The 54,889-nt window shown below is 36.4% G+C and overlaps 1 protein-coding gene and 1 pseudogene across 3 annotated transcripts; both read left to right on the top strand.

Moving 5' to 3' along the window:
* Positions 1 to 7,558: 7,558 nt before the first annotated feature.
* LOC149831168 (auxin-responsive protein SAUR78 pseudogene) lies at positions 7,559 to 8,015 on the top strand (annotated as a pseudogene). Its single transcript, XR_016432990.1, has one exon. The product of XR_016432990.1 is annotated as an auxin-responsive protein SAUR78 pseudogene (transcript).
* A 19,013-nt stretch (positions 8,016 to 27,028) lies between these two features.
* Positions 27,029 to 54,676, top strand: LOC149831167 (thiosulfate/3-mercaptopyruvate sulfurtransferase 2-like). Of its 2 annotated transcripts, none has more exons than XM_090013709.1 (12): positions 27,029 to 27,225; positions 28,202 to 28,390; positions 29,359 to 29,418; positions 31,764 to 31,826; positions 32,165 to 32,289; positions 32,395 to 32,557; positions 32,976 to 33,035; positions 48,537 to 48,595; positions 49,388 to 49,469; positions 49,753 to 49,816; positions 52,927 to 52,994; positions 54,237 to 54,676. In XM_090013709.1, the coding sequence occupies exons 1-12, from the start codon at positions 27,124 to 27,126 to the stop codon at positions 54,330 to 54,332; spliced, it is 1,131 nt and encodes a 376-aa protein (XP_089869835.1). In that variant the 5' UTR covers positions 27,029 to 27,123; the 3' UTR covers positions 54,333 to 54,676. The 2 variants fall into 2 exon arrangements, with proteins under 2 accessions (XP_089869835.1, XP_089869836.1); XM_090013710.1 differs by having other exon boundaries at positions 27,038 to 27,225; positions 28,205 to 28,390.
* The last annotated feature ends 213 nt before the right edge of the window (positions 54,677 to 54,889 follow it).

Genomic DNA, 54,889 nt, shown 5'->3' with positions numbered 1-54,889 from the left:
CAAACACAGCCTTAGGAAGGTCTGGTAAATGAGCCGAACTAACCGAACAGAGGGTGTTCAAACTTGGCTCGTCCTTGTGGTAAGCCAAGCTGAAACACGAGGCCAAGTTAAATGAGTCAATAGCATAACTATTGTCTTTCAGCCTTGAAAATTCGCCTTGGCTGCTAGACGGGCAGTTAAGGTTTTGATTCGCATAGGCATCACCCCTCTGGGCAAGCCAACGTGTAGCATAGGCCCTGGGGACAGGGGTCCTAGCCTCGGAGTTTTACATTTCCAGCACAACGACCATAGGTATGTCCGGCTGCGCCAGCATGATCAGGTCTTCATGCAGGGTGCGGTTTCTTTGGGTTATAAATCCAAAAAATACTAGTTAATGAGCCTATACAAGTCAAGCCAAGCCAAACACTCATTGATTATGTTCAGCTTGCTGAGCCTATTTCACGAGTCCGAACTGACTGTTTATGAGTCGACCTCGAGCAGCCTGTCTGGTTTCCTGGCCCTAGCCTTAGGCATACTGCCATTGTAGATCTTATCTTGATTTATCTTTTGTGGTCTAAATGTGTGTTCTTTTGAACCATTGTTGAAGAAAAAAGAAAGCTTAATCTCTATGCATGATGTGGCCAGTGCACCTAAGTTATGATTCTTTCTTCTTGTCTGTCAAGAGATTCTAAAGATGTTGGTTGAGTTATTTTCCTTGTGAAACAAAGAATGATAATGCAAGAGGTTGAGGAGTTACATCAAGGACAAGCATGTCCTTGGTCAATAGTAACTAAATGTGTCACATCTTTTTCCTTTTAGTCCATACCTAAAAGTACTAAAATTTTCCAACCTAAATTATAACGGCAAGTTCTAGGAAAATTTTCAAAATGGTACCCAACTTTTGCAATAATTCAGATATGCACCTAAGATTAGAAAATTCTCAAGAAGGCACCAAGTTTGGTTTATGTAGATCAAAAACAAACTTTTTTAAAACTAACTGCAACTCCTACATAATTTTACCATTTTGCTCTCCACAATGAGATTGTACTCTTGGTCTTATATGCTAACCTAGGTTCACGATACTGATCGGTTTTAACTTGACATATTCCTCCCCAAAAATTGGATTTAATTGTTTTCGTTTTTTTTAGTTGCAATGTATTGATATTAAATCATCATCATCATCCCCATGCCACAACAAATGTGATTAAACATATACAAATGAGAGTTCCAAGTTTGGAGAAAGAGAGAAAATATTATTTTTAATTTTGAAAGGTCATATTTAAGATTTTACTATGAATTTAATGCTGAAATTTCCTATAGGTTATTATTATTATTATTTACCATCACACAGTTTAAGTTCACATTTGGAAATTTTCAAACCATAGGTGCATTCTTGAATTTCGTTGAAAAGATAGGTCTCAATTGGAAAATTAATCTAAGTTGTATTAGGAATATTGCACTGTCAATTAGCTGTACCACGTTTAGTTTCTTTTCTCCTAAGAGATTCCTTTACTTTATTGCTTTAATTGTGCATGACAGCATTAAAAAGGAAAAAAGAAAAAAAAAGGTTGCAAGTAGCTTGTCTCTAAGTAGATTCAGGACCAGCTCAATTGTTATAGATCCATATGGATTTATTGGATCCGATGTTTTTCTTTTTCTGAATTCAGTCAGCATGTCCCAAAGAAAAATCTGAAATCCGAATATATGTCCCACTCTATCAAATGGATCCAGACCCAATGGAAATGGATTCCGACCCCAGCATAATTCAGGCCCATGGAGCTTAGGAACTGGATGCATTGGAATTGTTAAATCCATATTTTGGTGGAAATCTGATTATGGTCAAAACCCATTTTGCAGAGATAAGATCAGCATGTTTTACAAGGACTGGCTTTTGGCAGTACACCTTGTGCACACACTGCAAGCCCACTGGCACTACATGCTTTATCCAGTGTACTGCTTGCATAATAATGTATGGCTAAATCATGTATTGTAGCTGAGACTGTGGGATGCATATTTACTGATATTTGCTACAGTAGATTGTCGGTACAATCACCTGAGATCTCAGAGGTGCAAGTTGTTTTTACTCGACCCGACAGCGTCTGTATTCAGCATGGTCAATTTGTTATAAATAGACCCTTTGATTGTGTTTCTTCGAACAAAAGATGTGTTTTCTAATCAGGATTTTTTGGTGCATTTATGGCTGTCGAATTTTAGATCGCCGAAAAAACAGTGTGTACACATCAGGTTCTGTGATCCAGATGCTGAATTCCACTTAAATGGACCATATAGATTACATTTATAGGGTTAGATTTACTAACAAGAAAAAAAGGAAAAACATGAGCCACTGTTCATTCTACCTACAATCATCTGTAGCAAATATATACCCATGTTTACAGGATAACTGTCAGGTGTGGATGTGTGTATTGTATCAAGTCGTGGAACCCTATCTAGTTATGCATTTTTGCATAGATCAAACCATATGAATCTATTTATCTCAGAGTTATCAGAAGCTTTTTAGATAGATCATGAGATTTCTGGAAACTCACTTCGGAATTGTGATACTTCCCACTTATGAAACTTGATGAGAAATTTGATTCTCCCAAGCTTCTCTTATACTTTCTACAAGCTTTATCCATGTTTCTTATATGTTACTTCACACTTCCTTTCATGTTTTTTATGTTCTTTCTCTTACACTTTCTACTCACTTAATTCCTATATGCTTTCTCTAAATTGGTAGTCATTATTTATAGATTTTGAAAAAAAAAAATATTTCTTATATTAATTAAAAATTCATGAAATTCAAGAATAGCTCTTTTTGTTTTAGTTTTTATTTGTGTTCCATCCTATTCTTATTCAATTCTCATATCACTTCTCGCTTTCTATAAATTTTAAAATGTGTTGCTTCTCACTTTTGCTTTAGTATCATTTACTACATCCGCTTCCTAGTTAAGCAACCATGAAGTAGAAATCATGAAATCATGTGCACATCCCATGTTTGCAAGATAATGCTCGCATGCAGACGAGTGCACCAAGTAAATAATCACATCTCATTGTGCATTTTTGCATAGATCAAACAATATGGATAGATTTATTCTAGTTTACAAAGGCCTAATGATGCTCCAGTTAGAAGGATGGAGAAATGGGAAAATATATTAGTTAAAAGAGGTCGGGGTAGGCCTAAGAAGACATGGATGGAGGTGATGGGAAAGGATATGAATGCTTTGAACCTCACCGAGGACATGGCATTGGATAGAAATGAATGGAGGAGAAGGATTCATGTAGAAGACCCAGAATGATTTTCTTTGTTGGTTCATATCGCCGACCCCAATTGGTTTGGGATGAAGGCGTAGTAGTTGTTGTTGTTGTTGTACTTCGTAAAAACAAAGTTTCATCTTTAAAATTTTGGTTGAAGCCATCTTTTAATAGTTGCATTTAGACACGATCTAAACCATCCATTTTTGTCCTCAATTAAGTTTTGCTCTATAGTTAACATGGCCCATGGTAAATTAACCGTGTCAGATCCTTAGGAATGCAATGTGAGATTCTACTCATTAATACCAAATCTGTGGTACCCACATTTTTTTTTTAAAGGCAAGCTGGAGCTAGTCGGTCCCCCACCAGTTATTATTCAACGCACCACTGGGGTTTGAACCTGCAACGTCCCACCATAAAGAGCCGTGCACTGACAGCTCCTACCAACCACGCGGAGCCCCCGTTGGTTGTGGTACGCACATCTGCACCAAAGACTTGTCCATATTTTATGCAAATATGTTTAAATATTAGTATGTATGCGCAGATCCAAGGGATTTGGTGTAGTGGGATGGAGCCTATACCGTTTGATCGGGCAGTCTAGGTTCAAATCCCATGGGTGTCACCCCAAGCCAAAGCTTGGCGACTCCTTGGAGCCAACGGGTTAGCCCTCAGAGTTTTACGCCGACATGGACAGCACAGGCTGAGCCAGTGGGGCTAGGTCTCTGCGCCTGGGGTGGTTTCTCAGTTAAAAAAAAGTAGTACATATGCTCATGTGGATCGGTATGCATACATATTAAAAATACCAACACTTCTATGTCAGTCAATGCGGTATAGTATGTGCATGTAGCGTCCATGCCCATGTCTTTGTGAGCAGTTGCACGTGAGTACGATCAACCCCACCTGCAAACCAGCAAGAAAAAGCAAGAGCCAAGCCAAGCTGTGTGTGGAAAGGCAGTAGCTTCATGACAAAAGGTGTGAACGTGAGAGGCATATGTTGCACCCTCTTGGGGGAGGCAAGGGGTCATGGCCCATAATGTGGGGGCATTTTGCTCCAGCACCTTTGTGGAAGACTTGGTAGGGCCATGTAATATGGACAAGTGCGGCTGCTTTAATGGTTGGATCCCACTGCTGCTCTTGAGATACTTTTTTTTTTCTTTTTTAGGTCAAGGAAGATAATATTTTTTTACTCCTTGCATTTGTAGGTCAAGGATAAGAAAGAGTAAAATTTTAAGAAGTGACCAGGTTGGTTAGTTTTCTTACCTTGTTTGGATGACAACAGTTACCTATACCTCACCAAATCTTTGAATTAATGAAGATGGGATTAATTAACCAGTACCCTAAGAAGGAACATGCATTTCCGAGGGTAATTAAAGTATGGTCGTTATTTACCATATGATATATATATAGAGAGAGAGATTTTAGGTTGCCAAAAAAATGTACTTTATATTTTTTCTGATGTCGGCTTGGTAAATTGATTCTTTTGGTGCCTAAAAGCTTTTATGGATGTTTATCTGTATTCGTTTCTAAAGCTAATTAAAGGCTGACATTAAACATTTCATTCTTTTTAACTATAGATTTTTTTATTACCCAAAAAAAAACTATAGATTTACTTTTATATATATATCATAGAGAAACTACCAGCATGGTTTGGATCATAATTATTGGAAGCTTGGTGAAACTCATTTCTCGAAAAGCTGGCTTCATAAGGAAAATAATCCTAACTTCAATGAAAGAAGGGAAACTCGCTTTCAAAATATGGAAAACTCAAATCCCTTTAGTGGGAATGAAGCCCATTTTCTCCTTGTTTCGAAAATTGATTCCCTTCCATTTTTTTAACATTTCATTTTCGCTTCTTGTCACTGTTCACTTGCTTCTCACCTTATTTCTTATGTTTGTTTGTTTTTTTATATTCACACAGAGAAACCGCCCACAGGATCACAGACCAAGCAACATTGGCTTTGCCTGCTTCGCTGTCCTAGCAGCATAAAACTTCGTGAGCTTACCCCTTAACCTTAGGGAGTCAACATGCTTGGACTTGCGCAAGGGGTGATGCCCATGGGATTTGAACCCAGACCACCTGCCTAGCAACCTAGGCCTCATCCCACTAGGCCAAACCCTTTTGGGGATTCTGAATCAAAATTTTGTTTTTTTAATAACACTTATACATTGGTTTTATATTGTTTTATATTTGTGTTCATGTCATTTCTCCTTTGCTTTTGCCCGTGTTTCATATTGCTTTATATGAGGTTTCTTTTCATTTTTCATGTGTTTGCACAATCACTTCACAACTACACATGGTTTTTCACTTTATACCACTTTTTAACACTCGCTTCCCTGCTTCCTCCTCATGCATCACTTCTCATAACCATTTTGCTTACTGGTAACTATTGTTTGGATATCCTCTTGCAGGCCAGGAGGTGTCACATTGATCATGAACTTGAGTCAATGTCCAGTGTAGAACTCCACAAGTACTCTCCCATGCCCATTGAGAACAGTTTCCCATTTGATTTAGGACTTGCGGCGAAAGACATGCACCCCCCATATCAAACTCTTGACCTTATTCAACTTTATAGCCTTAAGCCAACCAACTTAGCCAGGTGTGCTTAGTCCTTGTGGGCTACCACAAAGTTTATCTACTACAAATTTGAATAATTGTTGATTAAGTATCACATTGCTTTCGAATTGATGGCCTTTAGATCAAGTGGAATTAAGCCATATTTCTTGAGGATATGTATCCAACAAACTTAAGAACAAACTCTCCCAGTTTATCTAACCTAAGTACTAGGGCTGAGGAATAAACATAATCTGAGAAGCCAGTCCAACTTGATCAGCACATGAAGCAAGTCGGGTCCAACTTTGAGGTACAGGTACCAGTTCCAGCTCTTACTGGACCTACCAAAGGCAAATCCATACCTGAGTCCTATAGCGAAAACCAGACCTGGACCAAACCTAGTAATAATAACAGTTTTTTATGTCTTCTACATTAAAAATTTGTGGATGTTAATCGGGACTCACAGGTAAACTATACACGGCTCCATGATGCTAATCAGACGGATCTGACCCGAATAGCTAATCAAACCTCCTTTTTTTTTAACCAAACTTGGACCCACTGGATCTAATACAGGTCATAATTGTGTCACACCCGCTTGTTGACACCCCTACCCATTAAGCTTATAAAGTTGGGAAGGCAGGTAAATGTACATGGACCTGCAGGTTAGTGCTTGTAACATCCGCCACAATCTGACCTATTCCACACCCAACTGGAGCAAGACCTGGATCAACAAGCGCTTGGCCCAAAATCCAACTATTAAGGAAGACCCTGTGAAATTAACATCAGCATGCCCTACTTAGTTTTTTTTTACATAGGAAAGGGAAAACCACCCTAGAGGGTTGTAAAACTGGGTGCACCCCTTGACCCCAGGAGACCCACCAACGACAATCGAACTCCGACTGTTCTAACAAATGAGGCTCGTTCCAACTAAGCTACCCCTTGGGTCTATGCCCTACCTAGTTGAAATATGCAAGTTATGTCTAAATTAATGCTATGGAGGTAGTGGCTAGCCTTTTATCTCCTTACAAGTTACTTCTTCTTCTTCTTTTGAAAGGGTTAAGCAAACCAGTATCAGTTATTATTCAACGTACCACTGGGGTTTGAACCTGCAACATCCCACCACAAGGATACATGCACTGACAGCTCCTACCAACTATGAGGAACCCTTACAAGTTACTTTTTCTTGTCAAGCTCAGGATGAAATCCAGCTGGTGCATAGGGGCTGTCATTGTTTTATCATGGTCGAGGCACCTAAGGCTAGGTGGTTGTATCCTCAACCGGGAGTTTTACCTCATAGGAAGGTGGGTCAATTAAGTTACCTGATGAGAGTTTTTCTTCTGTCATAAAAAAAACTTTAACATGCTAATAATGGCTCGGCACGGCTTAACAATATTCGAGCTAAAGGATGTCAAGAGTTCAATATCTGGGGTGTAGGTCCCTTGTCGCAACAATAGAGAGTCCTACTCGGTGAGCAGGAGGATTCCTGGAGGTTTTACATCCACGAGGGACGATTGGAAAGAGACGGTGATGAGGATGGTGAATCCATCCCCTTTGCTCAGCGCAAGCAGTTTTTTTTTTATTAAAATAATAATAATACTGATTTGACACAGTGAATAGTAAATGTTACGTTCAGGTGTTTGTTAACCAATCCCTATAGTGAATAGAGGGTGGGCCTTCTGTATGCTGGTACAGAGACAACGATGTGACACCCACCATGATCAGACAAGAAGTTGAAGCCTATATGAAGGTTGTTGGATAGCATTTGCTTCTAAGCTAGGTCTCTCTCTGTGTTTGAAGATGAAGAAGATAAGCATGATCATGAAGAAATGGAAGAGCTTTTCCAAACAAAGGAGCTCCTCAACCTATAGCAGCCTTAGTCCAAAGACAGAGAAGGATGAATTATGGGAAGAAAGAAGGGATGATGAAGGGAGGGAAGTTGTCTTTGTAGGCAGTTCCCGCAAGCGTTACGCAATCAGCTCCAAGCACCTGACTCATCCCCTGCTGAACGCATTGATCGACAGATCCCGGCAAAATGCCGGTGGCATCACAGTGCAATGTGAGGTCGTCTTGTTCGATCATCTTCTGTGGATGCTTGAGAATGCTGATCCTGATGTAGTTGCTGACTCCATGGAAGAATTAGTAGAGCTGTATGCATGTTAAAGGCATGTTGTCCTATGATAATTTGAATTAACTAATCAAGTCTTAATAAGTATGTTATTAATTTCTTATCCTATACAATAGCTTAGTAGCTTTTTAAATTCCCCACATGATGATGCACCAATGTGGCATTTGTTATGTTCATGGAGGACGGTAGGACCTGAAACCATTCAACTCTGTTCGTGTCTCCAAATTTATGGTCTTGATTGACATCATTTACAAGAGAGAGAGAGAGAGATTTTATGAAAATATTGCATTTTTTATTCCAAGTTTTCTTTTCATAATCTTAATGATTTTTTCCTGCTATTTCATAAAGGACACTTTATATATATATATATATATATATATATATATATATATATATATATATATATATATATATAGAGAGAGAGAGAGAGAGAGAGAGAGAGCTGAACATATTAGGTTCCTTTTTCTCGTTCTGCCCAGTTAGGCGCCATAGTTTGAAGTGTATTTTAATAGACCCGAACCATTAGATGTGTTTAGCATGCTCTATTTACTGATAATTGACTCTTGGATCATGTTTTTCCTATGAAAAAATATATTTTTATGAGCTGGGAACAATTGATACCTTCATAGCCATTGATTTTGGGTCACCAGAAAAACCTGTATACAAGTCAGATTTCAGTGATCCAAAAGTTGTTTCCCACTAAACAAAATCTATAGATCACATATATGGTGATAGATGTGAAAAAAAATATCAACAACTATGATTTTAGAATGAGCTTAACCGGGCATAACAAGAAAATAGGCAGAACCAGTGCATTACTCTCTCTCTCTCTCTCTAATATATATATATATATATATATAAAAAGCGCGTGCCCACACATATGTCTTTTTTTTTTTACTCAATTTTTTGCTGCTTATTACGTGGATAAACCACATCTAGGTTCGTGACCTGGCTGTGCTTGCTTAGCTTCTTGTACCTATGGTTGCTTCCTTTTTCTTTGTGTGGTGGTAGTGGAGGGCTGAGGTACTGAGTGCTGTGATGACTTGAGATCAAAGGAGCGGCTAAGTGCCCGGCTATGTGGAGTCTGAATCTGGTGTCATATGATGGCACAAAAAATTGTGCCTTACACACCTGATCACCCTCCGTCCCCACAACCGACATGCCTTATCCCCCCTGATGGAGGGTGATCAGGCACAAATTTTTGTGCCATCATATGTCACCTGATCTCCGGACTTGGGGCCCACAACTACATAACACAGGTCCCACATGAAATGCTGTCATGTGATTAGCCGTGTCGCGTACCCAGGCACTTAACTGCTCCCTGGGATCCCTGTTCGCTGGGTGAGGCTGCACAACGAGCCTTAATTTTTTGCAAAACGCTAGAGGTCAGCTTGGAGCCAGTTTATTTGCATAAATTACCTGACCCGAGCCTAATCTTTAAGCATTTAAACTTTGCCTTTTTTTAGAAAAAAAAAATGGTTGCTTATGCATTATATTCCAAACCTATGTCACAAGGACACAGCCTAAAGGATACGGGACACACCATTTTTGTCAAATTATCCATTAAAAATAGTATAAAAAGAGACACGACCCGATAATAAGCTGGATTATCCTCGTGACATGGGAACATTAATAACAAAAAGGAAAAGCTCATGTGGTTGGGACATTCGTCCTTCTATCGGGTGGTGGAGAGTCAAATCGTGTCCCTTTCTACTTTTCCATTTTAAATTTGAAAAGAATTTACTTTTTATATAGTTTCTCTCCCAGACATGATTAAGTAATCACAGAAAATCACCAAACATGTCTAGCGATTTTCTCTGCTTCTGTTAAACAGACAGAGAATCGCTATATGCAGAGTGTTTTTGTGGATGAACTTGAGCTTGACTCAAGCTGAGTTAGAACCTAGCTAGCTAGTTCAAGCAAACAAGGTGGAGCCAGAACAGGCTAGGTTTGTGCTCAAATGGGCTCCTATTCATTTCCAGTGTTTATATGTCCTTTTAGATGCACCAGATCTAGAAATTCAGCTTTTCCACTTGTTTGGTAGGAGCAGTTAGTATACGTGACCTTGTATTGGGACGTTGCAAGTTCAAAACCCAATGGTATGAGTTGTATAACTGCAGGTGGAGGTCTGCCTAAGCAGCTTAATTTCTTCATCTATATATATCATTTAATTGGTTGTGGAGTTTCCTACTACAAATGGCCATTGTAAGTTATAATCAGCCTCTTATGATTATCTTTTAGTCAAGCAAGAACAAGAGTGGCCAAATATGTAATAATCATCAGCTCTATTTTCTAGTTTATCATGTATTTTAACGCTCTTTTATGAAATCTTTCATTGAAAGAATATATATGGGTATCTTTCTATGTATCACTAACATTTACAAGATTAGTGTACAATTTTTTCTTGACTCGACAAAAAAGATTCTAAATAGATACATTTATAATGACGAAACAAAAGAAAAAGGATACTAATGAAATGAATCCAAATATAATTCCCTTCATTTAGACTATAAAATCGCAACGGATTGTGCTGACTGTATAAAAAAAACAAATTATTAATTTTACCTTTTCTAAATCACACACAGTAAAGTACACATACACATGCACAAGGCACAAGAGAGAGACTCATTGTACATAACCAATCGTAGGCTACATAAAATACTCACTGCACATCTCACTTGAGATCGTTGAGAGTAGGACAAGCACAACTCCATGAAATGAGATGTGTGGTGGGGATTGATTATAATTCAAGAATCGGTTATATAGGCCAGCACATCTCCATGAAGCGAGATGTGTCGAGGATTGAATATAATTGAGGAATCGGTTATATACAGTACTATGACCTAATCTGCTCTGAAAATATATCAAATCAAAGCTGACTGGACTGACCACCAATCACTGGGAAGCATGGGTCCACGGGCCCCACGTGGTACAATTGGGAGAGGGCACATGTTCCTTTGAGGTGGCCAGGTCAAGCAATTTTGGACTCGAGCGCCTAAATCTGCACCCACACGCGCGTGCAACCATCTACTCACACGTGTTTTACCCTTTTCTGTTGCTTGTTGGTTTCCTTTTTGTAGAATTTTTTTTTCTAACTTTTCCCTTGCACTTCCTTTCGATTGCCAATCAATTTTGAACATAAATCGGAAGTGAAGGGACAAGATCATATGCTCAAAAGAAAGAAAATGGATCAACCAATGAATGATGGTGACAATGAAATTGTGGGTCGGCCACCAGGCCAACTTGGTCTGGGTGGGAAAACCCAGACTAAACTTGACCGAGGCAATGGCGAGACAGAGAGGCATGGTCTGGGTATGCTCAGACTGAGCCTGGTCTACTTAAAGACGAGATAAAGAGCCAAGGTTCTCTGTCTCATCCCAGCTGGCCAACGCCCAACCGACTTGGTATGGGTGAACCCAGACCGAGCCCGATAGAGAACGGAGGGCGAGACAGAGAGTTGAGTTCTCTATCTCAGTCTGGATAAAGAAATTAGACCGACTCGGTCTGGGTAAACGACTGAGACGGGTTTGGTAGGATGGGACATAGAGATCTTCCTTTGTCTCAACCCTGTTGAGAGATATCCGGACTGACTCGGTCTGAAACCAGATCTAGTCGAGTCTGATCGGGTTAAATAGAGAGAGTGTGCTCTTTGTCTCGACCTGGGAAAGGTAGAGTCAGACTGACTCGATTTGAACCAGACCGAGTACAGTCTAACGCTCGAGACAGAGACCTTGAGATCTATGTCCTAGGTTTTCCTTAGGGGAACAGGCAAACCGACTCAGTTTGGTGGGAACCAGACCAAGTCTAGTTAAAAGAGGGAACGAGTCTTGGCCTTTTTAAAAAAGAAACCCATATGACTTGGTCTAAGTCTGAACTAGACTAAGTCAGCCAGATACCTTGGTCTGGGTGCAACCTAAACCAAGTTTGGTGGGTTTGCACCTAGACAACTCGGTCTGGTGGTGACCCAGACCGAGTGTGAACAGAGGGTTTTGAGAAAATAATAAAATAAAATAGTAATACACACACACACACACACACACACACACACATATATATATATATATATATATATATATATATATATATATATATATATATATATATGGAGAATCGAGATAGTAACTATCTCGATTTCCCTATAACGAACCAGTCCAGACAGACCGGGTCTGGGTTGGGTACAATTTGGACCAAATCCAGACTGAATCAAGTGAGATTCAGTTTGGATCTATCATAGAATACACCAGGTTTTGGGTCTATTCGGTACCAAACCTAGGAAGAAACTGGGACTGGATCTGGATCGAGTTGGTTAAGAGCAGTTTTGATCTAGACTAGATTGAAGTCAATTTGGATCCAGTGGGTCTATATCAAAAAAAAGTTTTAGGATTAAACCCATACTAGGCTGGGTTTGGGTTAGTGAGAGACTAGGTTTATTAATTTGGATACAAGCCACATAAGACTGGATATGGATCCAGTCTGCTTGAATCAGAGAAAGGACCAAGAATTGAGCCCATTAAGGTTCAACATAGGACTAAACCTAGACTAGTCTGGGTTAGGTTTAATGTGAGGTTAAGTTCAAAAGATCTAAAAACTTTGAAATGAACGTCTATGAAAGGGTGGAGTTAGAATTTGAACCCCCAACCTCACCATAGAAGGGAACTACACCTAACCAGTAGGCCAACCTAGTTAAGTTGGTTAGGAGTAGCAATTTAATTCTACAAGTACCTGTTTGGGTATATGTATCTAATGCGGATCCAGGTCGAAACTGTTCTAGAATTAGAAAACAGGCCCAGAGGGCCGAATGGATCCCTCTCAATTTTAGTATTCGGATTCAGACCCGTTGGGGAAGTAAAATGATTGTTTTGCCTTGTTATGTCGTGTTAGAAAATCAGAAAAAACTTTTTACCTTGATATCAGATTTTGATGATTTTTGAACCTCTGGATTTCTCTTCTCAAGAGGGATCCATTGGTATATGGCAAAATGATACACTCTAAGAATTTGGGATCCCAGTTTGGCAAAGAAGCTCTAGGTATTTTCATAATTTTATATAAGCAGGGACTGAAATGATATTTTTATATTGGTGTAATTTCTGCTCATTCCATATTAGGATTTGTAGAAGGACTAAGATTGAGCCTTGGTTTGAGATTTGGACGATTCGAGGTAAGCAAACATTCACAAATAACTCCCTAGATAATAAAACACAAGTTTTATGTGTAATGGTATCTTGTCACAAATGGATGTTATGATTTCTTATGTTTAAGAGTGCATCATGCTTATGAATAAAAGTTTTAAATGCATTCTTACGAATCTATGTTTTGTGGCTTTTTGAAAAGATACATGTGGATTAAGGTACATGTTATATGTTATTACGGTATTTTGCCATTTGATGAAAATATTGGTATATATGATATGGTTCATACCATGGAAGTACTTATGGTGGAAATGTGGATAATGGATTAATGCATCTAATATGTTGTGGAAAAAGGGAATGTGGATATTGAGGTAATTAACGGGGTAGAGTTTTAAATTTTCAAAAATATGTGATTATTCTGGGAACGACATGCTTATACCTTGTGAGGGGTATTTTAGTGTTGTGTATGTTTAAATTATGTTTTTATCTCTGTGATGAATTGTTATACCTAGAATTGTTATTATGTTCATGTGATTATATATTGAACATTAGTTAGTGATATATATCTAAAACTAAATAATACACTAACACTATGAAAGGGATGAAAATGAACAATGCATCTAGAGTAACAACGCAGAGAAAGGTAAAAACTCTACTAGAAAGGATATGGTTTAGGGCATTGTAAGAGATGAATGTACCTCATCTATATCTGGTATCTTAGAGATCCATGGGTAACCCTTATGGGTAAAAAACATTGTTCATTGGACACATATAGGATGTAGCATGAACCACAAACCTTGAGGGCACGTATAGCTTCTTGGGTACCTTGGGGGCATGTATAGCTTTTTGGGCTCTTCAGCTAGCTACTGATAAACATATTAGGTTTTTTGGCTTGCAATTGGTTAGCTAAGCGGTAGCGATTGTAAATTCATAGTCTGAACTAGTTTAGACTATGTTGTTTGCGAGTGTGGTTCATATGTTTGACTAATAATCGTACTACGCCCTAGAATGTTATTTCAGGGTTATAGGATTAGTGGAGTATGACATTGGGAATATCTATTCTGGAAATAAGGAATGGGTTCAAGATAGAAAAGAAAATAATATATAGGGAATAAAATGTATAAACAATATGTGTGCTTAGTTAAAAAACTAAACTAAGTATAAGAGCTTAAAGCTCACTACAGTTGTAATAGTCATGTGCTTAATTTGTGAATGAAACCTTAATGAGTCTTAAACTCACCCCTGCTTGGGTACAACTGTAGGATCAGAGAGCGTTGCAGAATAATGGAGGAGTTGTCTTTGCAAACTCACCTCTTGGTGACTCTGAAAGTACTTTTGAGTACTTTGTTTTATTTTCATATTTCTGTTTTCGATATGTATTTTGGATCATTAAACTTATATAAACTTGGATGGTTTGTATTTTTTTATAGTATGGTTGGACCTACTGGTTAAATTAGATTTTAATATGGATGAGACCATATAAAAAATTTTGGGATCAGCTGAAGTTGTTTTTATAATTTTTTATGAGAATTAATGTCTATGAACCCAAGCTCAAGAGGTCTCAGTTTACATCCTTGGATTTGAGAGCTAATTGGTCTTTGGGCATGAGGTTGGATAAGGTGATCCATCAAAACACTTTTTTTGTGTGTTTTGAAATCACCACTGAACATGGCCTTTATTACCACCCTACATTGTAATCAATGGGGATAGGGGCAGCGTGAGGAGTCTAAATTAGGGTGGGCACAAACTCAAAGTAAAAAAGAAAAAATATTTATTAATAAATTACACTAATTTATGACATTAAAGAAAAATCAAAACTCTTATCCTACAAACTTCGTAAATTATTCATTTATGCTAACTGATTGAAAAAACTCTAATATTCTAATAAAAAACAAATTAAGCAATATTTATTGATTTATGTCTAATGGTGATTAAAAAATACAAAAAACAACTAAAACCATAACATTTATGTCATTCTAAAAAAAACAAATCAAAATCCTAATTTCTACAAACATCATAAATTATGTATTTATGTTAATTGAAAAAAAAAACTAATATTCTAAGCAAAATTAAACCATGCAATATTCATGGATGATAATTAAAACACACAACAAAAAAAACTAAAACCATAACTAAACATTTATGTTATTATAGAAAAACCAAATCAAAACCTTAATTCCTATAAACATAATAAATTATGCATTTATGCTAATTGATAAAAAAATCACTAAAATTCTAACCAAAATCAAATTACACAATATTCATGGATTCATGCCTAATGGCAATTAAAAAAATACATAAAAACCTTAAAACCATACGCTAAACATTTATGTCATTCTAAAAAAAACAAATCAAAACCCTAATGACTACAAACATCATAAATTATGCATTTATGCTAATTGATGAGAAACCCCTAATATTCTAACTAAAATCAAATCACACAACATTCATGGTTCATGCCTAATGGTAATTAAAAAAAGCATAGAAAAGCCTTTAAACCATAACTAAATATATGTCATTCTAAAAGAACCAAATCAAAACCCCAATTCCAACAAACATAACAAATTATGCATTTATGTTAATTAATAAAAATCTTATTATTTTAACCAAAATCAAATCACATAATATTCATTGGCTGATGACTAGTAGTAATTAAAAAAAACACAAAAACCCCTATAACCACAAACTAAACATTTTTATTATTCTATAAACACAAAATCAACACCCTAAATCCTAACAAACATCGTTCATAAATATGTTAATTAAAAAAAATAAAACTCCAGACTAAATATTTGTTTCATTTGAAAAGCCAAAATAAAAAACTTAATTCCTAAAAAAATTCAAAGATTTATGGGTTTGATAACCAAAATTAAGCATTCATTAATGCAATCATGCTTAATGATAATTGAAAGAAAATAGCACAAAAGGACCCTAATTCCATACATATTTATGTCATTTAAAAAAAACCAAATCAAGACCCAATGTAGTAAAAAAATTATAGATTTAAGCTAATTGAAAAAAATCCCTAATATATATTCTAACCAAAATCAAGCATTCATTACTCATTTCTAATGCTTCAAAAACACACAAAAAAACCTAAAACTCTGAAGAAACAATCATAGTATTTAAAAAATGGAATATGATGTTGCACCTTATCACCCTGACTAAACAATCATTACTCATGCCAAATGCAAATTAGTTGTGGATTGGATCATGTCAAATCTGAATCTGAATCCAAAATGCAAAGAATTAATTTGTATCCAAATTCAAATCCAGATCCAAATCAGATCTGAAGAGGTTGGGTTGAATCTAGATTTGCAATATATGTGGTAGTATCAGATCTGGTAAAATAAATAAACCAGTCAATCAAATTCTTTATATATATATATATATATATATGTGTATATATATTAAAAAAATCTGGATCAGATTCTGATATGAATTTCTATTAGATCTAACCTAAAATATTGATCCAGCTGAATATGATTTAAATCCAAAGATAATCTGATTTAGCAAATTAAAACCAATCCAAATGCTCATTTAGATCTTACTTCATCAATGGATCCTTATCAGATCCAAATCCATTGGAATAGGACTTTACTCAAACTTGTCAGTATGGAAACATCTTTCTTGCAAAAGATCAAAGACTGCATATCTTGGAAAGATTCATGTTGGAAACATCTGAATCCAGATCCAGGTTCCATCAGGACTCAAATACTACCATCCCATCACATGATAATGTTGCAAATTAATCAAATATGGACCATGTCATGATTGATCTAAATTTGAATCCAAATTTAGTAGGAAGTTCAATTACGAATTCAAATCCATAATAAATTTGATAAGGGTATTTGAATCTAAATACAAATTTTATATGATACTATCGATTTGATAAAAAAGGATAGAAAATGCATATTCTACACGTAAAGATATATAAACAAATCAAATTTGATGTATACCCGAATATAAATCCAATAGAAAATATTAATCCAAGTTCGAGCCTGAATCTACAAAGGACCCCAACTATGTAAGTCTTAATTTGATCTGAAACCACATTTGGATTCTATTTTAATATCCATATATGAAAACAATGCACCATATAAGGAGGGAATGTCCAACTGATTTGATCAATCTGAATCCCTATGGCATCTATTTTCTTAGATAAGCTCAATTTTGGGCCATATTGAATCAGGTTGACTCCAATCCGTCTCACTTCAAATTTCAATAGTGTCTGAGACATTCATGCCACCTTTCCTGAGGCGCCAAGTGTCCTTGCTCCAATGTATAGAGGCCCATTTTCTATTCCCTGTCGCCACTACTTGATTTGTTGCACTGTCCTTTATAACACAACCAGAAGCAAAGAATTCAAAGACATGGCATATCTGAAGTAAGTTGACTAATAGATAAATCTTTTCTTATGCATAGGACATATAAGACATTTTTCAATGTGATAGGTGATGTGTTTGAATCAATTTTTGAATCACCGGTATGAGAAATGCAAAGTTTTTCTTTGTTTCCTACCATAACACAAGCATGTTTTTCATATCTTTTAAGATTAAACAACTTATCAATGTTACATGTCATATGAGCAATGGCATTGGGGTTAGGGAACCACTCATAGTCATGACCATCAGCTATAGTGAGGGCAGCAAGAGCTTGGAAAACTTCTTCGGATTGATAGGCATGGTTGAAACCGTTGAAGCAATGTATGGTAGAATGATTCTTCTTATTGCAGATTTGACAAATAATGTTTTCATACTTTTCTACTTAGAGCCCCTAGGCTTCATTGACTCTGAACATTAAAGCATTGATTGGCATCTTGATCCTTTTTATCACTCTCTTTCCATCCATTTCCATGCCCCTTGTTCATGTTATAGTTTTTATTTTATTTTTTTAGGGACATTTTGTTTAGCATTTAAGGCAACTTGCTGAGAGTTATAACTCTTAGATTTTATTTCTGGCCTCATGACTTTGAAGTAAGGGTGTGGCCTTAGTATATGGAGGGACAAGAGGCTTGAGCATGGATATAACAAAATATTCATATCTTCACCCGAGTCCCTAAAGGAGCCAAAAAAACTTAACACTATCTTTAACAGACTTATTAATGGTCGTGAGATCATTACACAGACTTTTAAATTTTGCTATGTAGTTAGTGAGAGAATCGTTATCTTTCTTCAAGGGAGATCTGTTGTATGAGGTAAAATTTTCTCTCCTAAGAATCTTAACCAAATGCTTCAATAAGGGCAGTCCATATCTCCCTTGACGTTTTCAGACCAATGACGAGGCCAAGAACACTCTCAGACAGAGTTCTCGTAATTCATTCTCTAGGTAGATAGTCAAATATGCACCAAGCCAGGTAAGAAGGATTTGGCACTTCCACAAATTTAGTGCCTCCCTACACCCTTCACAGTAGGTTCATGTGGTGGCATGTCTTCATTAATGAAGTCGTACAAATTCTGGCTTTCAACATGCACCAAGACTTGTGTCTTCCACAACAAAAAGTTACTATGGTTGAGCTTCAATGTGACAAAGTTGGAGACATTGAGGGTGATTGGGTATAGGAAAGTCATGGTAATTGAAGCAGAGGAAGAAGCCATAAAAAAAATAGCAAGAGAGAAATAATAACGAGTGACTAGTCCTCACCCTAATCTTTTCTCTACTACTATAAAGAAAAAAAATAGAGAGAAGGAAAAGAGGCAAACAAGCATATAACATGGTTTGATCAACGTGACCTACGTCCACAGCCTAAAAATATCCCTGTCTAGCTTGATTTATTCATGTGTTCTCTCAAGAATTTTATACAGGTCATCCTCAACAATCTAAAAAACAAAAGAATTATAAATTATGAAAAATGATTATCCTTGATTATTGTTTTTCAAAATCAAGCTAATCCTTGGAAACATTTTTTTCAAAATGAAAATCTCCCAATATCAATGTGTTCTTCTTTTACTTAATTTCACATAGCTTTAGATTGACAATTTCTCTGCACGAAAGATCTTTTTCATGCCTAATTTGATACCTCTCATAACAAGGGAGTATGGGAGCATGGAGAAAAGCACAACACAATGGTCGATTCAAGGCATATATTTGTGAATCTCCTTGATGACAAACATTTCCTGTTATAATTCAACGAACATTTACAATTTAGTAGACAATTCATGTTAGAATTCAACAAACATTTAAATTCAAATTTAAAACTACATACGATTCACCTATAATATTCAAAACTATATACATTCATTTTCAATATATATTTAAATTGTTAGATATATTCAAAGTTAAACTATGAAATAGAAATTCAATTACAATTGCATTTACAGACATTTACAAAACATTGTTTACTTAATTGCAATGATTTATGATCACAAAACACAGTTCACTTTTGTAGATGCCTCAGGGACACTCATAGCTCCTTGTTAACTCAAGTGTAGTTGTTGATAAGCTCAACTTGATTATGTATAATGAACTCTTTTACAACAAGCATATCCTTCATCACATGGATTTTGGCCTATACAAAAGTCAATTCTGCATCTCCTCCACTTGCAGTCCTTTTGCACTTTTGACTCATCGGCTCACGCTCCTCCTCAATGGCCCTCTTTTAGAAGGGACTGCCTACAAATTGTTGGAATTGAGCTTACATCCTCATCATCGCTGACAAGTACCATAGAGGACAAGTCGATCTTTTCGCTACTATTGCGTTAGTCTTCAATTTCAAAGAAGAATAGGATGATGTAATAATTTATCCTATCCTTTATTGTCAGTGAGACACTTTTGCTACTGTGTTAGGGTGATCAGTTGGTTATTGAGCATAACAAAATTGTCAGACCACTCAGTCGGCTTTTTGGCGATCAACTTCATTCATATTGTGCAACCAAATGTCCATCCTCGCAATGGCCTTAGTTTGTACAACCACATCCCAATTCTCTTCCTCCTCATTTGGGTCTTCCTAGGGGCACCACTTTACGAATATAACAAAATTTTTTTCATGGTTTATCCTATATTACATTACTTATAAATAAGTATAAAATATTATAAAAAAACACTGACATTTACCCTAGTCAGCCTTCATAATAATTTTAAGTAATGGGCATTATTGGGAATATGATGACCAGACATTTGTCAATTAATCCCCTCTTTATTGCTTGACTAATTTCATATTGCAATACATGAAAATTCAAGGAGAATGTGACCTCTCAGGGGCCTTCCAATAGATACGTGCTCCAATATCCAAACTTGCAGGGATTAATACATAGTATATTACAACAACTATGTTAAATAATATTTTAGTTTAAATCAACAATTTAGTTACAAATGAAGGAATAACTACCTCCAACAATACCAACATGTCAGTGATGTTTATTCCTCCAGTCCTCATACTACTTAGACCTGTATAGAGGTGTGCAAGCATGGTTGCTCCTTATGTGTATTGGTCGATGCGATTCAAGTCTCCCACTAGTAAAATATATAAACAATAGATCGACTTCCACCACTATTGATGAATATGCAGATGCTCAAAAGTAGTGCAGGAATGCTCTCACATCTTTTTCCTAGATATTACTAGTATGAGTCTTTCGTCTAACACACGATATTTTTTTTTTCATTCTCTTCGCTCTATTAGAGTCAAAGTAATTTCCCAACCATGATAACTTTAACCTTTCTCCTAAGAACACATGATTCTTCACTCCCATACAAATATCACACGTGCTTGAAATCTCTCTAACGATGTCGACTCACTGGTTTTTCATGACACTTATATTCAATAATTTGTATCATGTCCTCCAATGTGATGGTCATCTCAATATCTTTGAACTATAATGTGTTGGTTGCCACATCAAAACTACACAACGACCTCTAAGAGGGGGTGATTGATGTTTCATGGTGTGATCTCCCTGAAGTTTTGAAAAAATATATGATTAAGCATGTGTTTTGCATCATTAGATAGAGATAGAAACCACTGGTATGCTTGGAACCAGTAGAACCAGTGCATGTGGCTTGTTGGATCACTCTACTCGTCTTGCGGCTCCTATAGTATATATATATATATATATATGAATATGATAATTTAATAAATAATTGAATGTAATAGAAAATGATTGCAAACATCTTAAAAATGTGTATATACAAAATAACAATAGACCAAAATACCTCTTCAAAAGCACCAAACCTTCTTTCTTACTTCAATCACTTCCTCGGATCTTGCACTTTCTTTTCTGCGTCCTCTTCTTGTTGAGAGGCTAACTTCTCTTGCCGAGGTGCATCATCCACATTATCCATGGTTGTGTCTCCAACTTCAACTATCGGATTATTATGATTAGCAAAAACTTTAGAGTGAGTGCATGAGTCAAACTTTTTGTTTGTTGAGTCCCCCTTTACCTCTTCCTCCTTAGATGCTTCTAAGATGAGAGACATGATTGTTAAATTTACTATTCATCCTTTTTTTTTCTGCTTCACTTTTGTGCCAGTCAGGATTTATTAACTATAATTTGGCTTCAGATATTTTATACTGCTCGTTTGGGGTATTTTTTGTGGTAAATGTCACATAGCCAATATTTTAGACATGAGCAAGTTTCCTCTGCTGGAGGAGTGTGGGACATGTTTCCTACTTAGGTATAAATCTATGATTTTTATAGATTCAACTTTATAGTAAGTTGTCAGGGGGTTGCAGGGTGGTTGGCCCCCGTGCTCGTAAGGTAGGGGTTGGTGAGTGTTCGCTTGAGGCAATTTTTTGGATGGTAGTTATGTAATTTTACCCTAGACTCCTTATTATACTGAACAATTATAACACCTGAGAATTTTTCATATTTTTTTTGATAAATAAAGATAAAATTTATATCTCAAATTTAGGTTGAATTTTTTTATTTAATATGAATTTCAATTTGAGTTTAAATCTCAATTTGGTTGGAATTTCAATTTGGGATTTAATTTTAATTTGGAGTTGAATTTCAATTTGGGATTTAATTCCAAGTTGGATTTAAATTTCAATATAAAGTTAATTTGAGATTGGATTTAGATTTAAATTGGCAAGTTGGACTCATAGGTTGGGATGCCCCCTATGTGGGCCCCTCCTAGACCTTGGACTCCATTATAAGATGGACCTAATCTAGTCAAGTCAAACCTACTTTCTTAAATCCATCAATTTAGCTTAAGTCAAACTACTTAGTCAGACTAATTTTATTAAGAGACCTAGTTAGCCAACTTGTGAATTGTTTTCTATTTTACATAGGAATCCTAATTAGTTAGGATTCATAAATTTAAATTAAATTTAAATTAAATTCAATAAAAATTCAAATGAGATAAGACTTAGGAGGAGTTTCCTTAAACAAATTAAAAACTTGGAGGGGATTATAAATACGGGATTTATTCCTTTTAATTCCCACACATCCCCTAGCTTCCTTATTTTCTTTATTTTCTCTCTCTCTCTCTCCCCTTCTTCCTCCCACATGCTTTTTTTTGAGAAAATTGTAGTGGAGGCTGGTGTGGTCGCATCTTGGTGGTGTATACATAGAAAGGTTTGGTTGATGGATATGATGCGAGAGAGATTTTTGGTTGAATTTTTTTATTTTTAAGTTGGTACACCATAACTTTATACATATGTATGGGGTTAAGATATATGAGCATGTTGTAGGATAATCCCCATATTTATATCAGTAAATATATCGACCTAGATTCACATAGGTACTGATATGGTTTTGGTGCATGCAGGGTCTAGAAACACGAAACCCTTTTTTGAAAATCAGTTTTGAGATAAACATGTTTTCTTATAGAAAATGTTGGATTTGTTGTTTAATGCATGATATGTGTTATGTTTCTATATTTACAACACCATTAAATGTGTATTTGCATGAATATAATGTATTATTGATGGATAAAAACCATTGTATATATATATATATTATGTTTTTAATGGAAAACAAGAAGTTCTTGTTTGTTTCTTGAAAATTACGTGTTGTTCTGTGTATTTTGATCTGACTAGTATTAATGATAAATTTGGTTATCCAAAACTATGAACCATAAATCTCATAAAATTATGAGGATGTTTCAGACATATGAAAATGATCCCAGTCTAAATCTCAAACTCAGATGAGTCATTGTTTAAGAGATATGCTCTCTGCAAATCGACACATGAATCTTGTCTTGACAGGGATTCTATGGAGATAAAAAAACTTTATAAAATTCGTATCTCCGAGAATACCCAGTATCTATGGATGAGATTTTACTATGTGTTAGTTTGGTTATATAAAAACACATAATTAAAATCATGAAGGTTGATTCCTCATAGTTTGAAAATGGAAAATTAGGAAAGTCGCTTTAGAATTTATGATTTTTTTAAACATGTTCTTTCAAATAATATGAATAATAGATATTATGTGACTTTTAGCTCTCTTCTATAATCAAATTTAAGTTTGGGTTTTTGTGAGCTTGAATAAGATATATCAAGCCATCTATTGTAAAAATCATAACATTTAATTCATTCTGCATGATTTATTACTGATTTTATATTGGAAAGACAAAATTTGACAAGATTGTTCTGTGAACATAAAATAGTTTGCGCTTACAGGATTTTTAATTCAGGATCTATAATGAGTTAAGGTTTAGGTTTTTTTAGTATGCATGTAACATATGTGATAATATTTTATGAAAATTTCAACGCTTAAATCAATGTGGATGATTTATGGCAAAATTTTCAATAAAATGTAAATTTTGTGCTAATAGTCTTAAATTGAAAAATTCTGGTTGAATGCATGTTATGTTTTTAAAAGTGAACAAGATGTACATTGAATAGTTTCAAAATTGAACTAGATGAGCATGTGGCATGTTGATGCACAATATGTGGGCCTAATAAAACTGCGTGATTGTGTCATCTTTGGTAAACATCTTTTGCATGCTAATCTGTAAAATTTTGTTATGGATGTTAAAATGTGTAGCATGATATTATGATATGTAGCATGATGTCATGATATGCAATATAATATTATGATATGCAACATGATATTATATAATGTTATGATGTGCTATAAAATATAAAAAGTATGCATGCACATGTGGATGCTCAAAGATGAACTTGAGGTTTAAAATAACCAACGTGGTGTCATAAGTGTACGTATATGTTGTGTGGCATATGATGACAATGTTGTAAGACACAAAAAATATGTATGCACATGGGGATTACTCATGAAAGAGCAAGGCGTTGAAAAGAACTCATGGAGCACTAAAAGTGCACAAAGTTATAAAAAAATATACATGCACACATAACATAATGAATGTTTGACTGGTTTAAAGGCACCAGGGCATATGAATGCTAATAAACCCTCAAGTGGTCTCATTTAACTCAACGATAGTAGCTTATAAGTACCCACAAGAGAGTAAGAAAGAGACACATAAGCCTTATACTTGAACATATTTCTTTTGTGAAAACTTATTGAAAATATGCCATACTAATACAAAAGCTCAATTATGGATTTGTCCATGTTTTGAAATATGCTGCATGGATTTAACTGGTATAGTTTTTTATTTGTATGCATTATATATGTTATGTTGCATTATATATGTCTTGAATGATGTATGGTTTCATTATACTTATATATATATATATATATATATATATATATATATATATATATATATATATATATATATATGCATTGCTATTGTGTTCCTAGTGAGAGTTGATGAATCTAACTCTTATATCATACACATTCAGATAATAAGTAGGGTGCTGGAGTGATGATGGGATGCTACGAGTGGTGCCAAGAACCAACTATCTAGATCTGGGATTTGTTTTGACTAGAATGTGCTGACAATCGTCTAAAAATAATTTATTTAAATTGATAATTGGTTTAATTTGGTTTATAAATTATATGGTTTCTTTTGTATTTTGGATTCAGATTCTTGAGTTGGAACTGAATTATGAGTTGAATATGGACCCAATACCAATATGGAAATTGGATCCCGTCTCATGTTTTGTTTTAAATACTTGTAACCCGCTTAAAATTTTAATAAAAACAAAAAATAAAATTTCACCTGTATTTTTTATTTTCTTGATAAAAGGTTTTTGTCCTTTGTTGTATCTTTTGTGAACTTAGTTCTATGCGAGTGCTTGCGCACAAGCGGACCCCTAGTGCTTAGTCCGATTAGAGCAATATTACATAAAAAATGCTCTATTCTTAGTTAAAATTTAGGGACATTACAACACTAGTAAACTCATTGTAAAACTCTCAGATTCTTTCTATTTAAAGGAGACGATATCACTCTTGTATTGTATCTCAATCAATAAAGAAGAAGACTCAATGCAGTCGTGCATGTACCCAATTCTTGTCGAACCACATAAAATCCTTGTTTCCGTCTGTGGTTGTTTTTTATTTTTTCATACTTGTTTTTTCGATCTTCATGTGTAACTACATATTCATGAGATGTCAAATGGACCATTGTTGTTACCTTAAGAAGTTTGATAATTGTTATATTATTTTGCTCTTGTATGTAGATGATATGTTCATTGCAAGATCTAGCATTCAAGATATCAACAAATTGAAGTAGCAATTATCAAAGGAGTTTGCAATAAAAGATCTAGGAGTTGCAAAGAAAATACTTGAGAAGTTAACTCTTTGAAGTTGTCTCAAGTAGATTATATTGAAAATGTGTTCAACAGGTTTCGTATGCAGGATCCAAAACCTGTAAGTACTCCTTTGGCAAATTATTTCAAATTATCGAAAGAGCAGTCACCCAAGTCAGATGAAGATTATGAGTATATGTCCAAAGTTCACATGTTTGGTTTCTACCAGACTAGACATAATTCAAGCCGTAGGAGTCGTGAGCAGGTATATGACATGTCCAGGGAAGCAATATTGGAAAGTTGTAAAGTGAATCCTTCGATGCTTGAGAGGTACCATATACAAGATGCTTTGTTTTGACAAAAGTGACATAATTTTGCAAGGCTTTATTGATGTAGATTTAGGTGGTGATGTTGATAATCATAAAAGCACCACTTGTTATGTCTACACTTTGGGTGACACTGCTCTAAGATGGGGTCTCTCAGTTACAGAAGATTGTGGATTTCTCCACCATTAAAGTTGAATATGTTGTTATTGAAGCCAAAAAGAAAATGATTTGGTTGAAGAACTTTTTGCAAGATTTTGGTAGAAAGTAAAGCACTAGTGTCATTTTCTATAACTGATAGTGTGATTCATTTAGTAAAGAATTCAACATTCTATGATAGAACAAAGCACATTCAGATGAAGTATTACTTTATTCATAATTTGTTGGTTGACAGGGCACTGGCACTCGAGAAGACTCGTAGATCAAAAAACTAGCAGACATGTTGACCAAGACATTTACTGCAGAAAAGCAAAAATTGTGCACCTCACTTGGCCTTCATGAATAGTAGTTGGAGGTGTCGTTCTGAGATTTTGGATTAAGTGAGGAGATAAGTAATAAGGTGTGGCTGCTAAAAGGAAATTAATCTCTCAGTGGGAGATTGTTGGAGGAATGTGAAGCCTATTTCATATATGGATATAAATCCATAATTTTCACAGATCCAACTTAGCTGTAAGTTGGTGAGAGGTTGCAATGGGGGTTTAGGGGTGCTAACCCTTGAGTCGACTTTTTTGAAAGGTAGTTATGCAAATTTACCCAAGACTGCTTGTTATACTCAACAACACTAGCATACTCATTGTAAAACTCGTAAACTCCTTAAAGGAGAAAATCTGACTCTTATATTGTATCCTAATCAATAAAGAAGAAGAATTCTTGTCTAATCAAGTAAAATCCTTGTTAGCTAGTTTTTCTCCTTTTGTTTTTTCTTTGCTGAGATTTTCTGTAGAGCGAGATCTGAGACATTGATACTAACAATTAATTTTATGTTTTCTTTAAAAAAAAAAGACTTTGACACAATCAATAATACCCGGTCTATACCGGGTCAGAAAGGGATCCATTCAGACATGATCCGATCCAGACAAGTGGCGAGTCACATGGGAAGAGAGTCATACTCATGCTTCTGCTGGTGGACTCTCTCTCTACATGGTTCTGTGCCTCCTGTGGTGCCGGTAAAGTTCACCATTGTTACCATCGTATCAATTTTCTAGTGTTTCGAGATGGCAGTTGCCCTTTTGGCAAGAGTCTTCACGGGATTGAGATCGGTCCGATCACCAATCCCACGTACCCACAAGACCCCAATCCTCAATCCCTTCTTATTTGTGAGTATTGATCCTCATTTCCAGAAGTTTATTCGATTTGATTGTAGTTTTTTTTCGCTTTTGAGGTTTTTGTCCAAGCATGAACAGTCAGAATGGTGAGTTGAATTCATTCATTTTGTGAAACTTTTTCTATCTTTTAGTATGGATTGTGTTTTTCGCTTGTGGGTGATTGTACTTTTCGTCAATCTTTCCTGCTTAGAAGGGATTATGGTGAAAGGAAGTGTATTTCGTTTGTGGGTGATTGAGTTTTCATCCTTCTTGTTCATTAGTTGATGATTTTGAGATTGTTTGTAGGCATCAGTTTGGTTTTCTCATGTGGGAAATGACGTTTTTGGTAGATGTTGCTTGTTTAGAAGCGATTTTGATGCTTAGTGAGTTTTTATTCCCGTTTTTCTTGTTTATAAGTCTTGATATATTTGGTACTTTCGAAGAGATTTTGGTTATTGCTTGTGGGTCATTGTGTTTCTTGGCAGTCTTGTTTGTTTGGAAGAGATTATGATGATGGGAACCGTCTTTTTTTTGTGGTTCATTGAGTTGGATCCTCACCTTTTGTTTTTCTTTTCTCTTCTTTGTACAAAGACGGGTTTGTTATTTGTGGTTCAATTCTTTTCTGTGTTATTTTCATGGTGTTCGATTTATTTCATTGTTGTTTCTTAGACTGAGACTGTCCCTTGACCCGTAGGTCTTGGCAATTGATACTTGGTTTTATGGCCAATCAAATGTGTGTAATGAAATTTTGGAAACACCATCATTTTTGCTGTTTGCAATTTTTTCTTTTCTCAAGTTTATTTGGCCTTTTCCCCTTTTGATGTTGAATCTTCATATAAACTCTTTGTTTTGCTGATAGAATTTGATTTTACTTATGTAAGAGTTAGTCATTAGTTCGTACAGTTTGTTTTCTTTTGATTGATTGTCTTTATTCATGTTTCTTATATGAGTGGCTGAGGTGTTTTTGGCTTGTTATCTTTATCTGTAGAAGAGGTTGGTATGTTGTCTTGTGCATCCTACACTTTTCGTCTCAGAAACTTCTGGCCCCTCTCACTGTGTTGTGACCAGTTCGGCACAAACATGCAAAGCTTCATATGTCACCCAAACCATGGCATCAACTGAGCCGGTTGTTTCTGTGGATTGGCTTCATGATAATATCCGGGATCCTGATCTGAAGGTGCTTATTTGCTTTGCTTGCCTCTCTTCATGGTCTTTGGGCGTTTTCATTTTATTCCATCTCATTTTGAATTTGGATTGTCATGAGATGATGTTATTGCTTCTGGTATTAGTTTTATTTTACTTGCAATTACGTTGTCTTCAAAGACATTTACTCTATTTGAAGTACCAGACTTAGATATTGCATGTGGTTCATGATCAGGAACAGAAGTAAATCCGTAAGTATGGGGTTAAGAGTTGTTTTCGTCTGTTTTGAAACTTTTTTCATATAAGAAAAAAGAACTTTTTGTATTTCATAGTAGATAGTAAGTATTCCATCATACTATGCTTTAGGTTATTGGATATGGTTTCATATGAGATTGACATTGGTCGAGGAACCGGCCTGAATCGAGCCTAACCTTGGAATTACATTTGTTTTCTTTTTTTTCCTTGATAGTCAAGCTAGGGGTTGTCCCAATGGGATTGTGAACCCAAGATCCAGTCAGTTAAGATGGTGCAACTCTAACCAGTCCAACTATCTTATCCACCACCATCAGGCTTAGCATGGCTGTGTGGCTCACTCAGTATGGCATTGAAAAAAACAAGATGTAAACCTCATACATAAGGCAGAAAATCCTTGTCTGTAGCTATACAGTACCTTTATTTATGGTATCCTTATGTGTTTCTTTAAAGTTCTCCCTCTCAAAGTTTTACAAAGTATTCTGGGTTAAGGGCAAGGTTTTCATCTTTAGGAGCACAACTTCATAGAAGAAAAGAAAAAATAGTGCTTGTATGATGTTTCACAAACTTATAACTTGATAAGGTATTTTATTTGTTTCATTGGATTCCTTACCAATAAATCAGTGTTCATTTCTTCATCTTCCTCATGATGTTTATCCTGCATCTTGGAGCTGATATAATTTGGGCCAAGAGTTCAATGAATATTTCTCTTTTTCTGATTATGCCTTTGGCCTTTTGTGTCTAATGCAGGTGTTGGATGCTTCCTGGTATATGCCAGATGAGAAGCGGAATCCACTACAAGAATATCAGGTGCTACTTTGGTGTTTGTTTCATATGTTGCTTCAGTCAAAGTTTTATATAAATCTAACCTTTTGTATTCTTCTAATTTTCTTGTGAACTTTATATCCTTGATCATGGTAGGTTAACTTTATTACTTCTTAAGGAGTTAGTTAAATTTCACAAATCTCTTAAATCATCTCCAGTTATCAAAATACCTGATTTATGTCGAGAAAGTGTCTCTACTTCTTCCTGCATGTTCTATGCATGATTGAGATTCCAAGGCTCAAGATGGAGTCAAGTTGCATATGGTTGGTACAGAACTGCCACACTGAGACAGCATCTTCCATCTATAAGGAGGAAGTGATAGGGTCAGCACCCAGTTGTGCTTTATCTTTTAACTATTGCCTGTACTTAGAAAGTACAGGTGTTTTGTAGTATTTGTTTGAAATTCATGATTGGTATTGTTGAATTTGGGTTCATTCACTTCATATTTTGAACAACACTATCTACCAATGATGAACAATGGAAGAACTCTTTTTCATCCTCTTCAAGGAAGAGGATTGTTGAAAGAATTTTTTTTAATAACACTTTTTCTGCAGGAATACATCAATAAGGTTTTCATTTGGTTTGAAAATGGCATGTGAAGTTGGGCTTGGCAATTCTTGCTTCCAGAAGTGAACTGCTAGGAAGGATGTTAAAAAATGCTTTGTCATTTCTTCCCTTTCAACTTTATTGTGTTGCTTCCTTTTCTTTTTAACGACATGGTTGGGCCTGTTGCTGAGGCCCTTGTCTCTCACAAGTATTTCTTGGTTATGGAAATAGGCTGCCAACATACACAACAAAGACAGAAAAAAAGAAGAAGTTTCATGTACTTATCTTTTTGAAGGTAGGTTGACTTTGATAATGTTTCTGTTGCTAGAAGAGGATGCTGATCATATCTTAAAGCATCATTGGTAAAAGAAAATATGTTTTCCCCATGACCTTTTTTGCAAATTAAATGGATGTAATGTACCTAGGGCCAGTGTTTAAGAACCCACCGAGTCAACCCAGTAACTCAGTTGACTCAGCCAACTCGTTCTCTTACTGTGTCAACCCAGTGAATGATCCAGGAATTCACAGAACTCATGGGCTGACTCAGCCGAGTCAGCCGAGTTTTGGCATGACTCGGCTGAGTTATACATCTATTTGAGATATATATGTATATAGGTGCATGCATTATATATTTTGTATGTAATTATGTATATTATATGAAATATTATATACATATTATGTATATTATATATAAAAAGATGCTTATACATATATTAATAAAATTGTACAATAAACATATTATAAAAATATCAATATAATACATATTCTATACTATATTTTAGTAATATACTTTAACATATACATATTATATGCATATCTTTACATATTTCGTATAAAATTATAAAGTTGTCATGACCCTGCCGAGTGACGAGTCAACCCATGACAAGCCGATTGACGAGTCACTGGGTTTAAAAACTATGCTAGGGCTTTGTGTTGATCAGAATGTATATATCTCTTTAGTTTCTTTCTTCAAAAAAAAAGGTCAAAACTCAAAAGGCATAAATGCATTGAAATTCAGCATACTAGAAGCAAAAGTAAGAAGTATGGCCTCTGTTCATGTGAGAAAAAATGAAGATATGGTGCCTTCTCAGTTCTCAATGTTAAAAGTGTATTTTTTTTAAAGAAACTATTGCTTTTAATCCAAGAGAGAATATGTGAAAGAATAAGGCAAGCATGTGTAGAGGCAACTTTAACCAGGACCAAGCGTCAAAAAAGATTTATTTCTTTAGTTACTGGAGTATAATACTCTAGTATGGCTTCTAATATGGACAATATCTTTTGGATAGGCTTCCATTGAGGCATGGATTTTCATTTGATGGGTCTTGTGCCTTCTATATATTGTTTTGGAGATATGATGATTCTGATATAGGTAGTTATCTGGGCACTGCTGAACCCTGTGTCTACTTTAATGTGATTAGGTAAACTGTGTGTAGGCTTTCTATCTGACTACCACCATAGTAACAAGCATATTATCTTTTAGGCGTATAATAGAACCGTGACAAATTGAAAGAGGAAATAGTGGAAGAAACCCTTATATTGAACTGGTGTCATTGCGTATTTAATAGTTGTCTTAGCTTATACATATTGATTTTTGCCTTGTATTGAATCTTTTTATAGTTCATAAGTTTTTCATGTTCTTAGCAATCTTGAAGTTTTTCTTCAGATTTAAATAAACTTTTTGAAAAGAATATTAAGTGTTTTGATCTGGTTGACTATTGTATTGCTTATTTTAATGTACAGCATCTGCATTCATTTTCTTTTTAACACTTTTATTTTGCATGCAGATGGCTCATATTCCTGGTGCACTTTTCTTTGATGTTGATGGTATATCAGATCGGAACTCTAGTGTGAGATGCTATCCCTCGTTATTTATCTTTCCACGTAAAGATTTTAGTATTGTGATCACTTAGTGCTGCCTGATTACTTGTGTTGGCTATCAGTTTTTAAGTGAGAATACTTCATCTTTATTTTGTTAATTCTACATGTCATTCTTCAAATTATTGCGTATCTATTGGCTTTTACATAAATAAAAAGTTAACTAGATAAAGGGTTTTTATTTCTCGTTCTTATGTGAATAACTTCACACCTATGCAAATTTATTGTTTGTTTTCCCTTTAATCTTGCCTTTTTTTCCCTATTTGTGTTGATTTTATGATTCATGTTTGTAATTGGTATCTTGAATCAGTTGCCACATATGCTGCCATCAGATGAAGGTTTTGCAGCTGCTATTTCTGCTCTAGGCATTCAGAATAAAGATGGGTTGGTTGTTTATGATGGGAAGGGTATATTCAGTGCAGCTCGTGTTTGGTGGTATGATATTGTTGAAATGCTAGAGTTTGTGATGTAATTTCTAATATGTCGTTTCTGTGTAACATTCTTCTTTAAGTAAAGAGCCTTACAGATGGTTATGAGCAGGATGTTCAGAGTTTTTGGTCATGACAGAGTATGGGTTTTGGATGGAGGCTTGCCAAGATGGCGTGCTTCTGGATATGATGTTGAATCTAGTGCTTCTGGAGATGCAATTCTCAAGGCTAGTGCTGCAAGTGAAGCAATAGAAAAGATCTACCAAGGAAAAGCAGTAAGTTGCAGTTTCTTCATTTATCTATATATAGTTTCCTAGTTGTACATTTTCTCTTAATTAGTGTCCATATCTCTATTTAATAAAAGTTATACATATGTTTGATAGCAATAGAATGCTATAATGTGGCATTCCATATTAAGTTATGCTACTGATCTTTAATTCTTTTAACCTACTCATGAACTGGCAATGTAAAAGGATTATGATTTTGATAATCATTCCTGGCTCAAGAATATAATACTGCCTCTATTCTCAAGATATAAGCATAATATGTTTTGTTGGTTGAGAGTTTTGTATGGTAGTTGCTTTCTCACTACTAGGCACCATGAGTTCTATCACAAAGGCACATCTTTCTTTGTATTGTTGTGTGCTTGTTATTTATCTAATTTCCTCTTTTTTGCTTTTATTTTATTTACAGGTAGTTCCGACTACTTTTGAAGCAAGATTTCAACCACATTTAGTTTGGACGCTTGATCAGGTATGACCATAATCAAGGATACTTGTTGTCCCCCCCCCCCTCCATCTTTATAAATTCTTGGAGATACAGAAAAACATCGTAAGAAATTGTCCTCTTACACATGAAAGAATTTCTAAAGCGGAGGAAACTACTAGTGCTGCAGAAATTGAGATCAATGTGTGTGGGCTTTCACAATGTTTTTTATTTGACTTGTTTTATATTTCATTGAATGCTCTCTCTCTCTATATATATGTATGTATGTATGTATGTATAATATATATCAGTCACAAATATCAGTCTTGGCTCTATCTCGGCAAAGAAATTTCTCATGATAATATGGGTTTAGTTGATAAATCTCGGGAAAAACTCAGGGTTTAAAAAGTTAAAAAAAATATAAAATAGCAGAAATAAGTAAGAAAATAACATATTTAGATAATAAAATAGATGAAATATACAAGAAGGAAGAAAAACATAGTTAAGATATAGAAAACAAGTAAAAAAGTAAGAATTAATAATAATGTGATATTATCGTGATAATATTGTGATATTATCCCGATAATATCATGATATATATAAATTTGACATTTTCAAAATATCGGGATAATTTGCAGTGATATTATTGCTATATTTTCAAAATATCGCTTATATCTGTGACTATGATATATGTATATGTGAGTGTGTATCTATGTATTTATGTATATAAATAAACATATGTCAGTGAGAAAATGCAACTACATTGACTTATTTGGATTTCATTTGTATAGAAAATAGAAATTTCTTAGATGCTTGCTTTCTACACCATCCCGTGCATGTGATCGCACTTGCAAATACATACACATGCAAACAGACATGCACATCCTAACTCGTGCATGTGATCACACTTGCAAATACATACACATGCAAAAAAACATGCACATCCTAACTCATGCTAAAGCTATTGACGTAGCAGCTGAATTTATTTTAGGAATTTACAGCTGTCTTTTGTTGGTTCTTTCATGCATTCATAAGGTTACTTTATGCCAGTACTTGCACCCTTTATGGTTTATCAAGTTTGTTTGTTCAGTCTTGCATTCTCATCTATATAATGGGTTTATCTTGCCCTATTATCAATCGATGAACACTGTTGTTCTTCCTCGGCTTTGTTGGTTTTAATGTGGTACTAGAAATACTGCTCCTTGATTTAGAAATTTGATGTAAGGTCACCTCGAATCCTATATTTCTTATTGTTAGGCAACAACTCATTGGACCCACCACCTGGACACAAACCTGACTTGTTTATCAGAGAGGCTTTAAGAGTACAGGAAAGATCTGTTTCAGGCAAACATACTTGAGTCAGGCAGTGCCCTGTGTTGAGGAAGAAGAAGTGTGGGGCCCTTATAGTTCCTTGTGCTGAAGAGTCTGGAAAGTCTAAGGATACTTTGCCCATTATGACCAGTGTGCATTGTATTCCTTCAGCTAGAAGCTTTTCAGATTCTTTGTTTGTTATCTAGTCTAATACTTCAGAGGAGACTCAGTAGCTTCTTGCTTAGACTGATGGTTTAGTTTCTTCTTCTTCTTCTTCTTTGTCTACTTTTGGTACTGCTCTTGTTGGTTCTTCAAGTAGTTTCTCGAGATGGTTAATAGACTCAAGTGCATCATGTCATATGATTGCACATAAGTCTTCTAACCAAATGTCATCCTTCTAGTGGCTCATTTGCCACTGGTCCTCTATGGGAGTTTCTAAAGTTGGATCTGTGACTCCCACCTCTTGTCCTCGGAGCAACTTGAATATCTCTCAAGTTTTTCATGTCTCTTTTTTAGCCATGAATCTTATTTCTGTTAGCCAAAAACTAAATATAATTGCAATGTAATCTTTTCTCCTGTAGATTGTGTTGGGCAGGATCAACTTTCATGAAGATTGGATTGACCATAAAAGAAGGGACTTGTATTACTTAGACTCATTAGATTTGAGTTCTCAGAAGAGTTTATGTTGTGGCATCAACGACTTGGTCATGTGTCTGTTCTAGACTTCAGTATCTTGTTTCTTTTTTATAGTTTTGGTGGACCTAAAATCGTTGTGTTTGATTATGTGAAAGAGTGTGAGAGTTGTAGGCTAGCAAAGAGTCATGCCTTGCCCTTTGGGTCCAAGGAGATAGAGTCAGATAAAGCCTTTGATCTTATTCATTCAGATGTCTAGGGTCCTGCACCAGTTTTATCTAACGGTGGTTATGCCTATTTTGTCACATTTATTGATTATACAAGATTTACTTGGATTTACTTTATGAAGAATATAAGTGAGGCTAGTGAGCTATCATAGGTTTTCAAGAAGTTTTGTGCTATGATTGAGACTCAATTTTCTAATAAGGTTAATGTTCTTTGCTCAAACTCAGGGGGAGAATGTATTTGTTATGTATTTCAAAATTTCATGCAAGAGAAAGGAATTGTTCCTAAAAAACCATGCCCACATATGTCTGTACAAAATGGAATTGCAGAGAGGAAGAGTAGATTTATTGGGCTGATGCTGTGTATGGCAATCTATTAGATTAATTGCATTCCATCTAGAGCTCTTAAAGGTATCTCTTTTTATCAAAAGTTGTATGGTGTTGCACCCAATTACAAATTGTTGAGAATATTCGGTTGCACTTGTTTTGTTTTGTTACCTAAGCAATATAGAGATAAAGTTTCTCCTTCGGCGGTGAAATGTTGTTTCTTGAGTTTTCCTAATAGGCACAAATGTTATAAATGTTATGATCCGGTTGGAAAGAAGATGTGAGTGTCTTAATGAGCATACACCATATTTTTCTTAGCCTAAGGATGAGAATGAAAGTGAGGTTGTTTTTTCATTTTTGGTGCCATTTTCGGTAGGTGTTGAGATGATTGCTAACATTTAGCCTGGGTCTCAAACTCTTGAGAATAGGTTTGGTCAAACCTATGATAGAAGACAAGAGGGTATCTCGAGTGTAGCTTCCATTAGATCAAATTGAACAGGAAGAAGCTGAGATTTTAGAGGCCAATTTTGACTCCCTTCCAATTGATTCTGAGCACACAATTCAAGATCTGTTGAAATATCTTGAATTTCCTACTCAGGTATGCCATAGTTCTCAAATTTTTGTTCTCCCTATTCGTTTTATTTCTTATGAATCTTTTTCTCCTAAGCATTGTGCATTCTTGGCTTTAATTAACTCTTATGTTGAGCCTAAGTTTTACACATAAGCAACTTTTAAAGAGTGACAACAGGAAATGACCGAAGAGTTTTAATGCTTTGGAGATGATGCATACCTGGGATCTTGTGAAACTCCCATTTGGAAAGAATATAGTGGGATGTAAATGAATTTACAAGATTAAGACTAGGGAAGATGGATATGTTGAAAGATACAAGTTGAGCTTGATAGCAAAAGATTATAGTCAGTAGTTTGGGGTTGTCTTTACTGAAACATTTGCACATGTTAGTTATATAACCACTGTAAGGACCTTGCTTGTGGTTGCTGCAGTAAGACAATGAAATTTGTGGCAGTTAGATGTGAAAAATGTCTTCTTGAATGATGGTTGATGAGGATTTATACATGGAGTTGCCACAAGGGTACTTAGATTCGCAGGATAGAGTTTGTTGTAGATTGCAGAAAGTTTTATATGGACTCAAAGAGGCATCTCGGGCTTGGTTTGAGAAGTTTAGCTCGACTGTTTGATCTCTTGGTTTTGAGCAAAGCTATTATGATCCAACCTTGTTTGTTTCATCTTCTTCTCGAAGAAAGTGTATATTGCCTATCAATGTTGATGATATGCTTATTACATGTGATGATTTCAAGATGGTGGATGATACCAAGAAACAAGAAAAGGTTGTCTAGCATTTTTGGAATGAAGGATCTAGGATATCTGAAATATTTTCTTGGTTTGAAAGTTGCATATTCCAAGAGAGGACTTTACTTGTCTCAACATAAGCATGCAATTGATCTTGTTATAAAGGGGAGATTGACAAACAATTGCAAAATGGTTAGTAGAGCTAGAGGATCTAGTTATGTACAGGCAGCTAGTTGGGAGTTTGATACACTTGACCATATCTAGGCCATATATCACCTATGCAGTTCATGAGTTCTCTTAGGTCAGTACAGCTTGCAGTTGTACTCTGGATCATTAGATATGTGAGAGACACTATGCATTTTGAGATGTTCTTCTCTTCGTCTTCCTTCACAGATCTTAGAGCCTTATGTGATGCAAATTTTGGAGGGTCTACTCGAAATCGTCTCTTTATAATAGGATTTTGTGTTTTTCTTGGAAGCTCTTTAATTTTATGAAAAAGTAAAAAGCAACAAAGAATTGCTTTATCTACAATTGAAGCAAAGTATAGAACCATGACACAAGTTACAACTGAAATTATTTGGATCAGATGGTTGCTGGGGGAATTAGGGGTTCCCATTTGTTGTTGAACCTCTTTATATTGTGACAATATGAGTGCCATTCATATCACAAAGAATCCAGAGTTTCATGGAAGGACTAAGCATATTGAGATAGGTTGTCACTTTATCAGGAGAGTTTACAAAGATAGTCATTAATCTTGAGTACATGAGCTTTAAGGATAAAATTGCAAATGTTTTTACTAAGGGGACATTTGGTTGCACTCTTTTAGAATCACTCTCTCACCGGAATGAGAGTGATTCTAAAAGAGCTCTGATTCTCACGTTCAAATGAACATGAGAATCAACAACCTGTGATTTCAAATCAAATGTGATTCGAAATCACAACCTGTGAGATTTCAAATCTCACAGGCTGTGGTGTGATCACGCCCGTGATTCACGAGTATCTGAAAAAAACAGAGAGGAACGTTGGGTTCCCCCAACGTTCGTCTCGTCTTCTCCTCTCCTATATAAAGAACAACAGAGGAGACTAGTACAACCTCGCTGTAAAACTGAAGAAGAAAGCATCTGATGGAAGGTTGCCTGAGGAAGAAGCCAGAAAAACCAGAATTAAATACAACGACGAACAACGATGCCACCACAAACGAACCCTCTGCAGTAGCTGCCTCCCCATCGGTCCTCTGCTCGGAATTCCTCAAACCCTAACGGTTCCCACTGTGAGGGCCTCTGTAACCCTAGCTACAGACTCAGAGAACTCTAGTGAGGTGGTGATCTTGAAGATCTGCTTGAGGGAATTGGTCAAAATCAGAGTGGAGGAAGGCAGAGACGTCAAAGACAACCTCAGTGGTGGAGGAGGCGGACTCAGCGATGGAGTTGAGGGCGAGGGCGAGGGCGAGGGCAAGGAGGCACCTCCGCTTCATGGTGATGGAAGGGGAGATGTAGAACCTGTAGGCACCATAGCTGGCGGCGAGGAGGGCAGAGGGGATGAGGATGGCTTGCATCTTCCTCCTGGAGAGGTGAAGAATCTCCGTTTGAGATAAGAAACCCTAGTTGGTTCGTCTTCTTCTTATCCCTCCTTCTGGACCAGGGATATGAGAGATAGATAGATAGATAGAGAGAGAGAAAGGTTCATTGGATCCAAACTTAAGCCTAATTGGATCTAACTATTAAATCCAATCTATGGTTATTAAATAAAAAAAACCATTGATCTAATCTATGGACCATATCCAAACCATGATCCAATTATATATAACATGAGAAAATGAATCTATGGCAACTTACCAAAAAAAAATGAATCTCATATAAATGAGATTCGTTTTCTCAAACCAACCAAACATGAGATTTCAAATCTCATGAGAATCACTTTGAAATGATTTTGATTCTCATGAGATTTCAAATATCATGAGATTCACTTTCACATTTATAGAAAACAAGCAAACATACCCTAAGATTCTTGCTCCTCTGCACTTTGGCTCTTTCCTTTCCAAACTTAGGATGATTCCTCTTGCATTATCTCAAGTTTGAGGGAGAATGTTAAGATTGATGTGACATATATCATTATTTTGCGTGTTGTCCTTCTTGCTATGTATATGTACATTTCTTTATAGGGATATTCTTGTATTTTGTCATAGGAGTAAAGTCAATTGTTTTTGTCTTCTAGTGAGGTAGAGGGAAAGTCTCCCCTTTATTGTTATATCTCTTTCATTTTTGAATTGATGGAGTTTTCTTTTGTGCTTCCTCTTAACTTCTCCCTTCTAGAGTTCATCTGCTTGCTTTGATAGCAAATATGGTCTTATGTATATATTTATTGTAATTGCCAGAAGTGCCTTCCTAAGGGGGGAAGCATGCCTCCGAAGTGAGAAGCGTTGTGCTTCCCCGGGGGAAACTTGCTTCTCATTTGGGGGAAGCACGTTTTCTACTCACTTCCCAAATTGTTTCCCCTTTCACTTCCATTTCATTTCCCTTTTGCTTCTCACTCACTTTCCTCTTGTTTCCCCTCGCTTCCTCGTTTATGTGTTTTTCAAGTTATTATTTATTGATGAGGGGGGACGTCGACTGCTGCGTCACTTGTGTGTTGAATGGCAGGAATTCAGTTCCCACGTCGTGCACGGTGCAGAAAACAAACAAATAGCAACCACTGTAACACAGTTGTATAGCTTTTATTCCAATGAACTTTCAAATAAACAATAAACTGAATAGTAATGGGTAGAAAGTAAGTAACGACAGTACTAGAATATGAAAATCAAATGAAGAAAACACTGACAGAAGAAAAGGCAAAAGGAAAACTGCTAAAAAAGAAAGGCTGCTGCGTTTTCAATATTCTCCGTCTTTCACGAAACCCTAGGCAGCTTATTTAAAGGGCTTCAGCTGGATCCGGGTCTCGGGTCCGGACTCGGACCCGAAACATCTGCGTGTTGTTGGGTTTGTGATGCCTGGGCCTGCTCTGCATCATTGTTCTGGGCCTGCTCTACATCATTATCCCCCGGTTGGGAAGAAGTCGGCTCTGACGACTTATTGTCACCGCATTATGCATATAGATCAGACACATCTTCAGTAGCGGCCTCTGAGATGGGTCTGGTTCCAAGCACTTGAGTGCAATGTCAAGTGCTTGCCTGACTTCCTCAATGGGACTGCAAGCTAAACCAACATCCATTGCATACTCTTCCCTCTTGCTTTCCCTAACTGTTTTCACCCATGTTTCACACCTTGTGCCTTCCTCTATAAGTGTTTCATCTGTTGGTTTCTTTCCAGTCAAGAGCTCCAACAACATGACACCAAAGCTATAAACTTCTCCTTTCTCAGTGGCTCTTCCAGTATCTATGTACTCTGGAGCTAGGCAACCAAAGGTGCCAACAACAACTGTTGTTACATGTGTCTGGTCTGGATCCATCAGTATAGCAAGTCCAAAATCTGATACTCTAACCTCAAAGGTAAGAGATTGCATGACTGATGATTTAAAGATCACCATTTGTCCGCTTGATATATTATCATGGAAGACCTGCCGCTTCTTGCATCATCTCAAGTAGAGGAGAATTGTGAGTAATGTTGTAGCCAATTCAACAACAGTTGCAAAATGTTGTTGTTGTTCGTTGAATGGTTGAAACAGTTGCTGATGGTCCCTCTCTCGGGGACCCAAAGGATGGTCTCTTGTCTCGGGCTCGGGTCCCGTTTCCACGAACTCGGGTCCCGTTTCCACGAACTCGGGTCTGGACCCTCTTGGGTTCGGGCTCGTCCCCAAGGGTTCTCCTACTCCTGCTCGTGGATTTGTTGTCTTATGGTCTCCATGCACAGGATCATGAAAAACAATCGCCTTCCCGGGTCGGGTCGACACCCCTGGATCAACAGCCCGACCCAGCGTGATGCTGGGACCCTGCTGGCATGACCCAATTAGAGGTGCCGTCCCAGCGGCTCGCGGCCACGAGCCTGGACCCTCGGCAGGACCCAGCGTGACGCTGGGGTCCTGCAGGGCAGGTCCGGCCAGCGGTGCACCCGCAGAAGCCTGCTGCAGTGAAAGGGGTAAACTCGAGGGAGGCGGCATACCTGCGTGGATCCTTTGGTTCGTCTGGAGCGGAGGAGGCAGATCGGATTGGGGAGGGAGAGCCGAATTCGAACCTTTGTCTTGAACAGGCTGAACATGCATCAGCTGATCTGGGTCGACTGTCGCAGCTTCAATGAGGACGACAACATTGTCGGCCACTCCCGAACCCCTTTGACGTGTAGTCACCGTTGAAATGAAATGGGGATCTTCGAAACACGAGCTTTGATTAACAAGAGCAAGTGTCAAGAATGACACTAAAGCATAACCCTTAAAAAGGGTATAACTGGAAACAAAATAAAAATAAAAATGTATTCTTTATTGATATGAAAAACCAATTGCTTAAGAAGCATTGGAGTGAAATACAAGAGGGGCTGCACCCCTTTATATACACAGCTGAAAGAGGACTCAATAGAGCTGTTGGGCACAGTCCAACAGCTCTATTTAGAGCTGTTGGAATGTGTCAGTCCAACAGCTCTATTAAGAGCTGTTGGACTGTGTCAGTCCAACAGCTCTATTGCTAGTCAAGTCTGGACAGGACTTGACTAGCAACAGTCATTCTAGTTCAAACTGAACTAGATGACATAAAGACAAAAAATAAAAATAAAGGAAAAAAAATACAGAAAAGAAAGAAATTAAAAAATGTATTTATATATATATATAACAATATAATATTATTATATATACATATATGTACAGTTTTACATTTTAACACTCCCCCTCAAACTTACGGTACAATGAGCGAAAGTTTGTCTAAGAGAAAGTGAAATCGGGGAGCAGCGAGAGGCTTTGTAAAGAGGTCTGCTAACTGATATTCTGAAGTGACATATGGCAGATCAATTATCCCGTGTAGATATTCCTCTCTGACGTAGTGACAATCCATTTCGATGTGTTTGGTGCGTTCGTGGAATGTTCTGTTACTGGCAATGTAGATCGCACTTTTGTTGTCACAACACATTTGTGAAGCCTTTGTTGCTTCAACTCCCATGTCAGCAAGCAGTCGTCGGAGCCAAACTACTTCCATGGTCGTGGTTGCCATGGCTCTGTATTCAGCTTCGGTGGATGAGAGAGATACCTTCTGCTGCTTTTTACACCTCCACGAGATTAATGATTCCCCTAAAAAGACACAAAAGCCAGTGGTTGAGTGTCTGTTATTGGGATCACCTCTCCAATCAGCATCAGTATATGCAATTAAATCAAGAGAAGAGGAGGAAGATAAGAAAAGTCCTCGTGAAAGAGAGGACTTGATGTATCTGATAATACGCATGACTGCTCCCATATGAACAGAAGTAGGAGCATGTTGAAATTGACTTGCTGTATGAACAGCATGTGCTATATCTGGTCTGGTAATGGATAGATAGGAAAGTGCCCCGACAAGCTGTCTGTAAGGAGTAGGGTCTGCAAGAAGTTCTCCATCATCAATCTTCATTTTAACATTAACAACTTCTGGAGTGTCAACTTTCTTATCATCAGTAATACCAGACCTGAAACAATATCAAAAGCAAATTTAGTCTGAGATAATAAATATCCTCTAGGAGAATAAGCAACTTTATCTCAACAAGCCCAAATCAGTCATTTCAAAATGAGATTTAAGAAGTGTTTTGATTGTTTCAACTCCCTGTTTATCGCTTCCGGTGATGATCATATCATCCACATAAAGAAGAAGCACAATGATTTCTGCATCAGAATTCTTAATAAACAAAGCAGTGTCAGTTAAACAGAATTGAAAACCAATATCAATCATAACACGACTAAACCTATCATACCAAGCTTTTGGTGCTTGTTTAAGTCTATAAAGAGCTTTTGCTAAGCGAAGGACTTTACCCTTAGGAATACTTAGACCAGGAGGGGGTTCCATATATACTTCTTTAACTAGCTTTCCATTTGAAAAATAGACCATTTTTTGATAGAAGCTAAGGCAATTAAGGTTCGGACAGTAGTCATACGAGCCACCGGAGCAAAGGTTTCTTCATAATCAATCCCATATTCTTGGGCATAACCTTTGGCTACTAAACGGGCTTTATATCTTTCAAGAGTACCATCACTCTTGGTTTTAATTTTATAAACCCATCGACATCCTATAGTTTTCTTCCCTGGAGGAAGATCTTGAATATTCCATGTAGAAGCCTTTTCAAGTGCATCTAATTCAACTTTCATGGCTTCTATCCATTTGATATCATTTTTTGCTTGAAAATATGTGGATGGTTCTTCATATGAGTGAATTAATACAATAACTGCCCTATATGTGGGTGAGAAAGACTCGTATGATACAAACTTTTCTGGAGGCCTCGAGATTCGGGATGATTGTCTAGTTGGAATGTTAGAATATTTCTCAAGTGCACATGGAGTATTAGACTCTTGTCGCCTGGAATATTGAATAATAGTATCTCTATGAACTTCTTCATTTTCAACATTAAGATCAATAATTCTTTGATCATCATCAAAGTTACAGTCAAGGTCATATTCATCAGATGTTGATGTTAGATCTAGCAAAAAGGAGTACTCAGTGACGTCTTTTAATTTTCTAAAATCAAAGAAGCTCTCCTTTTCAAGAAAGGAAACATTTCTAGACACATATAGTTTATTATTTTTGAAGTCAAAACATCTATAACCTTTCTGGTTTTCAGCATATCCTAAAAAGGCACAGAGAATCGCACGAGGGGAAAGTTTATCATTTTTGTCAGTAAATATGAAACATTTGCACCCAAATATTCTTAATCTAGAGTAGTCTGGAGAAATGTTCATAAGTTTTTCAATGGGAGTGATATTTTGTAACGAAGAAGATGGCATCCTATTAATGAGATAGGTGGCAGTTAAGGCAGCTTCTGCCCAAAAGTCTTTAGGGACTTGATTTGCTATTAATAAAGTTCTAGTGGTTTCTATAATATGGCGATGTTTTCGTTTTGCCAGTCCATTTTGTTGAGGTGTATAAGGACAAGATCTTTGATGTGTGATGCCATGCAATTTAAGATAATTTTGAAAATCTGTGGATAAAAACTCTCCCCCTGAATCTGTGCGAAAAATAGTAATATCATTTTGAAATTTGTTTTTAACCATATTATGAAAAGTTTGAAAGTATGAAAATACTTCAGACTTATGTTTGAGAAAGTACATCCACGTATGTCGGGAGAAATCATCGACAAAAATAACATAGTAAACAAATCCTTCTTTAGAAATTACTGGTGCAGGACCCCAAACATCCGAGTGTATTAATTCAAGTGGTCTTGAAGAGAAAAAGGTTCTGTTCTGAAATGGTAATCTTTTCATTTTGCCGAGAATACAATCTTTACAATCAAATGATTCAGAGTTACAAAATTTCCCTAGATTTGGAAAATGTTGGATTTTGGCTATATGTGGGTGACCAAGTCTCTTATGCCACAGTTCCAACTCTATTTTTTGAATATTATAACAAAAAGCTTTCTTCGGCATTTCCAAAAAATCCATGTAATAGAGTCCTCCTTCTCTATGGCCTTCCCCAATCAGCTTGCCTGACTGGCGATCCTGTACCCAACAACCATGAGAAGAAAAAGAAATATTACACCCATAATCAGAAATTTGAGATACAGATAAAAGATTTAAATTTAATTTGGGAACATGTCTAATTTCTGGAATAAATTTTTTTTTTTGTTTTATAAATTTTTTCAAAATCTCCTATTCCTTCTATTTCAAGAGAAGTCCCATCAGCAGTAAAGACCTTTGACACACTTGTTTTATTTTTAACACATTTGGATAGACTTTGATTATTTGGGGTCATATGAAAAGATGCACCAGAGTCAAGAAGCCAAGAAATTTTACCTAAATCAGAAAAAGATGAGGCTGCTGCGCCGGTTGAAGCTTCAGATGAGGAAGAGACACCTTTGATGAGAGGCTGAAGGATCTCCATTAGTTGGGCCAGGGAAACTGGTGCATCCTGATCTTTAGGCTCCGATCCAGCAATTGCAGCTCTTTTTTCTCTCAGCTCCTTAAGTTTGGGACATTGTGGCCTGTAGTGTCCCGGTTCATGACAGTGATGACAAATAACTTTCTTCTTATCATAGTCACCATTTTGTCGGTTAAAGTGAGGAGGCCTATATGATCGAACATGATTCCCTGGTCTAGACACGGCTAAAACGGAATCATCTTCAATTTTTGAAGAACCTTTCCGGAGACGATTTTCTTCCATTGTTAACTCTTCAATAGTTTCAACAATAGAAGGAATTCCCCGGTGAAGTAGGGCCGATTTAGTGGTTTCAAATTCCGGCCTTAATCCAGTGATAAACTGGTAAAAATGTTCAACATCGAGTTGTTTCTGACGAAGCTCGATGTCTTCGGCACAATGCCACTTTGGTTCTAAAAGGAAAAGTTCTTCCCAAAGTTCGGACAACCCATTGTAATATTCACGAATAGTTTTGTCTCCTTGTGTCATCATTCGAACTTTTTCTTGGAGGTTGCACACGTGTGCAATATCTTTAAGGGAATACATATTCTTAAGGTATTCCCATGCCTTATCGGCATGATCAAATTTGGCAAGACTTGAGCATTTTTTAATGTCAACGCTATTGATAAGCCATGACATTATCTTCGCATGAGATATTCTCCATTCTTTCCATTTCTTCTCGTATGAGGCAATAGCCTTGATTTTCTCTTCTTCTGATAGAGGGACGTCTTTATCTCCCTCCTTTTTAGTAAGAGATAGCTTAGGTTCCGAATCGGAACCATCCACAATCCCCCATAAGCCTTTTCCCCATATATGGTGCTTCATGATTGAAGCCCATGTTACATAGTTCGTATCGCTTAGTTTCATAGGCATGATGGTGACTTTATCATTGTCATCCATCGATTACAAGGAGAGAAAGAATAGGGATAGAAGAGAAACAAGAAGGAAAATGAGAAAGAAAGAAAAAAAAACAATACAACAAGATGTGAAATCTTTTCCAATGAAGTGATAAAACACTTCTCTTCAAGTGGCGAACACTTTTGCAAACGGGCACGGAAACCGAGGCAGCTTTTCCTCAAGATTTAGTACTTCCGCGGCTCTGATACCATGAAATGAAATGGGGATCTTCGAAACACGAGCTTTGATTAACAAGAGCAAGTGTCAAGAATGACACTAAAGCATAACCCTTAAAAAGGGTATAACTGGAAACAAAATAAAAATAAAAATGTATTCTTTATTGATATGAAAAACCAATTGCTTAAGAAGCATTGGAGTGAAATACAAGAGGGGCTGCACCCCTTTATATACACAGCTGAAAGAGGACTCAATAGAGCTGTTGGGCACAGTCCAACAGCTCTATTTAGAGCTGTTGGAATGTGTCAGTCCAACAGCTCTATTGCTAGTCAAGTCTGGACAGGACTTGACTAGCAACAGTCATTCTAGTTCAAACTGAACTAGATGACATAAAGACAAAAAATAAAAATAAAGGAAAAAAAAATACAGAAAAGAAAGAAATTAAAAAATGTATTTATATATATATATAATAATATAATATTATTATATATACATATATGTACAGTTTTACATTTTAACAACCGTGTGCGGATCCATCCGCAACTCGATGACCGCGATCCGAGTTTCGACCCCATCGAGTCATTTCGACATGCTGGCCACGTCCCGGATGACACGCAGCAGATCTTCGTCCATTTGGGTCATCATCTCCATCATACGCGACATTTGATCTTCCCTACCAGCATCCTCCCGCTCCTTTTCGGTTACTGGACCGTTCCTCACATTTGGCGGCATGCTGCCGCCGACGGATGATACCCGGTGCTATGATACCATTTGATGCAGGGGGACGTCGATTGCTGCGTCACTTGTGTGTTGAATGCCAGGAACTCGGTTCCCACGTCGTGCACGGTGCAGAAAACAAACAAATAGCAACCACCGTAACACAGTTGTATAATTTTTATTCCAATGAACTTTCAAATAAACAATAAACTGAATAGTAATGGGTAGAAAGTAAGTAACGACAGTATTAGAATCTGAAAATCAAATGAAGAAAACATTGACAGAAGAAAAGACAAAAGGAAAACTGCTCAAAAAGAAAGGCTGCTGCGTTTTCAATATTCTCCGTCTTTCACGAAACCCTAGGCAGCTTATTTAAAGGGCTTCAGCTGGACCCGGGTCTCGGGTCCGGACCCGGACCCGAACCCGAACCCGAAACAACATCTGCGTGCTGTTGGGTCTGCTCTGCATCATTGTTCTGGGCCTGCTCTGCATCATTTATTCTTTTGCTTCCCACTCATTTCCCCCTTGTTTCCTTCATGTTTCTTTTTCGCTTCTCATAGCTGCCACAATTGCTTCCAAAACGAACCCTGCTTCACGCTTCATATTACTTTTTAACACTTGCTTCCGCTTCATGCGTTGCTTCCCATATTCATTATGCTTCCTGGTAACTATGATATATATATATATATATATATATATATATATATATATATATATATATATATATATATATATATATATATATATATATAGTAATGGGTAGGTGCCTGACACTTTTTGTGCCTACGGAGCTTTGAAAAGATTGTTTCTATTTTTTTTTTTAAAATCTGACCATACAGATGTGATCTACATGCTTGATTTTATGGGAATCGACTTTTGGATTGTCCGATTCCAACATCAAGTTAGGTTTTTATAAGATTCAAAAATCAAATTAAAGGGGTCTAGGACTGTCCGAGAGATAAACGGTATGAAAGCTACACTTCTCTCTCTCTGTCTCTATATATATATTATATGTATATATAGTATAGACAAAAATTTATTATTGTTCTATTGAATAGTTCCAAGTCTTTCTTAAATGCTGCTTATTGAATGATTGCGTTAACATGGAGAGTTGACGACAACACTGGCAGGCTAAGTATGGCTTAGGCAATGTTTGTTGCATTGTAAATGTTTAATGTAAAAGCAGTTTTAATATGAAAATGAGATCACGTGAAATGCTTTTTCTTGAAAAGTTTTTCCACTGTTTGTTGCACTAACTTAAAATGAATGCTAAATCAACTATTTCACATTTATAAGCTATTTCAGCTGATAATGCAAATTGATATCTAATCAACTGTAAAGTCAAACAAATATATAGGATAACGTTAAAAAAATGTAAAACTACAAAATGGTGAGCAAACAATGAGATGCATGGACTGAGCAAGAGATCTTTTATATTTTATATTTTATTTTCCTGCGTGTCAAGGGGATGGAGTGTTTGGAAACCTTTTGACACCCAAAGCTTGGTCAAAGAGATATTTTTTGCAATTAACCTTAAGAAATCAATTTTTGTTTCATGAGTACCTTCACTTATGAAACAACTGTGGCTTTAGTACAAGCTGAATGTTGGTTGATTTATGTGGCCATTAGTATACATGATTTTGGAGAACCCTAGGAAATTTAAGTTTACAAGAATCAAATTGTAAGTATTGAGGAAAATTTGGATTCTCTTCTTCCTTCTGTTTGCATTTTTTTTCTTTCGGCTTTTCAGATGATGTGCTCTTTTGAATGATTTAGTAAACTGTAAAGGTTTTTTTCCAAACTTATACTTTTTCTTCCGCTTAATCATGTCTAGCTTCAATTGTTGATGGTGGGCGTTTTTTGATGTAATGTTGTTGAGTAGAGTGACATGAATTAGAATTACACATTTGAGATTGTATGATGCTCATTTGGAATACCTCATGTTTCAGGTGAAACAAAACATTGAAGAAAAAACATACCAACATATCGATGCCCGTTCAAAGGCTAGGTACTGTATCTTATGCAACATATTTTATTGACAGTGATTGCATTTTGCGACATTTGCCAAATTCCTTTTGGAATAACTGATATTTTAAGGATGATTCACGTGAGCTTGTTCACATGGTCATGCAATGAGAGATCATAGTATGATATGAGTCACACATTTTTACTTTTGTTATCATTAGGTTAGAAATGCTAGTTGTAATGATAACCATGCACATAAAAATTATTTGAGTTTTAACTTTTAACCAAGTATTGGGAGGATGATAAAAACAAGTATAATGCTTTTCTGCTATATTCTTAATGTGCTGTTCTTTAATCAATTTGACATTGTCTAAAATGCTTTTGCCAGAGCTCACCCAAACTTTACTCTGCCCTAGGTTGTTGAGAACAGTGTCTAATGGGAACTTCTGGTAGTTACTTGAAGCAAGAGAAGTGATTAAGGTGCTTCTTCAGGATTATTTTGGTTCAGGGCATTCAGTGACTTGTAAACTTCTATTGTCACAATTGTATACATCTTTAGAAACATAGCATAATACTGATTTATGTAATGAAGAAGCTTTTGCTGTTTGAGGCTTGGCTTTTCATGAACACAGTGTTAAGATTAGATTATTTTGAAGTGGTAATTGCTATTCATAGACAGCAGTAGTTCTTCAAGAGAGCACTTCTATTCTTATGTTTTTAGAAGTACAATTACCAAGGATTTGGAGCACAGAGAGTCTGTTTCTTCCGCTTAGCATGACAATGAAGTATAACTTTGTTATGAAGATGTCTTGAGATGAGACTGTCGTGATTACAGGTTTGATGGTATAGCTCCAGAACCTCGAAAAGGAATAAGGGGTGGTCATGTGCCAGGCAGCAGATGCATTCCTTTCCCAAAGGTATTCTTAGAAGATACAAAATGGTCTCACTGCCATTTCCTTTGTTTGATATCAATCTATGTCACAAGCACGCTCCAATTTTCTCCTGCATCATGTCTCCCTTATATTCTTTTCCTAATGGGGAATATCACGACCCTTTTAACCAGGTCCATGTGACAGCTGTCAATTCTGGTGTTTATTGGTCTGGTTGTTTTTGAAGCTGAAAATGTAAACCTGATCTTTTTCGCGTCCTTTCATTGACCTTTTGTAAGTTTAAAATCATTAACATGATAACTAAATGCAGATGGTAGACAACAATCAGTGCCTTTTACCTGCAAGTGAGCTTGCAAAAGTATTTGAGGAAGAAGGTGAGGTTGATTTTTATTTACACCTGATAGTTTGGATTGTACTTTGTACTCCTTGGATCCACTTAATGTTGTTTAGCAGCTGATTACTTAATGTGGTTCATTATGCATCTTTAAAATTATTGTTGAGAATATAATGATATGCCTTTTTCTCAAAAAAAAAAAAACAGTTTGTGGGTTTCTTGGTTAGTTTTATGAGGCTCAAACCCTAGTTTCATGACATACAACCTGTTATCTAAATATTGTGCCTAGGGGTGTAACTGGGTCGGGTATACTCAACCCAACCCAACATCCCGAACCAATTATACCCGACCTGACCCCATTTTAGTGGACCCATGGGTTCGGGTTGGGTCCAAAATATAGACCCGTAATGTAAACGGATCGGGTCTTGGGTATTGCAAATAAAGACCCAGACTTGTTTGGACCCGACCCACTTTTTATGCCCGACCCAAATGGTTCCCAATATTGTAAAACTGAGTTGACCCAAACCCGACCTGATTATGTACCTCGCTTCGTACCTGAACCCAAACCAATTATCTACCCAAAGCAGTTTTATAATTGGTAGTGCTAGGAAATCACTAGAATAATTGGTAAATGTTATGTTATATAATCAATTAAATATTTAAAGATGTTGATAAACTTTGAATTAATATGCATTACTTTTTAGTAATAAAAAATTTAATTATTATTTGTAGATACTTTCTATTGTCCTTCAGTCGTGGAAATTGTTGGGTTGAAGTGAATCTCAATTCTAAAGAATAATACATAAAAACTCATTGAATTTGATGCATTTTGAATATGATATATCATTGACGTCTTTTTATTTAGACTTGAAATGATTGGTTAGTATGAAAATATTCTTTTTATATTTAAATTTTGACATTATTTAGAATAGTCAATAAACTTCTCATTTGTAAGCATATAATCTTCTTAATAAATAGTTGATTCCATTAATTTACATATTTTTTTATTGGCGGGTAATTAGGTCTAGAATGCCAATCATATGAAGACCTGAGCTGAAACCCGAGCCCATTAAGACCCGAACCCGTTAACTCATACTGGTTTACTTTTTTCGCCATACCCAGACCTGAATTTGACCTGAATCAAAACGGGTCTATTAAAGACCCAACCCGATACATTCCCGAACCTGTTAACCCATATGGTCCCGACCAGTGTTGTGAAAAGCGTTGAGGCATAGCGAGGCGCTCCACCAAAAACCGAGGCGGAGGCGTAAAGCGTAAGCCTCAAATATTTTTTTTTGAAAACTTAAAAAAAAATTATAAAAAAAATATCTAAAAATACAAATAAATAAAGAAATGCTTTATTGATGAAATAACAACCAATAAGAAATAGAAAATCTCAAATAAGTACTAAAAAATATGAGATTAACATATAAAAGTAACTAAAAACTGATTACATAACTGAAAAATATATGAGATTAACCAACAAAAGTTAAAATATACTAAGAAACTAATTACATAACTGAAATAACTGGAAAATATATGAGATTAACCTACAAAAGTTTAAATATATGAGACTATTCTAAAAAATATGAGATTAACATATAAAAGTAACTAAAAAATTGATTACATAACTGGAAAATATATGAGATTAACCAACAAAAGTTAAAATATACTAAGAAACTGATTACATAACTGAAATAACTGGAAAATATATGAGATTAACCTACAAAAATCTTGCTGATTATGTCTTAGAAATCTTGTTGTACAAAATTTTTTTGCACCTCACGCCTTAGGCTTGCGCCTTGAGGCACAGAGGGCCGCGCCTCAAGGCGAGGCGTGCCTTTTGCGCCTCAAGGCGCGTTTTTGATAACACTGGTCCCGACCTAGTTACACCCTTAATTGTGCCATGGACATTTTTAACTAAGTTTATACAAAGCAAGATGGTCATGTCACAGAGATTCGGCCAACCAGGTGCCGCACCCGCGTCAACGCGGTGCGACGCGGCACCCGATGTAGGTGCGTCTTGGGATTTTTTATTAGAACAGGGAATCAAAAGAGGGATAGGCATCAAAGCCGCTATCGGCGTCATCTTTGCCACCTCTGGTAGGTCAAAGGCGGTCAAACCCCTCGACCACAACTACTGAAAACCTAAGACAGCACCCGACAAACCCCCGACACCGGACCACAGTAGGATCGATGGTAGATTTAAAAAAAAATAGAGGGGGTAAGGGTTAGAGGATAAAGGAAAAAATAGAGGGTTTGTCATCTTTTGCGCACCTCACACCGGCAGGAATCCGATCGGTGGTGGTTGGGCTGGATCGAGAGGCGAGGGGACGTCATCGGCGGTGGGTGGCACTGCTCGGTAGTGGCAGAGGATGTCATCGACGGGAACTCTCGTCGAGCACCGCATCTCGGTGGAGGAGACGAAGGAGGTCGCTGGCGGAAACCCTGAGGTCTAGGGTTTCAGTAAAGAGAAGGAAGAAGGGTCGAGACCCTTTCGTTTTCTTAAAACAAGTTTTTTTTAAATATTTTTTTAAGTTGTTTTTTTCTATTAGAGTCCATTTTATTATCAAATATTACTTTTAGGACCCTATGTTAGTTATTGTTTTGAGGTTTGGTTTCTAAAATTTCATAAAAAACTGTTGTACATTTATAAAATTACATAATGGTGGTTTATACTTTCTGTTTAACTCAAAAAATTGTAAAAACAGGTTTTTGTGTTTTTATTTCATTAGTGTTACTGTTGTTAACTGTTAAAACTTAAAAATTATATATATATTATGTATATATATTTAATTTTTTATATTTTTGCCTTCCCGCACCCAAGTTTTTTTAAAGTGCCGCATCCCCGCACCCGCACCCGCACCCGCACCCGCACCCGCACCCGCACCCATGTGACATAGGTCAAAAGGTGAATATTTTATGATGTATTTCTGATTTTCTCATATGAATGAAGTTTTGATAGTCAACATTGTTTTTCCACTTTCATGATTACTCTATGGTTGCTCGCATGTATTTGCATGTCGTCTATGAATGATCACCATTCTTTCAATGTCTCTGTCTTGCTTTTTGATTAATTACTGACTTAAATATGGTTTTTTTTATCATCCACCATCATATAGAGTGACTATTTCACCAATTATGTGACAGGTTTGTCCCTTGAGCGTCCTTTCATTGCTTCTTGTGGAACCGGTGTAACAGCATGCATAATTGCATTGGTAAGTGTACGGAAGTTTCATGCATCAACTGCATGCAATGCAAGCGATATCTTTTTGTCTGACAGCTATTTAAAAGTCAAGCTTCAATGTTCTGGTGTAGTTGAATGAGTCTGGGTCAGGGCTACTGGAAACACAGTATTTACACTTGTCAGACATTTCAAAATAAATTTCTAAACCGTGATTTTTTCTGCATTTTGCAAACTTCAGGGAAATGATGGGCCAAATTTGGGAAATGTGTTTCTCAAGTATTTGGGAAAAGCAGTTCTCTTAGTACAGGAAGTGCATTTTTCGTGTAAGGAAGTGTAACATATTTGGTATTCAGATCTTTTAATGGTTTGCTGGGAAAGAACTTTATCTTTGTTGCAGTTTGCTATAATAAAGTGAATGTAGAGTAATACATAACGGAGGGTATTTTTGTAGAGTAAAAAAAAACACTTTTAATTATCTCTAAATCTTACTTTTGGGCTATTCTAAACCCTGAAGCCGGATTACCTGAGAAAACAGAAAGAGACTCTGAAGCTCCAAACTCTCAAACCCTTCCAGCTGGCAGCCACTTCCGTTTGTCTGTGATCACTTCTCATGTGCCTTTTATCCTATATAAGAAGCCACACAATGCATTTCTTTGCATGAACTATGAATCTGGGATCATATAATGATAAAATTACATGAATGTGATAGTCTTATTCACATAATTTTTGCCGTCATTTTGTTAATTCCTAAGTATCACTTTTAGAAGTGTGAAAAGAAGCGCGTTCTTTCATGTTTGAGGTTTCAAAAGCACACGTTCTTTCACACTTCCTAAGTTTTCCAAAGCTTTTGGTAACCATGAAGAAAACATTACAGATCATGTTTTGTGCCATTGATGGTTTAAATCTTTTAAAAGTTTAAAATAGAAACTGTTTTTTGCTTTCCAGATATTTTCTACTTCATTTCCTGTCCCACTTCCTGATTCACTTCATGTTTCTCACTTTGGGTGAGCTTGGAAAATCCTCACTTCCTGTTTCTGTTTCTCAATGTTTTCTAGACTTCTAGTTGTGCTTCCCTTTCTGGCAACCTTGATTTGGATGGTGAAGCAACTTGAGACAATTATTACTCCGAAACTAGGCTTACTGATTTATGGTCAACTCTTTATGATCTCAGCTGAAAGGGGGTGGTCTACATTGATTATTGAGCTTTATGTCAGGCTGTGAAGTCTTTGAGCACCGATTTATAATTGAATAAAATCTATTATTTTCTCTGCAGGGTCTTCATCGACTTGGCAAGACAAATGTTCCAGTATATGATGGGTCTTGGACTGAATGGGGAGGACATCCTGACGCACCAGTTTCCACTGCTTAACTGCTATCATCTTTCTTGCAACTTTATTCATTTTGCTGCTTGTGTGAGTTGTGCTGTGGACTGTGGGTATCTATGGCTGAATCTACAAAGTCAACGAGAAAAATCTGTTGCAGCCATGGCTGTAGATGGAATTGGTAATCTTTCCCTTTCTCTTTTTGAAGTTGGGCAAGAGTGACAATCTTGGTGATCAACTGAGACTTGAAGCTATGAATGTGGACATACCCAAGTGGTTAGAAGCATTTCCTTTTCCTGGTTTGAATGTGTGCGAACAGTTGAATTACTCCTGATTCATTATGTAACTTTGTATGCAATGGAAGATAAACTGAAACCGTCTTTGAGGTTTATATTACCGGGTTTAAAGTTTGTTGCGCGGTGTGATCATCTTTTTTTCTTTTGAGAACTGCACGATCATCTTCGTTACACTTTTCTTGCTATGAATTGCTGTATCCAAAGAAGCGAAAGCAAAGATCGGAACTGTATGATATGTCCTTTGGAGGGTTCGTGTTGAATTTTCGATTAAAAATTGATGTCGAACAGGGTCTTGTTCTTCTGAAGCC

Source organism: Nuphar pumila, chromosome 7, assembly GCF_984573655.1.
Source record: "Nuphar pumila chromosome 7, dmNupPumi1.hap1.1, whole genome shotgun sequence".
Classification (NCBI taxonomy): domain Eukaryota; kingdom Viridiplantae; phylum Streptophyta; class Magnoliopsida; order Nymphaeales; family Nymphaeaceae; genus Nuphar; species Nuphar pumila.
The sequence above is the reverse complement of the archived record's forward strand: the minus strand, read 5'-3'. Positions and strand labels throughout refer to the sequence as shown.

What these genes read in the sequence shown, in the direction of transcription:
- LOC149831167 (XM_090013709.1), top strand. Translation starts at nt 27,124, where the DNA reads ATGGCAGTTGCCCTTTTGGCAAGAGTCTTCACGGGATTGAGATCGGTC. An exon ending in TATCAGATCGGAACTCTAGT is followed by an intron (nt 31,827 to 32,164) that starts GTGAGATGCTAT and finishes ATCTTGAATCAG; the next exon opens with TTGCCACATATGCTGCCATC. An exon ending in CAGCATGCATAATTGCATTG is followed by an intron (nt 52,995 to 54,236) that starts GTAAGTGTACGG and finishes TTTTCTCTGCAG; the next exon opens with GGTCTTCATCGACTTGGCAA.